General features: G+C 45.9%; 2 protein-coding genes across 2 annotated transcripts; both read right to left on the bottom strand.

Annotated features, from left to right (window-relative positions):
* Positions 1-4,001: 4,001 nt before the first annotated feature.
* LOC146176483 (fatty acid CoA ligase Acsl3-like) lies at positions 4,002-10,395 on the bottom strand. The gene is made up of 2 exons (XM_084580971.1): positions 9,679-10,395; positions 4,002-5,555 (listed from the first exon to the last, which is right to left on the bottom strand). Exons 1-2 carry the CDS (start codon positions 10,393-10,395, stop codon positions 4,146-4,148), a joined length of 2,127 nt encoding a protein of 708 aa, XP_084437097.1. The 3' UTR covers positions 4,002-4,145.
* Positions 10,396-28,756: 18,361 nt separating this feature from the next.
* Positions 28,757-49,746, bottom strand: LOC146176482 (fatty acid CoA ligase Acsl3-like). Its single transcript, XM_084582807.1, has 3 exons — positions 49,395-49,746; positions 35,418-36,347; positions 28,757-32,755 (listed from the first exon to the last, which is right to left on the bottom strand). Exons 2-3 carry the CDS (start codon positions 36,132-36,134, stop codon positions 31,325-31,327), a joined length of 2,148 nt encoding a protein of 715 aa, XP_084438933.1. The 5' UTR covers positions 36,135-36,347; positions 49,395-49,746; the 3' UTR covers positions 28,757-31,324.
* Between the last annotated feature and the right edge of the window lie 22,343 nt (positions 49,747-72,089).

The raw sequence follows: 72,089 nt of genomic DNA, 5'->3' as shown, positions 1-72,089 counted from the left end.
CAAAACCTCAACCATGACGCTGTTAACATTCTGCATACATTATGTCAGAAGATTTGGACAACCCTGCAGTGGCCACAGAATTGGAGGAGGTCAGTTTAAATCCCCATTCCAAAGAAAGGCAGTGCCAAAGATAGTTCCAACTACCGCACGATCGCGCTTATTTCGCATGCTAGCAAGGTGATGTTGAAAATCCTCCAAGGAAGGCTGCAGCAGTATGTGGATCGGGAGCTTCCAGACGTGCAAGCTGGGTTTCGCAAGGGCAGAGGAACTAGAGACCAAATTGCCAACCTTCGCTGGATCATGGAAAAAGCATGAGAGTTCCAAAAACCCATCTACTTCTGCTTTATTGACTATGCGAAAGCGTTTGACTGCGTAGATTACAGCAGATTGTGGCAAGCTCTCCAAGAGATGGGAGTTCCAATTCACCTCATCTGTCTCCTCAGGAACCTGTATGAAGGGCAAGAGGCCACAGTCAGAACTGGGCATGGTCTTACTGATTGGTTTCCGATTGAGAAAGGAGTGAAGCAAGGCTGCATACTGTCGCCCTGCCTATTTAACCTATATGCAGAGTGCATCATGAGGAAGGCCGGTCTGGACGAGTCTTCAGCTGGAGTGAAGATTGCTGGAAAACGTATCAACAACCTTAGATATGCGGATTATGCCACTTTAATGGCAGAAAGTGAAGTGGAACTCAAGAGATTTCTGATGCGCGTACAAGAAGAGAGTGAGAAGTTTGGGCTTAAACTGAACATTAAAAAGACAAAGATCATGGCGTCTTGCACTATCAAGTCCTGGTGCATCAATGGACAAGAACTGGAAGCTGTGACAGATTTTCTCTTCTTTGGCTCCAAGGTTACCTCGGAAGGAGACTGCAGCCATGAAATTAGGAGACGCGCCTGCTTCTGGGAAAAAGAGCAATGGTTAGCCTTGACCGCCTAGTAAAGGGCAGAGACATTAGTCTGCCAACCAAGATCCGTATAACTCGTGCTATGGTCTTCCCAGTTGTGATGTATGGATGCGAGAGTTGGACTGTGAAAAAGGCTGACCGCCGAAGAATTGACGCGTTTGAATTGTGGTGCTGAAGAAGACTCTTGAGAGTTCCTTGGACTGCCAGAAGATCAAATCAGTCGATATTGTCGACCATAAACCTTGACTGCTCATTGGAGGGTCAAATTCTAAAGTTAAAGCTCAGCTACTTTGGTCATCTGATGAGAAGAGAGGAGTCGCTGGAGAAAGATTTGATGTTGGGAAATGTTGAGGGTCGCCGGAGAAGGGGTAGGCAGCGAACGCGATGGTTAGATGGCATCCTCGAGGCACTGCAGATGAAGTTATGTGATGTTAGGAAGATAGTGAGAGACCGGAAAGCGTGGCGTGACATGGTCCATAGGGTCACGAAGAGTCGGACACGACTGAACGACTGAACTGAACTGAAAGCGAGATCTTTTGTTGCGCGCATACGCGACGGCCCACTTCATGCGCAGTACACTACCGCCGCATTCCTGGTATCAAGCCCCGAGCCACTGAAGACACCCAGCCGACGTCACAGTGTGACATCATACAGAATGTGGTGGGATCATAATAAATAAAGCCTACAGCATGCGGCCACGAAAGTGTATCGAACCCACGACGAAGCACTGAAGACCGCTTGCCTGGGCGCTACATTACGCAACTTAAACATCGCCTGTTTTTTTTTTTTTTAACATGATACTCATTACACAGAAAATGTGGCCTGTATTTAAATCACTTATGTTCATGTAAACATAAGCTACCATCTAGGCCTGACGATGCACATGTTAAACAGCCTCTTTCTCGCTCTTATGCATCGTCGTCTTGACCAATTGCCATTAGTGCGCTGGTCCCCAGCAGGAAAAAGCAGGCACATGCGAGTACAAGCCAAATCTTTAACGCGTGGTCGTTCCACAAAAATGTACGTAGGGCCATTGTGAAAAGTTTAAAAGTAATTTCCCAAGTTGAAGCATATTTGTAATACTGAAGTAATTACTCATTATTGTCCACCTGATGGCATTCGTACGACTATAATGATAGCCAAGCAGTTTCCTCTGCTAATAAATATCTAATAAAGCTTCATATCTTTCATTTGTTGCCATATGGCTGTGCTCGGGTAGATGACTATGATTAATCACCCTTTTATTACACTTGTTTTGTAGGTAAAAAAGAGGGGGGAGGGGAGGCGTTTGTTGCACCAGCGACTTCCAAAAGTAGACTCCGTAACCCGATGAGCCATACCGGGTCGCAGGCACTAACGACTTTTCAGACGAATGTATGTGGTTTCTGTGTGAAAGAAAAACAATAGAGGACAAATCTGCCGCCGGAACTCCCATTCTAGATCCCGAGGTTTCTAATATTTCTAATATTCACAACGTTCCGCGACAAATCTCCCTCAACTCACGCTGGTTGACGCGCTCAGTCGCTTTCTAGCTCTACCGAATCCCGCTTTTTGGTCCAGAAATTCATCTTTAAAGTGTCATCTCTAAAGATCACAAAGTTAAAAAATGAAGCGAAAGCCACGGAAGTACAAAATAAGCAGCGCAGGTTTAGTGGCTCGGCTCAATCCCTGAAAACAGACTGCCATTAGCTACTGAGATGGGTGGAGTGGCAGACCCATTGTGGCATTCCACAGTACACTGCCCGGTGAAGTGTCCCGTAGACGACTACTCGGTAAGATGCCTCGCAGGACTCTTATAGAGTCTCTGCACTTATGCGTATACTCGTCCTTCATTTCCAAGCCATCTTTGTTTCCACTACGCTCCCGACGCACTTTACGGACTCCAGGGTCGTTGAACTTCACTATGCCGGAGCCGTCATCGCTTCCCCATCGCACTTTTACTATCCTTTGCAGCAATAATTGGAAACGCATGACCAAACACCAGAAAGCCGACCGCAAACGCAACGCAGCAGTGAGGTATCCCCCAGACAGTTTCCCTGGTCGTGACATCGACAAAAAGATGGTTTTACTGATCTTCTTCTCAAAGAAAACGCGCGATGTACGAGGACATCCTGTACCACGTAGCAAACAAGAGTTCTGCTCTGTGTTTGATCGTTCTTGCGGGAGCACTACGTTGAGCCCTCTGTGGGCCAACAGTCCTCAGCCGGCTCCCCATATGCTCCTTTCCCAAGCAATGCGTTTGTTTTTGCCAGGAACTCCTGTCGCACTCTTCAACATTTGAGTCTCTCCCGTTGGCGCAGCCAATCGGCACTGCCTGGAGGTGAGTTTCTCTTCCACCGCAAGCAGAGGGTACAGGAGAGCCACGTGTTCACCAAGCGTTGAAATTTTCCTGATGTTTTGGTAGGGTCAAGAATACTATATTGGGGAACACTGTTCAAGTTGTAAAGTGTAGATAATACAATACCTTCTTGCGGAGTACCTCAAATGAGGTAGCCGGGATTAGGCACAGATTCGAGGGAAAGAAAACGGGTCATCCATTCCAGATAAAATGCGGCGAGTTAGCTGCATATCTTTGGTCGGGGCAAATATATACATCCTGTTGCCTCTTATGACGGCGAGTGATTTTAGTTAGTAGTCATGGGAAAGTTTACTGAGAACCATCGGTACGTCCAAAAACTGGAGCCTAAGCATGAGCATGTGTTATGGGGCCACGCACAAGCGTTGGCGCATCGTGACAGCTTAAAGAGAAGAGTAGTGACTGCGCGCTCGTTAACTTTACCTCAGTTAACTTATGTTCTTCTGGCAGTCACGATGGTCTAGCGCCCGTGCACGGACTAATCAGATTTGCACACGCTTCGGAGATACTGAAGCTTCCCTAACTTTTTATACCTAAATACAAAAGGCATTCTTAGCTGTATGCTACCTGAGGATACCTGAGCAGCCTACCTAAGAATTCTCCCATGTTATGCCATACCGAAAATGTCTGAAGTTTCTCGGCATGGGGCATTTAAAATGACAAAGAAATCTACAAAAGCGTAGAACCCCCAAAAAGCGGTGTGTTTGTGGAAAACAGATATACGGACTGTTTTCGGTGTTTATACTGCTTTATTTGTTGTCCCTTGTAAATGCTTACACCCTCCTGGATAATGCGCAGTTGGACGATCCACTACATGAAGCGCACTCCCCGGTCTGAATTATCTTCTTAGTCACATTAGTCATACTCACATTGGTCCTAGCATTACCCGTAGAGGGCGGCAATGTCACGCTGATAGAAATTCTGTAGTGGCTTCCTACGAAGTTTCAAGGTTGCAGTGACCAATTCACTCTCCGGCGTCCACTCATCGGCACACAGTTTCACCTTGCGCGGCACTTCTGTCTTATGCAAGTTGCTAGCTCGGGCCTGAGCCAGGATCCTATCCTCGGCCACCTTCGCCACTTCTGCGTCTGCGCACAGTTCTTTGAGCGTGGCGGTTGCCAGTCCCCTGCCGATTTCTCGGGCGATTTTGAGGAGTTGCTCGTGGTTCGGTACCACAAACGCCACGAGGTACGTGTGCAAAGAGCTGCCGTAAACGAATAGATTGTCCACTAGGAAACACGCCTTCAGAACAGACTCTACGTGTCCGAGCGACACGTATTCGCCATGCTGCAACTTGACGATGTCCTTCTTGCGGTCGATGACCTTGAGTGTTCCGTCAGGGAAGATCTCGCCAATGTCTCCCGTGTAGGCCCAGCGCAAGCCGCCTTCCTCTCGAAATGTATCTCGCGTCAGTTCCTCGTTGTTGAAGTAGCCCCTCGCTACGCACGTTCCACCCACGACGATTTCGCCGCGTGGGTTGGGCTTGTCCGACGTACTGTATTTACCTTCTGGCCAGTCGACCAGCCGGATATAGCATCCAGGAAGCGGGGCACCCACTCGATCCTCACTCACGTCTTCGCCGTCCATAAAAGTTCCCGCGCCTCCTGTCTCAGTAAGACCGTACCCTTCGGGTACGTAGCAGCAAAAACAGGCTCGCATAAACCGTCGAGTGTGACTTGAGAACGGTGCCGAACCACACGCAATAATATGCAACCTACCACCGAGGAGAAGCCGAGTTTTCTTGAAGACTAGCCGGTTCAGGACAGGGGTGTCGAATCCGAGGTCTAGCCAGAAGTTCTTGTAGCGTATGGCATAGTCAAAGAATGCCTTGAAGAAGGGTCCTTTAGAAGCAGCTGCGTCCGAGATACCTTTCCGGAGCCGCTCTGCTACCAACGGTACGCAGGCCATGTAGGTTGGCCGTACCAGAGTCACGTCACCTGGGCAGCCTCTGGCCAAGGCAGTGCCTTTGTCGGTGAAGGTCTGTGGGGACGAGAAGCCTATTCGCGCACCGACGCCGAAAAGGATTATTTCGGTCATGAGTTCGAACATGTGGGCCGAGGGTAGGTATGCAACGTGGGCATCCTCGCATGTCCATGTGTTGAAGGACCGGGATAAGGCGCCCAAGCTGTTTATCACCGACATGAGGCTCCTGTGTGTTTGCACTACTCCCTTGGGTACTCCCGACGAGCCGCTGGTGAACATCACAACAGCTACGTCATCCGGTGTGGAAGAGCATTCCAAGGGAAGACGATAACTTTCCGCACGCTTTTCAAGGACGGAGAACGGCATGACCTGCAGGAAATAAACAGAAGTGTTGTAGTGACAATACAAGTAAGCAAAATTTTAGAAGTCGTTCAAATGCGGTTGCCCGTAACTATTGGTATATATATATGGTTTTATGGTATTCTAGAGACATTCCAGTTGAGATACAGGTAGCTGAACGCAACGCGCTATATTCAAATAACTGGTTCGCACTACATGCAGAGTGCAAAGAGTTTTGGATTGCTGACATAATGAAACAGAGCACGGCCGTATGTTACAAATGTGATTATGACTTCCCTATATCACTTTTGATAAACGACATCGTTTAGAATTATTGCTCATCGGTGCGTTGTCTTCGATAATTGCACCGGGTCGCATATCCTTTCACTGCACCCTCGATCAATGTCTACCACGTGTGTTACGCGGGCAAATCATAGGCATGTTTATTTTAGATGTCATAAGAAAAATAAACAAACATCCCGTGATCATGGCAAACCGCATCAATGAACACTAATGGTCTGTATGTGCCTAAAAGTGTAAATGTTTAATGAGACGGTGCTTAAAATTTTGAAAAGAAGAGCGTTCACCGTCGACTTCCTTCTGCTCCTGTTCGTGCCTCATTTGCTGCGTTATGTTACACTCAACTATACCACATCATAAAACGAGTGCGTTGTTGGGCGAGCTGATCAAAGATATCTTCAAAGTATACTGAGCACACAAAAACAAGGACGTGAATGTTCACGCAACAAGCGCTTCTGCGCTTGTGTGTAGCTTCATGTCTGTTTTTTTCTGCGCAGTATACTTTGCAGATCATAAACGTTGTCCGATTTTGTTTGAGTGAGTGAGTGAGTGAGTGAGTGAGTGAGTGAGTGAGTGAGTGAGTGAGTGAGTGAGTGAGTGAGTGAGTGAGTGAGTGAGTGAGTGAGTGAGTGAGTGAGTGAGTGAGTGCGTGCGTGCGTGCGTGCGTGCGTGCGTGCGTGCGTGTGTGTGTGTGTGTGTGTGTGTGTGTGTGTGTGTGTGTGTGTGTGTGTGTGTGTGCGTGCGTGTGTGTGTGTGTGTGTGTGTGTGTGTGTGTGTGTGTGTGTGTGTGTGTGTGTGTGTGTGTGTGTGTGTGTGTGTGTGTGTGTGTGTGTGTGTGTGTGTGTGTGTGTGTGTGTGTGTGTGTGTGTGTGTGTGTGTGTGTGTGTGTGTGTGTGTGTGTGTGTGTGTGTGTGTGTGTGTGTGTGTGTGTGTGTGTGTGTGTGTGTGTGTGTGTGTGTGTGTGTGTGTGTGTGTGTGTGTGTGTGTGTGTGTGTGTGTGTGTGTGTGTGTGTGTGTTCACCGATTCTAGTTTTGCCGACAAAATAAAAATTGTTTTAGTGAAAAAACTACCCAGCCATAGGGCATATTGCTGTTATAAAAAAACGGTGATAAAAAGTTATTTCAGGGATTCAAGTACCTGTAGCGTGCCAACCTCCACACAGCTGCAATCTTATTTGAGTTACCAAAGAGCATCTTACGGGAATTTTTAATTTTTGTGAGCAGGGCTTGTACGCCCCATATACGCGCCCAGGTAACTTCCGACATGCTTCAGTACAAGAAGCAGCAGCTCAGGTGACTCGCAGTATAGTCAATCCCCAATATATCGAACTCGAAAGGCGTCGCAAAATAGTTCGATATATTGATAATTCGATATATAAAATATAACAAATGAGCTCCTCTGTAATTCAGTAGAGTAATTATGGTGCTCCAAAGATAGCGGCGCGCTTCCCGCTACGATGCTCGTTCGCCGTCATACTGGCAGGTCACCCGTGCATCTTCTCGCGATGTGCACGCACGTGTGTCCAGCTTCAGTTTTTTTTTTTTATTATTATTATTCTAGACGTTAGCCATTGGGCTGAAGCATAGTGAGAAAAGGAGAGAAGAAGGATCTGCGAGAAAGCTAGACAAAGGATTGAAGGCTAGCCGCGCTTGAATATTTGCAAAATGTTCACCTACAATGATCGCACACAAGGCCCCACCGCAGACCTCCTTTCCTTAAGAAGCTTTGCATCACAGAAGCTGCAGCTGGGTAAGTACGCAACAAGTGTTTCCCATCACATAGCTCCGGAGGAGCACCACAATGGGGACACTTGTCAATCACTTGCAGCAGTTAGTCACACCATCGATGACGCACAAATCATTCTCGAATCCGGCGCACAGATGCCTCCCCCTCCTGACTAAGACTCCGGGGGAGAGGGGGAAAACGCGGAGTAATTATAGCGCGTGTTCGTTGGCGCACACCTTGTTTCTTGGAAGCATAGGAGAAGTACGAATCTGGGAGAACAGGAGTTTGAAGCAGGCGGGATGTCTGATTTTTAAAGGTGTGTAATTGTATGCCCCTGAACTTTATGCGGATCCCCAGCATGGTCGCGAATACAGCGTATACGCACAAGAACGAGGTATTTTTTGCAGAACTGGTGACTGCATTGAGTAATTTTATCGTCAATTTGCAACAGGCGTTGAATATATGGGTGCACCTCTACGTGCCGTTTCGTGGGCGCGAGTGCGAGCTTTCAGTATTTCATAGGAACAGTTCGGGTATTAGGTTCGGCTTCTTCCGCTGCGTGCACAAATGCCTTTGGGGTTATGTTTCGTTTGGTTTATGAGGTTTGACGTCCTTATGCGAATCAGGCTATGAGAGGCGCCGTAGTGAAGGGCTCCGAAGATTTCGACCCCCTGGGGATTTAACTTGCTGTGACAAGCTAAAACACACTTTGGTGTTATGCTTGACATCAAAGCTGCTGCAGACGGTGCTTAACTTGTACACTAAACGTAACAGTAACTCAGTTCAAATACAGTAGAGGTCATTTTTTGTCCTTCAGCAGCGAAATAGGCCACGCAAGTGTCGCCAAAACCTTCGGTCAGCAAGGCTGGCTTCACCGCACAACAATCGCTGCACTATATTCTAGCTTTTCCGCATGACCGCAATGTCGCATTGAAAGCAAATATGTAGGCTGAAGGCCAATTTCAGTGGAGCCCTGCATTCACATCTTCCAGCGGATTTACAAAGTTGACGCTGCCAGCAAGCGGCCAAGGCTACAAATGGTTGTGCGGCACCGTTAGGAGAAGCTCCTCTGGCAGGGGCACAGCGCGCTTTTCGACATTTCGAATGTTCCGCTGAACGGGAATTCGATAAAGGCGAACATTATTCCAACACTTTTGCATCGGATTTTCAAGGAAATATTTTGAGATTTCGGTATAAGCAATAAATCGATATATCCGGGTTCGATATACCGGGATCGACTGTGTACATTTTTGGCCAGTTGCTTCTGAATCGCTCACAGCGATTCTCGCCTCCACACGCCAGGCTTCACATATGCAAAGGGCATCCGTTACTGTTCAGCTCAGCTAATTCCTACCGGGTGTTTAAGCGAACATTTGCGAAAATTCCTACATGTACAAATAAGAAGTTTGAAACAGTAAAAGAAGTATCAGTTATGTTAGTAATTGCAGTAACATAGCTGATTAAGTAGAACTAACGAATGGTATCGGTAGCCACGCCGCGCCGCAGCCTAAATATATCGCACCACACTTGGGTATACAACATGCTGAAGCTGAGCGTAGCCATGCAGTATTGCTTGCACAACCTACGAGGTTTACTAAAGCTAAGCCCCAGCTAAATTTTTTTTGGTCCTAGTTAATTAGCCGTGCAGCTAAAACATTTTCACTGTAAATGACATCTGCCGTGGCTACGGCTATATTCCTGAAAACACTATTTTCGGGAATTTTCGAAAGAGTTCGCTGAAACTTGTCGCCGCATATGACGTGCATCGGTCATAAAATGACGACCATGGCTCACTGCTTCGTCTATTGGGCCGGAGTTCACGAAATGACTCCAGTGAACTTCTAAATATCGCCTACGTTAATAAGTCCAGAGCCATTTGGCTCAGTGCTCAGGCCACTGGATTGTATCTCATTTTTATTTTATTTTTGAAGGTGGATGGGATACGAACCGCCCTACTGCAGCGTTTTTCAATGATGCACTAACCTTCGCACCTAAAATGCAATAAAGAAAATGCACCACTATTTGCAGCTACCGTGGGGACTTGACCGCAAAATATGAACGATCAAGTCTTCGTAAGCTCTCATTACTCCCCTCCTCACATCCTTCGTTCCTATACAGACCACTCACCTCGAGGCCTTGAATCGAAGGCACTGGCAGCTTCGAGTTGGCGCTCTCCATGTACACAATGTGCGTCAGCGTCGGCATCTTATCCACGATACTCCGGACCCTGGGAAGCAGGTCTGCCGAAGTGACCAGATGAGTCACCTTCGTATCGTTGACAGCGCTGACTACGGCTTCGTCGCTCAGCGTGGCATAGAGGGTCACCAGCGGGACGTTGGTGCGGAAGCAGGCCTGCGTCGTCAGCAACCATTCGCATCGTGTCTCGGCGAAGATGGCCAAGAGCTTTCGAGGTTTCGCACCTATGGCCAGCAGGCCGCGGGCAACAACGTCAATCCTGCGGTCAGCTTCTTCGAACGTGATCCACTCGTAGTCGCCTAGGACGAGCTTCTTGAAGATCTTGCCGTTTGGCTGCTTCTCTTCGCTGCATCCCAACAAAGGTCGTGTTCCCAGGGCGAGACGTTTCGGATGCAGCCGAACGGCGGTGCGGGCCACGTCATTAAGGGTGTGACAGTCCTTGAAGTTTTCGAGCTTGTAAACCTTCAACTTGCGATACGCGGAAGATGGGTCACCCTCGATTACAGGTTTTGCTGAACAAGCGTACTTTCGCTTCCAGTAGACCCAAGGCTGCTGGAAGATGGCGTAGATTGGTAGTGTGACGACGTCGTATATGGTCGCTAAGACTTTCACAAGGACGAGAGTGGCCTTAATTGCAAATGGATCCATACTTCTGTCTGTAGGAAACAACGTTATTATGAAAAGACCTGGCGGTACGAAGAAGATAAGCGTCGATATTCTGGTAATAAAATAGCCACTCCAGATCTTCGCGGTCAAGCTGTAGTCATCAGAAACTTAGCCCAGTTTTCCTTTTTGGGCTTGAAACTGCCGACAAGGACTTTGGCACGGAACTACCGTCTCAGGTAGCTAGTATCCCCGGGGTCTGTAAAAAGAGGGAGGCGACGTGCACAGATTACAAGTTTGGAAACACCACTTCAGACTTGTACGGCAAAGCAATACAAATGTCATCCCAGATTTTGAAACGTTCTGGTTACTTTCATGTCAGATTATTTTTTTTTTTAATCTCTAGCTGTCAAACAGCTTAGCTGGAATTGCTGAAAGCATAAAGCTGAGCGTAACGTCATTGAAGAGAGTACGTAATTATTGGTGATGGTACCTGTAGTGCGCTAGCCACGTGACCACTGAAAGCAGCAACGTGTGCAAGCTATGAAGCAGAGCACGTTTACCATTACCTTTCTATGAACTCCTTGGGCACACATTTTCTTCAGTCGCTGTAAAACGCTCTCTTGTCGCGCCAGATGAAAATCAGTCAGTCAAAAAACTTCATGGTCGCAGAAACTACCATCGCATAAATAGCGGCTGCGGGGCGATCGTCTACAGCCCCCCCCCCCCCCCCTCCCCATGTGGTACACCTAATAAAATGTTACAAGAGAAATAATTACACTGGGTCATTTTTAACTTGATGTCACCGTATCATGCTGTTCTCTTTTACTGTTGGTAAACAAAAAACAGTTTATTGAAACACATTTTCTCAAAATATGTTTCTATTGGTCATGAGGCTGCCTCTGATTGCTGATTATGAGAGATTTTGAGGAGACAAGGCCTCTTCGTAGGCAAAGTATTTTCTTGCAAAAATAGAGGAAGCGCTGTCTTTGATTATTCTCCCTCGCCCAGAGTTCCGCTGTTTTCATTACACATTCTTCTCTGAAACAGAAGAAAATCCTAGTAATTTACTTCTTTCGTTTGTTCTCCAGAACAAGCACAGGGAAACAGTAGAAAGGTCTTTTTCGCGTGTGTAAATGGAAGAATCGCATTTGATGGCTACATTCCCACTTATCTTTGTACGCAGATTTTAAGACGAAAGCCTTTATCCCTCATCGTTGTCAGCGGCTGTCGGCAGAGGTTGTCACGCTTTCGAGGGAAATAATTAAAAATAAATAAATAAACCTTGTCTCCATCTCCATCCCTTGAATCCCCTGCCGAGTGCTTTACCAACTGTACCACGCCCTGGATCGTGAAATATTCATCATAATTCCCCTTGTCTATACCGTTAGGATAGCGGGATTCCGCGAGTGACAGATACTGCGGCTTTAATTTCCTGTAAACGAAATCTAGAGGGCCGGTGAACTTGGATGCGTTCAAATGAATGCTAGTTGTGTTCGACATGGGGCGCGTCATGTACCGTCACGATTGGTCATGACGTCACCAGGCGATTGATGCACATACCAAGCTGACCCCTCCGGGCGTCCGATCCAGGCGTCCGTGCGGCGCCTTTCATTTGGCGTTTCCTCGAAGCCCGCACCACACAGCAAACAGAGGCAGACCCAGATATCTAGGAGACGTTACTACAGCAGGCACCAGCGGCGTTTGAAATTTATTAACAGGAAAGAAAAGGCGCAGTATCCGTCACAGTTCTCTGCATACACATGTACCACGCCGTAAAGGAAGGGAGGATTGTGGGAGTGAAAGAAAAGGAGATAGAGGTGACGTAGTCGAGGTCTACGATCCACCGCGCTATAATGGTTTTCGCCTCATCGCACTTAAGTGATCCAAAGTGCCCACTAGAATTTTTCCCCCACCCACCTGGCCGCACCACGAGGTAAATGACACATGAAAATGTGGGGGACACTGAAGCTCCATCTTTAAAGGCAGGACTTAAGCACAAGTAGCCGACAGCGCCAATGGCTCATGTCTGCGAGTACACCCTTGCCTCACTCACGTACTTTCTCTGGGCTACTCGGTTACTCACTAATATTAATTTTTGCCTGCTTTACCTTGAACATATTCACTACGCCGTATGCTGACACATTATGCGAAACATCACCCAGCGTATATAAAAATCAAGCTTGCGAGCCTGCCTGAACGGGGGGCAACGCGTTTGGCGAATAGAAGAGTTACGTGGTGTTCGCTTCCCACCTTGAAGCACCTGCCCCAGCTTTGCCATTTATTGTGGTATCGGCATGTCACACAATCGATCGACCAAAGAGTGTATGCCACGTCACCTGAAAACTACCGCCTACCAGGCACATGCTCATTATTTTGCTCACTGCAACAACAACGCCGACGCCGACACCACCGTAGTTTCTGTTGGACGGGGCCTTAATTAGATTGCAAATGGCTACCAGACAAGAAACCGTCACTGTGGGGAGTCGACGGATTGCAACGCGTTCGCTTGAGGGCACCACCTCCACTTCGATGTTATCGCAATAGGGAACCCAAGCTCAAGTTTCGCCGCGCGAAGGCAGCGCCGCATTCCTGGCATGGTGGCGAAATGTGAAACGATGGGACGTCGCCGGAGCAGACGCTCCGCTAGCTTCCTATGCACGTGCGACTATCGAGTTGCACCTGGCGGTTATTTGGCGATACAAAAACGCTTCCGCTGATGCGAAACGGAGGTACTAAGTAGCATTGTGTCATGGGTAGCCACAATAGTAGGCGAAGTGCCAAAAGACGAGGCTCACGTGTGGAACTTTGCAGATTTCATTGGAAGCGTTTCCACGAGACCTGTTTTCCAACCACATGACAGATTCTGAGAAGTCTCGCGTTCTTTGTAGAAACGAAAAGGGCCAATTTTCCCCTTCTCCATAAACTCAGAAATGTGCGACGATTGACAAAGACGTCTTAGAAAGGCATCAAAAGAGTACAATGGTTTAACACCATCTATACGAAGTGAAGGGGGTAGAGGATTATCCTGCTCTTCGCTCCGCGCGTGTCTTGCTTTGCCGATTTTCTGTGCTCTCTCCCTGCTTTGTGAGTGGTCTGAAAGCAACCAAATCAACAGATATCCAGCGTGCGACGTCCGCGATCGATAATGATGTGTGAATGTGCCCTACGACCAAGAAAATATCTAGGAACGAGTCCTTTTGATTTTTTTTTTTTTTGGGGGGGGGGGACATGCTTGGCTGAGCCGCTTTTACAGATTTCCGCAAATTGGCCAATAAATGAACCAACATTATTATTATTCATAACCAAAATATGTTGGAAGTGCAATACAAAAGCGATCCTAGTTATGGCTCGATTGACACTACTCGCACGGAGCACCCTATTCGCGTCACAGATTTCGTAAATGCAAACCAAATATAAATAAAGCACAATCATTTAGTAAGAACCGAAATAAAGCACGATTGTAGTACAAGCTTGGATTTCACCTTCCTTCCGAGCCGGCGAGCCGGTTATGTCGCGTGCAGCGCGCGGAGCACGCATGTGCTTTTGAGACTGCTAGCGTTCGTGCCTTTGAAGAAACATCTCCTTCGGACTATAGCGTATTCTTCTACTGCAAGATTTGCTTAGTAACATCGTAATAATAAAAACAAGACCGTATATAGATCTCATGCTACATGCCAAAACAATAATCAACAAGCGAGCAACTTTATCTCAGAGTACTGATAATACTTCCGCAGTTTTTAAACATATTATATACGACAATATAGTTGCATGGCTGACTTACCTCGAGATAAACTTCCTACGTTTTCGCTAACGTGGGAAACGCATTCACAATAAATATTTACTCATCGCCGTCTGTCGTCTGCTCTACAGTGCTGACGTGAATAAAATTTTTCTCGCCTATAATTACGTTTCCTCCATGGAAATACGCGGTAGGTTGTCCAATCATCAAGACAGAATTCAGGCGGCATGTTGCGATGCGCCTGCGGGGGCGCGTCAGGGCGCGTGCTCGTTCGAGAAAGCGCGCGGCGCACGTCGCGAAGGCAGCGAGCCGAGTCGGCGGCGTCCCAGTGTGTGTTTTTCTGCCACAGATGGCGTTGCCCATCAGGAGCCGCAGCGCCGCCCAGCGGTGCTTTGGGAGCCTATAGCTCCGAAAAGCCTTTTTGTCTCGCCAGTGTAGGATAACGAGCAGTTTGCGTACGGCCCAAGGGGGAGGGGGAGTTATCTTGAAACTCGGCCTTGAAAGCGTGGCTGCAGCGACCGCGCGGAGTCCTACACGGAGGCCGCAGGCCCTGTGCGATGGGAACGCAATGCGTATTGTGGTGTTCGCCTTGCTTTCCGCTCAGATCGCCTAAGTTCGTGCCTTAGTTCGCCTAAGTTCGCCTAAGTTCGTGCCTTAGTTCGCCTAAGTTCGCCTAAGTTCGCCTTAGTTCGTGCAGCACTCGCAGGGGCCGCACGAAAGTAGCTGCTGCTGCCGCTCTTGCTCACGCCAGCGTTTTCACAGCGAGTGTCCGCTGTGATGAAATGAGATGGGTCTACGTTTGTACGCGCATGACGCCATGCTTCTTTATTTAGTTTTCCAGTCTGTTGCTATCGCAATAATTGACTCGCCTTCACATGAAACTTGCTTTATTCTCTGGGGTATACACAACCAGACATGGCAGTAATTGAAGTACTGTAATAAATTACGGTAATATAATTACTTTTCCGGTAATTTGTAATGTAATACATTACTGTTCTGGTCGAGTAGTTTATTAATGTAATGTACTACTTTTGGGTAGAATTTTGCAGCAGCAGTAATTAGCGCCTCTCGAAATTACCTTTATCAAAATTCACCACTGTTCTTTTTACAGGTAACACTACGGACGAGCGGTGGGGTGCCAAGAAAACTGGAATTGCGTGCGGCAAGCCTGAGCCAGCGTACAGGCTATGTAAGAAAAGAGAATTGAGTAGAACTGGTGGGTCTGAGACCACCAGTGTACTGTGTGGCTGGATCACTTAAAGTGGGTATCTATAATCCGTACTAGCAACCACTGCCAAGCAGCAAGAAGGCATCAATAGGCCGCCTAACGGGCAGATGGCATTATATAAAGATAGTTCAAAGATAGTTGAGAGCGCGCACTGGCATGCTCTTATCTTTGTAATGGGGCGCCTAATGGGAAATAGAGAGGGAACAGTTGCCTGGATGTGTGCACCGTGTCAGCGGAGATCGAAATTATTTTTTTACGATGTTTATACTTAGTTTTGTGTGGATCAAAACAAGGAAGTAAATTGAAGTAATTGAACTCCTCTGCAGAAATAATTGTATGCAATTTAACCACTTTTGGTGAAATGTAACTAATAATAGAATTTAATTACACTTCCACAATTTTAGATAACTAAAATTGTAAAGATAACTAAACAAAAAAAGCAGAACCATAGTCGAACACCCCTTCGGAGACATAGCGGAGACAAAGGCTTCAAGAACAAGACGACTTCAGGAAAACTAAACCGGCGACTGGGTAGGAAGACTTATGATCTCAGCAGCCTGCGCTCTGTAATATTCACGGGTCTGTTCGGCCCCTTCCATGCTGTTTCCACGGCAAGCAACGCAACCAGACACCATTGTTCGTTTGAGCGACGTAATCTTCTGATTTTCTCAGTGCGCACCTGACTTTTTCACGACTCTAATGTCCATGTGCCCATTTGGCGCCCCAAGCAGCGTCTTATAAGCTCCTGCTCGCAAGTCGCGCTCCCCTGCCTGCCCATCAAATATCCGCTGGTAGCACAACGGAGAAAATAGCAATCTTAGAAACACAGACCTTGCGCAATTCTTGCCCCTCTCGATCCCACTTGCCAGTTCTTGCCCCTACAAAGAGTTGAGGGGAAATTTAACGAAGGTAGACATTCATCACATTACTAAGTAGTTGCTACATCGAGAAAGTAATTAAAGGGACGGAACACTGGAATTTAGGTCTCGATTTTTTCAACAGCAGTTTTGTTAGAACCACTGTAGAACATTTTTACCGGGAATTTTTTTATCAATGCGTGCGCCCGTTTTTATAATCCGATGCTGGAAACCATGAGCAGCGATCGCGGTGACAGCTGGTGGTAGACAAAAAAGACGTACCGAAAACAAATATAACTTTCACTCGCCAGGCAGTAATCAGACATTTTTTTGCGTAAAGTAACGTCATTTTCAGTTTCACACTCAATGCTGTTACGGCACAATAACGCACGCCCTCGTCGACGAAAGTTTTAGTGGGAACTGTCATTGCTTCATTCACGAAATTGCAAACACTGTGGCGCATTCTAGTGGCAAAACCTGAAAGCACACCTCTCGCGGTGCGAAAGCAGGGGTGGTTTTTATTTAAGGACGCACTGGAGAGAGCGCAAAATATAATAAATTATGGCAAGCACTCCAAAAAGAAAAAAGAATAATGTGCAGTTACGAAAATCAGCGATATTTTGCTGAAATGTCACGTGGGGGGCTACACTGAAAGTACTAGGGTTTCTCCGCTAGACAGCGCCTCGGTTGTTTTTATGCGATTTTAAATGGCAAATTAAAATTGTAAAGCCTCTTTTCTTTCATATTGTACTGCTCGATCTGCACGATGAGGTAAGATCTTTTCATCTCCACCATAATCTCACGAAATATTTTGGCCAGTGTTCTGTCCCTTTGTGTTCTTTACAAATTGAAAAATTAATACAACTAGTCCTATTTTTGCAGTGGTCCCTCTGCTACCAGACCTCGCGGAAAGTCAATTTATTAGTCACAGATGCGTCCACGTTATAGGCCAGGCAGCTTTCCCTGTCTCACCAAGGACTGTAATTGGTGATCCGATCATCAATCGTACTGTTACTCTCTCAAACACCGAATTCACATGCATCGTTACCGACTCCCGAACCGGCTAAAGACACTACTTGCGAGTCAGGGTATCGCCATTGGCCTGAAAGATCCTTGCTCAAGCCAGACATCTGGCCTCAGACAAAGAAGTAATAAGGGTACCTGGTCATCAAGGGGTAGAGGGAAACGAATAGGCAAGTGCCGTGGCCCAAGCATTCCTCTCCCAGGCCTCGTCAATACCCTTACATGACCACCCCCAGACCTCCAATACAGTCCGCGAGATACTGCAACACGTCCAGCTAGAGAGGCAAAGAGTCCTGCGACCTGATGAAGGGTTGCATAGATCAGATGAAAGTCAGCTGAAGAGTTTACAGTGTTCAACAACAGCCCAGCTAGACTGCACGCAATTATTTCAGACTCCTTTTCAGCTCGATTTCAGTTCTATCACACGATGCTACCACACGAATGAAGATTTTTAATTATCACATGATATGAGATTGCCAAAAAAGGCAAGCCATACCCAGTAAATAAAACTCATTATGGGTAGATTGGGAGGCAGCCCTGTCCATCTCTGACCTCGCGGCACAAGGATCCTTGGTTGAGAAAGCTAGTGCAACGGTTTCAGCCAACGGAATCTCAACCTCGCCTCTAACTCACTAACCTAACTACTTCGAATAAACGTTTTCTACTGCTGCTGCTGCCGTCATCAATACCGATGACGAAGACTCTTGTTTCTTTTTTTTTTCTTTTTTTTACTGCAGCAAAACAAAATATCCTCTATTAACTTATACTAATAGAATAACTTATAAATTGAAACACATATCACCACGCTCCTTGAGCTATCACTCCTCACATGAAAAATGTGTAGTTTTGTCAGTCCGCGCATCTGCAGAGAAAATAGTACAAACGGTTAAAAAAATGAGTCTACATATATGCCTATAACAAGTGCAGGAACATGCATCACCTGAAAGAAACTATAGCAAACTATTAAGAATAGACGGGACTGCACAGTTTCACTTCCCAATTTCTGACTGACTTTAAAACGACAACAGCTTACTCATATGCCGGTAAATAGTGGATCATACGCTAAAATATTCGCAAAATGCTTCTTATGAGAACATGCACTGCCTTTACCTTGAAATAAAAACTAAGGACACTATAACTGATCCGCCAAACCACTTCGCAAAAGCTAGGAAGGCTAATCGTTGAGAGCACGCTTACGTTCGCTTCAGGTCTTAGACTCGTGCCACGCTCAGTCGTTGTTCGATTACGTCTGCACACTAAGCGCTGCACGGCATGGGCTACAGTTGTCGATGACACAACTCGGCTACACAGCCGATAACCTGGTATGTGAGAACTGACTCCGTGATGTCGAGGCTGCGACTTATGTGCCGCGCTTCCCTCACGGATGTGCCGACACAAATACGCCATAACCCGATGCACTCGATGTTTCCAAACCGGCAGGGGCTACTTTTTTTTCTGCTAGTGAAACCGAACAAGGGCAGCAGCGCGTACTCTGAAACCGGAGCTTGCATTTCGTGCCATCAGGCAACGCTATCGTGGCAGCACTCTTACCTCTGGACATATGATAGGAGCTATTGTTACAACAGGTGAGCGCGCTTGACAATGAGCTGTAGCCCGTCACGCCATGGACTTGTTTCATCACAAAACAGCGTTTGTCATAGATAACTGTCACGAGAAAAAGCAACGGGGTGTACAGCCACTCGAGGCATCTTTCCTTCTTTCTACCACCACCAACGAGTTTGGCTCAGATGTTACAACTTACAAGAATTGGTACCTTAGTCAGACTGAAAGAAAACGCGGCATAACAGGCTGATATATGTGCTTCAGCGGCTTGTAGAAGCACCTCTTTCCGGATCATCACAATCGGATACCGATATTGCTTGTTACTCTCTGAATATCGAATGGTTCCGGACTCTAACAGAAGATATATGGTGGTCCTATTCTACAACACATGCTAAAGTAATGCCTGGCGTGCTTCGGCGGTGATGCAGCATATGGAAAAATGTACGTGCAATAATTTACAACAATGAACCGCAAGTTGCACAAGTGAAGTCGCAAAGGCGAATTCGGCAAACTGTAGCCATAAATATATTATCTCTAAAAAAAAGCTACTCTACAGGACATCGCTCATTGACCGAAGGTTTCAGTTAAGCATTGGCCGACATCTCCGTTTTTCCTTTTACTGAACTGCTCTCTCTCTCTCTCTCTCTCTCTCTCTCTCGGGCGCAACCTAGGTATTGTACAAAGAATGTTAGATACAGAGCATCTTTCTGGGCTGTCGTATGTTGGTTGCTTTGTCATCTGCTTTAAAGAATGTTCAACATAAATAAGTTGGGGCGCTCATCTCTGGCGATCAGCCACAGGTTTGAATGAACAAACGAAATACTCATTCTGCACGGCCGCAACGCTTCAGAGATGTAAGTAACATTCGATAGAAGGCCCTCCGGTTAGCCACAAATTATATGAAAGCATAAAATTTCCTTTCGTAAGGGGTTTCCCCTTTCTTACTGTACATCTGTCACCCACGGCTCAAACTGAGTCCAATGCCCAAGCCACCCTCACGTGCAGGGCTATTGGCGGCCTGTAGTCGTGTCGCCTGTAATAATGGAGATGCCATGTGAATAGGTCCAAGAAGAAAGACGGCAGCTGTCTATATATCGTTGTTTTTGTACTTCTTATAACTCAATCACCAATAAGTGGTTTGCGGGAGAGTACGTGTCCGTATATGCAGAGATTGTCAACAGTAGCCTCACATAACAATGCAGCGCATAACGCGCGTTTCTCTCGTGGACTTACGCCACGAAACCGCCAGGACGTATTTCAGAAATTAAGGGCATGCAAATAGCAGGTTTTCTGATCCGAATCAAGTACTAATATAGCGTAGTCTTATACCGAATCGAATACGAATCGAATAGTAAGAGCACCGAATTGAATACGAATAGAATATTTGGAATAGTATTCCCAACGGTTGCGTGTAATACCATACAAACCCAACAATGTTTAAAAACATAAAGCATCAGCAGTGGTGCTGCGGTAAGGTGCTCATTTTCGAGTAAAGTTATGCTTGTTAAAAGGAGCTGCGCTAAACCTCTACAAAGAGGCCGCCGCACGCAGTCGGAATGGTACTCTATGTGCGCCAAGTTACACGCGCAGGAAAAGTACATTTCATGTTTTGGATGACTGAAGCGATGTGGCTGCGGTAATGTTTTTTTTTTTCTTTTTCTGTCTGAAAATACCAGACAAATAATAATACAAACGGGCGCATTTCGCATAAAAGCATCGAGGCATCACCGAAATGACAAGTTTACAAAGGACGCGCCTCTTGGCAAACGTAAATTTAAATCTTCTTACCTTTTTCAGTTCTTGTGGTTGGTGAGAATAAATTAATTGTTTAAGTATTTTGAGTACGGGATCATTTGTACCGCGCTGCAAGAAAGGCTAGCATGCCTCCGGCAGGAGCCGCATCTCAAAGCCTACACATGCTCATTGTTCAGACTCAGCCGCATTGAGTGCGGGGCCGGCGAACATTCTGAAAGCCAGGCTATGAAAAAACAACTCCGAAAATCGAAGCCGGTATGGAAATCGTAGCTCCTTTGCGAAAGCACCTTTATAAAACCGTTAAAATTCTTATTCCTGTATACTCGGCGAAAATATAAAAATGGCTGCATGGGTGTTTTAATTTTACACTGAACATGGGGCAGTTCCTCCGGCACTGAAGCATATAGTGTTAAGACAATATAGCTAATACCATAACCTCAGGAGGCCAGCATCCTCCAAGCATTAAAAAAAAAAAAAAAGCCTGTCAATTAGGCGTCTCTTCATTCTGGAACATCGTCACATTCTTTCTCCTCGGGCTTCGCGTGAATGCCTGACGCAATGCAGAAACCGTGGACTTGCAAGGACGGAATGTGGCTCGTCTCGACACTACCCCTGAATCGCATAGGTGACACAGCACTACCGGATTTTTTTTGTGTGTGTGTGTGTGTGTGTGTGTGTGTGTGTGTGTGTGTGTGTGTGTGTGTGTGTGTGTGTGTGTGTGTGTGTGTGTGTGTGTGTGTGTGTGTGTGTGTGTGTGTGTGTGTGTGTGTGTGTGTGTGTGTGTGTGTGTGTGTGTGTGTGTGTGTGTGTGTGTGTGTGTGTGTGTGTGTGTGTGTGTGTGTGTGTGTGTGTGCGTGCGTGTGCGCGTGCGCGTGCGCGTGCGCGTGCGCGTGCGCGTGCGCGTGTGCGTGTGCGTGTGCGTGTGCGTGTGCGTGTGTGTGTGTGTGTGTGTGTGTGTGTGTGTGTGTGTGTGTGTGTGTGTGTGTGTGTGTGTGTGTGTGTGTGTGTGTGTGTGTGTGTGTGTGTGTGTGTGTGTGTGTGTGTGTGTGTGTGTGTGTGTGTGTGTGTGTGTGTGTGTGTGTGTGTTTCACATGACTGTGGAGTCGCCTATGAGCGGTGAAATCTGTTAGCCTTGTAAGCGCGGTAGAATTACTTTCAAGAAAATTTTCTGTCGCGGATATACCATCTGGAAGACCAGCTGCAATTCTTGAAATAATGCAACACCTGCCCTCTAAAATAAAAACCGAAAAAAGTTAGTTAACGCATTTATTTAAGCCGTTTGCCTTTTACCTGATGTACGTCGTTGCCTCCAGTTTAGTCGCAGGGTTAAAATAAATCTATAGCCACTTACCTTTGTCCCAAAATTTTAGACTTTGTAGAGAAAACATCTCGTGTATACACAAACGTAGTGACCAAATGCTTATAACGATAAATAGGTGATGTGCCTATCCCAGAACATTTCAGAGAGGTATCTCTGCTGAGTTATCATTAAAACAGTGATATTTTGACTTAAGGTAGCATATACAAATTAAAAGTAGCGAGATAAAAAAACCTGTAATATTCACTTTACCGTTGACTCCAGTGTACCGTCTAAGTTGCAGATTCCGGTGCGTCTCGCCTTGTAAATACCCAGCCAGCAGCCTCGCACCGAGTTGCAGAGGACGCTTGCACCGTACGCACTCCACGCAATCAGGGCATTCGCCGTGAATGAGGGTTGTCGGCTGCCCTGCCGACTACGGGTACTAGCAAACCGACAGCACGGGTGAGAACGAAAGCAATATCGGCTGATCACTCAAACTAGAGAAACGAGCAGAATCTTATCGATGAACACGATTGTCTGATCATACCTCTGACACACGAGCAGATTTAATATCATTCAAATCGAATGTCATTCGATGCATCGAATGTCATTCAGTTTCTTTCGGTGCTACACGGTAAAATATAATGTCATTCGCAAATGGTGACAATTACGATCAGCTATAAAAAAATACTGCACTTAAGGAACATCAGTGCGCATAAAAGGCTTTTGAAATCACTGTGTAACATTTTAAAGCTGATCAAAACATTTCTGTACGATAATTCAAGCGAAAAACATTACTTTTGGCTGTGCTGTAGCCCTTTAACCATAAAAATCCAAGCCAAGTATCGAGTCACCCACAAATTCAATAAATGTAAACAAACAATGTGGCTGAATACAGCGGAGCGCGGATACGCAGTGCGGAGACGCACAGAGACACGTAGAGCATGCAATTGACGTCCAAACTGTGAGAAGCTAAGTCACAACTTTAAATAGTTCCGAGATAAATACGGAGAGATGCGGCCGCCAAGGAACAAAGAGCCCAAAATTATCGCGAGTCGCTGCCATGACTGGAACACTGCTGTGACCAAGAGTAATGCCGTTCCGCGAGAGCCTGCAGTACGAATAATTTTACACCTAAATTAACAGGTTTTAAAACAAAACTCTAGAAATATATTTTTTTAATTTCACTGTGCGCAGAATATGTTGTTGCATTACTTGTTTCTGCTGAGTATCTGGCGTCAAGAGTACATATTCGGTTCGCGATCGAATGCGAATGAGTTCCCCAAACTCATTCGATGAAGAATGTCATTCGAACTTAATGACATTAAATTTTCTCATGTAGCAGTGAATGATGACATTAGATGCTAATGTCATTCGATACGAATGACATTAAATTTGCTCGTGTGACAGAGGTATTAGTTGGCAGCTGTGCGTATATCAGACCCCTTCTTTGTTTCGAGATATATCTGTCTATATATCAGGACTTGCTACCGAGACAAAATTTCGTCACCCATCTTACATTTGTATGCAAATTCGCCTCGTTCTTCGTTGAACTCTACGTTGTTCCTACCCTGCACCAGAGAAGTATGTCCATACAAAGGCTATAGTACTGGTAATATGTTTCTCGGGAGAGGAAAGACCTGACAAAGTATCACTGAAAATTTTAATCTTTTAAGTCAACAGACCGAATCAAAGTTCCAAAGCTGTTAAAGTTAATCATAAGCGTAAGATAGCCGATATAAAGAAACGTACTATTGAGAAAATCGAGCATAGTCCAAAGAAAGGAAGAAGCCTAAATCCGTCAAAGGGAAAGTGTACGCGCTAATGTATTTGGAAATGCATACACTAAAATCATAGAAGGCATTGTTATTACGACTTTGATAAGATATTTAAAGCAGCCAAGGTATTCTACACTGGTCTATACAGTAGCAGAAGTAATCATGTAGCGATAGTGAGAGACGCGGTAGTTCTCAGCAATCGGACATTCCGTGGTAGGGAAAAAAGTTAAGGCCAAATCAAAGGCAGTGAAATTATAAAGGCAGCGGTCAACATCTCGTGACATTAAAACAATATAAAAACGCGGAAATCATGATATGGAAACTGGCTATCCTAAATGTGCAATGCGCTATACGACCTCAAGCATACTAGAATCCTGGTAAAACGCTAAATAATCATTAAAAATGCGACGTCAAGGACAAGTGATAGTTCATGCCGATCGTCATACTGTCCGGTGTCAACAAGGTAATTACGAAGACAATCGTTTGTAGAAGCAGGACTAATTAGATTTCAGTCAACTAAAGAACCATGCAGGCTCTCGTAAATCATCATCATCATCAGCCTGACTATACCCACTGCAGGGCGAAGGCCTCTCCCATATTTCTCCAATTAACCCGGTTCTGTGCTAAATGCATCCACTTGGATGCAGCTCGTAAATGCTGCTAGACAATAAACCATGTCCCCACTAATCAAAGAACCATGCAGACTTTCGTTTGCCGAAAACAAATGACCAGCAGTGCAAAAGCTAGTCGATACGGATATAAACGCGCCCGGCCGAGTAAAGTGTACACACCTGACTACACGGAAACCGGTTGAATTAATTATTTTCCCGTGTTTTTACGGCAAAGCTGTCTACAATCCGTGGCGTGGACGGAGTGGCGACAATCGTGAAATCTTTGATGAACGTGAAGACAGTGTCCCCGATTGGACAGATGGCATTCCAGGGGGGGTGTCTTGACCTAATCTTCCCTGCGGGACCAAGGTCAACATACTGCGCCCCTGCCGACGAGCAGTATACCACCACACAGCTACATGCAAGTGGACAACGCAGTTGAGCTTGCATAAGACGTCTGCGGTTTGACATGAGACCACGCAGCCTTTACCGGCCTACTCAAGGACCTAAGGAAACCTCGATTTCAGCGGTTGGCGGCGGAAGAGGGCGCTTAAGTGAGATTCCAGCCACCTTTTCTCGTCATGTCTGTATGCCCTTTAACGTCTAAAGGCACTGCCGGGCGTCATAGAGTGCGGAGTACGAGTTCTTGTGAGTAGAGTCACGTGTCATGATAGTCATGTGGTCATGGTCACGTGTTATACACAATGTTCCGCGGTAATCAGTCGTGTGGCCTGGCCTTAGTTTCTGTCAATGATAGCGGTCCTATTCAGACATGCCTCGAAGTCTTTGCACTGACAACGATGTATGACTGTTTTGGTTCGATGTGACAAGTTTTCAATTCTTTTGCGTGTTCACGTTTACAATAATTAAAAAGATCTCGGGGCATATCTGAATAAAGCCATAATCACACTAGGCCTCACGGCTGATTTTAGACGGATGTAACATTCTCAAAAGTAGGTTGCATGGAGCATACTATAAACACAAATTGAAGATTCAACAGCTGTCGCCGTAGCCCAGAAGATAAGGGCAGCGGAAGCTACACTCGGGGTTCGTAGGGTTGGATCCCACCAATCGGTATGCGCTTGTTATTTCGGCTACTTTGTAGCCAATTTGCTCGTTAGTTGCCTATATAAACACTGTCAATGATGCCCGCGCGTTCCAAATGAATTCAAGTCCATTTGTCGAAACGTTGGCTAGAAGAACGGGGCTACCCCTCAAGCCTTGTTAGGTTTCCATCCAACCCTCCGCCCCTCCCGACCTTTTTGCCAATCTCTGCCTGCCCAGACCTACAGTCGTGCGTGGATAACATGGACATTTCAGTTCCCTAACAAAATTGCCCATAAAGTGATGCGTGGTGAAAACAGGCAACTGTGTAGTGGCCTTAAAGTGAGCCGCCCATAGTAAAGAATCGTGGATACAAAAATAATATAAAGAAGCACGCTATGATTAAGGTCAGCTCTTCTTGCATAGAGGTGGTCAATGTAATTGAAATTAGATGGTTTTGTACCTACAAGCTCATTACCTCTTTAAAACGTTATGATTGAAATAATGGGTGCAACTTGACGCCTCTAATAGTTTATCTTAAATTAATGGCGTATCATAAATAAATAGATTAACTTCTACGGCTATTCATATGACATTAGCACTACATGTAGTCGAGTGAAAGCAACTGATATCGGCTTTATAATTTTTCACGGGCTGCAGAGGCAGTTTTCATCATAGTCATTCATTTGCACGATAAGGAAAACGTTAAGGGGCATCGGCTGATCAAGCAACTTCGCGCTGCAAAGCAAAAAACCACGAAAGAAAAGGATTATCATTTAGCCATTTACACATTTAATTGTGTTTCTCAACATGCCACTCAAAGCTCCAAAAATGAAATATCTGATCGAGGCAGTCTCTCATTTCTGTCCATACTAGCACGACACATACACAATGGCCCCGCGCATTTCCCTCTTGTCCACTATCCGTACAGCGAGTTTCGATGTTAACAATGGCCTAAATATATTGCAAACGTTTGTTCCCTGGAAGAATTCTCCATATATCGAGTCGTCGTATTAACGGGGGTCGTATTTACGAGGCCCAACTCTATATGTTTTCGATACTTGAATGCAGAACATTTACGGAAAGTCCTGGAGTGTCAGGTTCTGTCCGGTCTTCGATAAGCGACGCGTGAATCCTGCGAGCAAATATAGCTATTCTTTTCCCGTAAGGCTATATCTGCATCTGGCGGCCAGCCCCCCCCCCCCCCTTCTGCTTGCACTGAAACTTGCTCGAGAGCTTATCGTCCTTCTTCGATAAGATATGAGCGTCCCTCCAGTTTATCAGAGTTGAGCGAGACCTTCGGCTACTCTCAGGAAACGTGGGCCGTAAGCATTCGCGGATATTGAAACGACTCAAGCTTAGAAACAATAGGAGTGCCAGCGGCAGTGTCGATAAAGGGTATGGAAGCTGTCTGTTTCACGCACGCCCACTTCTAATCTATGTCACGAAACGGCGAGTGAGAGTTCTCACACTACACCAGCAACTTGTTAAACGTCCTTTTTAACGGCAAGGCTTCTTTTCTTAGTCCCCGCCCTATACTAGCAGTGAGGTTTAAAATCTCTTGGTGCTGCAAACATGCCCACGCTAACGCCGTACTAATAGGCAATAAAGGCAATGGAAGGTCATGTATTCATTGAGGCATGAACTCCTTCAAGCGCACCCGTGTAGCTTTGCATTCTACCTTCTACATACAATGTTCCTGGACCAAGGACCACGAATATCATTCATTGGCCGCGCCTTTCTTTCGGTAGATCAGATATCTTAAGCCCTTAAGCCAACCTCCCCACCCCACCTCTACCCTCTAGAAATTCCACCCACCTGAAAAAATTCTTCCGCATGCTTAAAGCCTCAACTGAGCATGAAAACCATAAATACAAGAAATTTAATGTACAAAAGTAATCATCGAGAGTCAATACAACTATATAATGATAGCCTTGAGCCCTGCATGGCATCGAGACAATGCAGCAGAAGTGAGCGGCAGAGACAAATGCCGCCTGACTCGAGCTTAAATGCGAATCAGCCTACCTTGTTTGGCGCATCTAAATATTTTCTGTGAGTCTATTAGGATTAGTACAGTGTTAGTATCATATGTTCGTGCATAATGCACTGCATGGTATAAAGCTGTGGCTATAGCAAACTCCTCGAGGTCGGAAGCGGCACTTAGGTGAAGTGGTGTCGAAACGTACACCGGAGAGCCGTCGCTGTCAACTACCGCAGTTGTTCCAGTCCCGTATCTTTTCAGCAGGGACGCATCTGTCGGGTCAGACACTCTATTTGGTGATAGCATGGCCTAAAATAGTACATGTGCGGCAAAACGACATTCGTAGGTCGAGCTGCTCGCTGAGGCAGGTCACGTCGTGTTTGAGGCGGGAGAGATGGGTGTCTAAGCCAGAAAAGGGGGCGATGTCATCGAGGCACCAGAGGCAAGACTTTCACTCGAGGCCACATAAAATGTTATTCGTAATCATATCAATAGCCACAGGGGCAATATACAAAGAACGAAAGACCTCACAGTAAACTCACACAGGCTGTCGAGGGGTCTTTTAGAACGAACGAGCGCTTCGATAGACGTGGCATACACGTAGGTAGACAAGCGATTGTAAGAGAGGAAGCGAGAAAGATTAAGCGCGCCATCGTGGCTACCGTAAGCCCGCCGCGACGTATTTGCGGACTGATCGTCGCCCTGGCTTGCATTCTTCATTTCAGTTAGATCGCAGCTCTTAGGTGCCGTCCGGGCATTAAGCAGTGTTGCCGAAAAGTAGCCATGGGGCTTCCCAGTAGGCCACCCTATCACCGTTTGCACCGGTGAACTCGGAGCGCACAATTCAGTTTTGCCTCCCGAAAATCACCATGGCCACCTGGAACACAGACGTTTGCGTCCCGGAGCCAAGTTAATGGCAGCATTACGATCCTGAAGGACCCCTAACCGCTGTCGCTCTAAAGGGTAAGCTTAAATGTACCCGGAATAGGATGCCTCAGATGACCACTACATTGCAAATGACAAAGGCCAACCTGAGGCACTAGATTTTGTTCGGCCTGTGGCAACCTTCAATGCTTATGCGGAACATTGACATCTCTGACAGTGCGCGGTCGCTAATGTCGCAGTGTCTGTATCCCTGTTTGGTACTGACTCAGGAGTCTGTTTGCCCGGGGCTGCCAGAATGCACGTATGTGCGATGTTAGGAGCTCGACAGAAGTAATTAAAGCCCGTCGTGGTTTTGAATCAAAACCAACATTAATGGTTAATTTCTGGAAATCATTTCTTGTTGAGAAATATAGTGTACAATGTCGATCACACTTGTCAAGAGCGCGCAAGCGAGGTCCTATGGAGTAAATAAAGCCAAATCCTAGCGAAAGTGTTTTGTTGGGAACGGTACAGTTGTATCTGTACTGTTTGCATGACTCTACGGCTGCATTGGAGTACAGATATTTATCACAGAGAAGAGAATTACGTTTTATATGTCACTTTATTTGAAACACATTGCGCTGCCCGAGCTCTCTACACAAGTGTGATCGACTCTGTACTGCATAAAAGCTATATAATAATTGGAGTCAATATATATATTCTGTGAGGAGGATGACAAAATGTGAGTGTGAAACATAACTGGCGGTTCCATAATTATTCATGACGAATGCTTTTTCTTGTGCTAGTGCTCATGATATAGCTGTCAACTGAACATTTTTTTCTCAGTACTTGCACTTTAACCAGTGCGGTAAGACTAATCAGTTTGAGAAATAATTTAGTCATTCGTTAGAACACTGATATATATGCTTCGAAAAGGTAATTTACTTGCACACAGGTCGTTCTTATTGTGTACTCATTAATAAACACTGAAATATCATAAGCGCTCCTCGCTAAAAAGTATATATCCGCTATTATCCGCTGGAAATATCCTTATTGCGCATTAATTATCATGTGTAAATTCTGCGTTACTGAAATCATTTTTTTTTTCATATACACTGTGTTAAAACACTTATTTATTGCACGTGCTTGACAATGAAAACAGAGCACTAAAACTGAAATAGAAAAAAACCATGAATATACACGTAATCAATTATGTCCGTAGGACTGCCTCCATTGCCGAAGTATTCTGGAGTGAAATTACGCTCTCCAGATATTTACACAGCAAAAACCACGTACAATCATTAGCAAGTATTTTATAGTACAAGGCCTCCAGATAAGTCTGCAAAATCAATATTGCAGCGAGAGCATAATCCACCAGCACTGGGCACTTGAAGCATACTTTAGCGCCAAGTTCAAACTCGATCGCAAATGTGCGTTACAGTGCAGTGGGACATATCAGGCTAACGTTCACTTATATTACTACAGAGGAAACCTCTTGATCATTTTTGGTCCACTCTGCAAGCTGTATTGAGTGGGGTAGTACATCGCTCGCTTGAAGCCTCAAAATTTCTCGTAATTAAAGCAACGTTACTTTGTTACCTTTTGCGTATAAAAAAAGGAGCACACCTTCACAGCACTTTAAAGTATGGGCGCGGTTTTTACAAAGCCATACTCATTCATACACTTCTCTGCCTACAGAATAAAAAGCATCTACAGGGCAATGTGTGCGTTTCTTCGTACATTTGAACCCACGGTGTCTCCCCAAGTCCAATCTATGAACCTGTTTCGCGCAATGCGTATACAGGCTCAAACGGAGAAGTTGATGCGCGCAATCAACCATCGCGCACAACCAGGAGTGGGCATTAGCATATAAGGGACGTGATTTATAAAAGCCCCTCACAACTCGCCTACTAAAACTGTGCGTTTCCGCAGCCGCGGCCGCGCGTGTGCTCGCGGTCAAGGAGGTTATAAAATTAAAACATCTTTGCGCGCGTTCGATTGTTGGTTCAACCTGCCAGTTAACTCCGCAACGCCGTCACAGCATCATCGCAAAACCAGCCCCCGCTTCCGCGTATTAGAGGCACGCTCTTTATTTATACTATACCCAAGATTCTAGAGCAATTTAGCATGCTGACAAACAAAGCCGTGCTCACAGAAACCTTGCAGCAAGAGGCTGCTTTCAGTTGTTTTGTTATGAAGTCAGATATCGATAGAGGCCACCATGTTTTGCCCCCGAAGAAAAGTGAACCAGTCTGACACCCTCGTCAGCTCAGCTCAAGACTCTGGTACGGAGTGAAAGCCGAATGAAGCTTAGCCGAGCATGTGTCTGACCGCTTCGGACTCTAAGAGCAGAGCAGTATACGGAAACAAGCTAGAAGTGCCTAGTTCAGAACTGTGACAGCACCGGTAGTCTCGGCCCGAGAAATTGTCTCTCTTTGCTCACTTGTTCCCGGGCTACGACGGAATAACCCGATCTTGAGTGTTGCGGCTATCCACCCTGCAGTATAGATGACACCCCATCCAACGACTATACTTCCACGATACGAACACATAACCAACATCATTGGTTCGGAAGAATGTTTCACACTGTTACCAGCTTCATTGCAGCCACGGCAGGATGTTAAAGAGAAGGAAGCACCCGCTGACCAACGCACCCGGGCTCGCAGCAGTTCCCTTCGAGTAATAACGGCCAGTCGGCTGGTCTCATTTCTATCAGTGTTCTTAAATGCAGTTCTTACTATGTGAGGAAGGTCTTTTCATTTTCTTTCATTTCTCATTGCACGGTATGGTCGGTACGGTTCCTTTCGCTCTGTAGCTTGCTGCGAGCAATGTTCAATATAGACTCCTTACTCTAGTTTATATCGAGGACAACCACGTGTTTTATAGACGGAGTGAAGGTCTAATATGTAGCATTCCCTCTCTCTGGAAAATACAATACCTGGGCAGTATAGATCTGCATCCAAAATTCGGCTCATTAAGTCATATGGCAGACAATGGCTTTTATGAATTTGTTATTTCAGTTCTTTGCAAAGAAAAATACTGCACAAAAGCATAATCTCCAAACACTAGGTGTATACTGAAATCATTCACACTGTTTTCGGTGTTTTTCACCGGTTGATCTGCTGCAACTTGTAAATGCTCATACTCGTACAGAAAATGTTCTCTTGGACGCCCTACTACACGAAACACAGTTCACGGCTAGAAGGGGGCTCTGCTCAGTCACATTGGTCACACTCTCTTGTCCTCTCCCGAACCATAGAGGGCGTCGATGTCACGCTGATAGAAGTTCTGCAACGGCTTCCTACGAAGCTTGAATGTTGGCGTGACTAGTCCGCTGTCTGGCATCCACTCATCGGCACACAGCTTCACCTTGTGCGGAACTTCGGTCTTTCGCAACTCGCTCGCTCGAGCATACGTCAAGATTCTATCTTCGGCCACCTTCGCTAAATCGGCGTCTGTGCACAATTCTTTGAGTGTGGCGGTCGACAGTTTCCTGCCGATATCGTCAGCGATTTTGAGAAGTTCCTCACGGTTCGGCACCACAAACGCCACGAGGTACGTATGCAACGAGCTGCCATAAACGAATAGGTTGTCCACGAGGGAACACGTCTTCAGCACCGCCTCGACACGCCCGAGCGAGACGTATTCGCCATGCTGCAGCTTGACGATGTCCTTCTTGCGGTCGATTACCTTGAGTCTGCCATCGGGGAACATCTCGCCAATGTCTCCTGTGTAGGCCCAGCGCAAGCCGCCTTCCTCACGAAATGTCTCTCGCGTCTGTTCCTCGTTGTTGAAATATCCCTGCGCCACACACGTTCCACCAACGAGAATTTCCCCGCGTGGGTTGGGCTTGTCCGACGTGCTGTAGTTGCCTTCTGGCCAGTCTACTAGCCGGATATAGCATCCGGGAAGAGGGGCTCCCACACGATCCTCGCTCACGTCTTCGCCGTCCATGAATGCTCCGGTTCCTGCTGTCTCAGTAAGTCCGTAGCCTTCGGTAACATAGCAGCAGAAACAGGCTCGCATAAATCGAAGAGTGTGTCTACAGAACGGAGCCGAGCCGCACGCAATGACATCCAACCTGCCACCGAGAAGAAGACGAGTTTTCTTGAAGACCAGCCGGTTCAGGACAGGGGTGTCGAATCCAAGGTCCAGCCAGAAGTTCTTGTATCGCACGGCGTAGTCGAAAAACGCTTTGAAGAAGGGCCCCGCAAAAGCAGCGGCATCGTAGATACCCTTTCGAAGGCGCTCTGCTACAAGTGGCACACAGGACATATACGTTGGCTGGACAAGAGTCACGTCACCTGGGCAGCCCCGGGCTAAGGCGGTAGCGTTGTCGGTGAGAGTCAGTGGAGACGAGTAACCTATTCGTGCGCCGACGCCGAAGAGGAATAGTTCAGTCATGAGTTCGAACATGTGCGCCAGAGGCAGGTAGCCGACGTGGGCGTCTTCGCAAGTCCACGTGTTGAAGCTCTTCGCCAGGGCGCCATAGCCGTTCATGGCCGATATGAAGTTCCTATGCGTTTGCACGACGCCCTTGGGTACTCCCAACGAGCCGCTGGTGTACATCACAATGGCAATGTCGTCCGCAGTTGGTGAACATTCCGAGGAAATCTGGTAACCTTCTGCGCGCTTTTCAAGGCTGGAGAACGGGATCACCTGCAGGCAAATGACATACACTTCGTTGTGAGGGGGGAAATGAGAGATTTTTAACGTGACTAAAACTTTCTTGCATATGCTGTTTCAGTTTACCCTAACATTCTGAAGGCCCAATACAGAAGAAATAAGCGTGTTTTCGTTTCTTAAAGTAGCTAGTTTAAACCGATGCGCATACACAGTAACGCCGGTTATGAAACATTCTTGGTCTTCACAAAACGTGTTTGTTTATAGAAGCGTAGGTGAAAAACCAGCAGCCAGCACAATGCTCGATCTTTAGTAGAAGAGGAGCAAGGTTCGTTTCAGTGGCAGTCTTGTAATTAGTGTGCCATCAAGGACAGACACTGATCGTGGCACACAATTACCTGTCATCATGCAGCGAAAAATAGCAGTGGGTAGATTAATCGGGAATAGAAGTCAGAAATTAGGTCTTTTGTTCGGTTTACTGCCATAGTACAGTTGCTATAGCGGCGTCTAGTACTGTCATTCCTGAGCACTTCCCTAAGCATACTTTGTAGTTAAACCTTTCTCCATAACACGAACAACCGCCCAGCTCCAATCTTGCCGTCAGTTATCTGAACAATGCTTATTGTGTGAGAAATGCAGCAAAGAACATCCAGCCATGTGCATAGCTAATGTAGATGCTCTACATACTTCTGAAGAAACCAAAGCCCTACATTACCAGCAGCCTGCATTTTCGGTAAATTTCTTCACAGCCACTCAAAGCTAACTTCATCTCCTATGCACGTCAGGCTCTACATACACAACGAGCAATTGTTATTGTTCCTGCAGCTCCATTGGTTAATAAACGGAACCTGGGGACCTTCAAGTGACGAGCATAACTCGCCTCCTTGGTCCGCTGAGCACGAGTTGGTGGATTGATTCCGGCAAAAGTAAAAAGAGCCATCACTGTTCCTTGAATTAAGCTTACATTGTCAAAACTAATCCTGAACTATCTACTTTTTAGCACAAGCTCCCGAGTTAATTTGACAGAGGATTATGCTCGGAGAGCCCCATAGCAGCGCCTCTCAATGATACATAACTTAGCAACGCAAAGACGCAATAAAAGCAGGGCCTTTACAACTACCTTGAGAGCATAATCACACTAAAAGATGCGGAGGGCATTTAAGACTATTTATGTGTTGTGAATGCAAAAGCAACGTTTTCTCATTGTGAATTTTCTTGCGATAAACTCCATTAAACATTGTTTCACATCTTCTCTTTTCGTTGAGTTCCGCTATGGAGGGCGACTTGCAACGACCACCATACCAAGCGGCGAGCAGCACCACGGAGAAAATAGTGACAGGGTTTGTGCTTCGACTGAAAGAAGAAGGCAATGGAGAACTAAGTTGGGAATGTTAACTCCGCTTTTAAGGGTATGAAATACACGATAGTGTTAATGGCTACCAGTTACTCCAGATCCTCATGCGCGTAAAGCACCCTGATACTAGCTAAACCACGTATATTTTGTTCTGTGCCTCTATTATCTCACGCATACACTAGCCAGCTTTAAGCTGTAGCACATTATGTGAAAGACCACCCAAAGTAGACATAAAGCCCCGCTTTAAAAAAGCCCTATGAGCGTACTTGCGAGGCCTACGGCTCGGGATCAGGGGTCCCATGGGTTTATTTTTATCTATCCCTCCCCTCTTGACAGTGCTTTTTGCAGTGTGGTGGGAGCACCTGTCACAACCAGTCAAAGGCATGCCCATGATTTTTCGCTCACAACAACGATGCCGGGTTTTATGAAGAACGCCATTGTGTCAAAATGCACAAGCCTGCCAACTAGCTCCGGCTGAGCCATCATCGCTGCCTGGTGCGGTAAGAGGTATATTTAAAGAGTGGACTGAAAAAGGAGACGAGCGTCACAGCAGTCGTCAGCTGCTACCGAAGCAGCGGCAAGTGCGACAGCGGCTTGCATAACAAATATGCCAGCAGCAAAAATCCTCCGCCGCAATCGGCAAAGCCCGCGTCGGTCACCAGCCCCAGCCTTCATGAGCAACCGCCTCCACACCAGTGGCACCTGGCGACAACGCGCCCTTATCTATCACTCCGTGTTTTGGCGCCAACTGCTACAACCCCTTTACAATATCCTGCTTCCTTTTTCCATCATTTAATGTGGTGTGATGTGCATATGACGCGCACTAAAACTTGACTGCTTTGGTACCATGGGTTGTATACTAAGTATCCTCGTCAAAGCCTTCTCAATGTCATTTCATCCCGTGGGCCTTTTAACTCGAACATTTCGAACTGAAGGTCCTAACCCTAAAGATCTTCAACTTGGGGTATTTCGCCTGAACAATTCAGCCTAACGCCTCCATCGGTCCTCACGGTCTTCGAGTTAGAGTCCTTTACTTCTAAAGACCTGTACTTAAAACCCATTACTTTTAAGGCTTTTATACTGTCATCAGCATTAGCAGTATTAATCATTATTTTACAACGCCTCTCATCATTCCAGCAATGCTCATTATCATCCCCTAATATTAAAGATTACCCATCGACTACCTATGGAATAATGGTGACATCACAGAGTTGCTCGACGATGCAGCGTTTTGTAACTGATCAGCCATATAATGCTTTCACATTACAATGCATAGTTAAGCCTTCGCAAACTCTCAATATATCCATCCTTACCGAATCATCAATTCCTGTTCAATGTACTCACCTCCAGGCCTTGAGCCGATGCCATTGGTAGCTTCGAGTTGGAACTCTCCATGTACACAACGTGCGTCAACGTCGGCATCTTGTCCACGAAACTCAGGAGCCTGAGGAGAAGGTCTGCCGAGGTTACCAGATGAGTCACCTGCGTATCGTTGACGGCGCTAACTACGCCTTCGTCGCTCAGTGTGGCATAGAGCGTCACCAGCGGTATGTTTGCTCGGAAGCAGGCTTGCGCCGTCACCATCCACTCGGCTCTCGTCTCGGCGAAGATGCCCAAGCGCTTCCGGGGTCTCGCGCCTATGGCCAGCAGCCCACGAGCAGTAACCTCGATCCTGTGGTCCACCTCTTCATACGTTATCCACTCGTAGTCACCCAGGACGAGCTTCTTGAAAATCTTGCCGTTTGGCTGCTTCTCTTCGCTGCACCCCAGCAAGGGTCTTGTTCCCAGGGCGAGACGTTTCGAGTGCAGGCGAATCGCGGCGCGGGCCACGTCATTCAGTGTTTGACAGTCCTTAAACTTTTCGAATGTGGGGACCCTCAACTTGCGGTACGCGGAAGATGGGTCGCCTTCGACAATAGGCTTCGCAACGCAAGCGTACTTCCGTTTCCAGTAGACCCAGGGCTTCTGGAAGACGGCATAGATTGGTAGTGTGACGATATCGTAGATGGCAGTCAGGACTTTAATCAGAGAAAGGGTGATTTGAATCGCCAATGGATACATGGTTTTGACCTTGAGAGGCAACGTCGTAGTCTTACGGCTAGAAAAAACCGAATATGCGAAGGAAGAGAGCAGCGGTATTTTTTGCAGGGCAGAGCCTTCAAACTTTTAGTGGCGAAGTCTTCACAACGAAGAACCTTCGTTTATTGCGCTTGGAACCACCAGCTTGTTTCTTTTCAGGAAGCCGCCGTCTCAAGTAAGCAGGATCGTCATGGCCTGTAAATAAAAAAGTGACGAGTACATGATCACACGTCACAAAACTTCCAAATCTTAGCTACATTTTGTATTAAAGAACACATAATCCATTCTCACCTTTCGCACATGTTTGAACGTCTACAAGTTGATATTTTTTATTGAATGTTTTTTTTTTTTGCCATCTCATTCGTTTGAATTGCTACGAGTCCACAGCTGAGTGTGATGTAACTGAAAAGTGTGCCAAACGTTGATGGCATCTAAGTATATAATTTTTCAGCCATATGACCACTGTAAAGGGTAATGATAAGCTGAGAGCATATTAGGCATTAGCCCTACGAAATATATCTACCTAAAAGTTACTGCGAAAAATTTTGTGTACTCCTTTAGCTTCCCTTGTGACTCTTCTGAGTCGAAAGACTTCATGGACGCGGAAATGAGGTCGCATACACGCCTGCAGGCGAATGTCCGCAGAAATGCTATGCAAATGAAAGTAGTGAAGTTAGCACATTCCCACTCTGACTTTCCTCTGCCATGCTGAATGGCGAAATACAAACCACTTTATAATAAAAAAAGTGCAGCGTGAGCTCCGTGTCTTGCGCTTTAACGGGTTCTCCTGCGGAAGCCAGTGAGACACAGAGGTAATGAAGCTCCCATAGCATTCGCCGGTGCACGATCTTCCTCTGCGCATGCCCGACGGTATAGTCCTCCAGACTTCTCGTCTGCAACTGTGGCTAGAAACTATCCCTGAATTAAACCTAAAACGTAACAATGGACACGGCGGATTTTATTCTGCTCCTTATCCGTACACACAAATATTCTTACGCATATTTTCACGCATGCGCAGAACTAAAGATTTCCAACCGGCGACTGTCTGGTGTGAACTCCCGAGACCCGTAATTCACTCTTCGTCATCACTGTGTGACGTCACGCATCACGTGATGAGCGCTTATAGTGACATACCGATCCCACCGGCCGATCTGCGCATGCGCTGATTTTTTCCGAAGTTGTCCTGCCGTCATGCTTATTGTAGTCGACTGGTCAACCGATGCACGAGTGTAATATCCTCTCGCTGAGTGCACACCAACTTTTGTTGCATCTCACAGCACCCTAAGACATGAATTCGTAGTGCGAATACTTCACCAAACTACACTGGCTGTTTCATGCAAGGCGTACGTTTAAAAATGCCAGCTGCGCTTTTATCTCCATTGCTGGCCGCTAAACACGAGTTGAGTATCGTATTAGTTTGAGCTATACATGTATGGATCATTGATAAATGTGATTAGTTTGCGAGGTTGATTTTACACACGTGCGTTTCGAAGTGTGTATACGGTATGTTGGCTTAGTGGTGGACGCCATAGGATTACGGTTGACAGCAGTTTTTAAATGCAGCGGAGCGTTTCGTACCCTAAAGACACTAAACTGGATTTCGCACGGAAACAAATTTTAATGGCGTACTGTCACAAGCTGCCTCACATATAGAGTGGATGTTACGGGACCTCCCCTCTCCTCCGAACATGCTTCGACATGACTCTCCGGGGCAGAGACCGGTCAGCGCGCGTCCTTGACGATGGGCCGTAGGCAACCAGCCGAGGGGATAAAAAGGCAGACCGCAGCACGCCCGCGGCAGTGCGCTCTGGGGAGATGTCAGCCCACTCTCGCGGCCGCTCGCTCTGGGAAGGTGTTATTTTTTTCCACTGAGCGCGCGATCAACTCATCGTTTCTTCCTCATGTTGTACAGCCGCCGCTAGCGATCAACTCTGCAACTACGACGCCTCATCGAACAAGAAAGCCGTGATAATTCCTTTTGGCCAGAGACTGTCGGTTAATTGAATATTGTTTTCGCCTTTGTTTAAACCTTGATCTGGTTTAGTATTTTACGCTGTGTAATCTATGTAACTCTTGCCTCTACGTACTATATCTGGATATTTGCTTCATCTTTATAGTCGTCTTTTATCACAGTGTTCATCGTCGGCTTTCTATCTTGTTATTTATCGAGCAGTGTTTTATCGCTACCGCGTCGTGGCGTTTTTGCGTACGCGCGTGTGTGTTGTGTGTAAAGGGGATCCTGCGCCTCTATTGACCGTAAAGGCTGGGGTTTGTGACGCATACCTTGGTAAATTTGACCTCACAGTTTCTTAAATATGAAGATATACGTGACATTTTGTTTTTATCTTTGTTTGCGGAACATCGTGAAAATAGCGAGGTTCCGTAGATGCAACTAGCACCGAAGGTGACTGGGGAAGGTTCACCTGATATTAGGCTAGCGAGCTAAAAAAAAAAAAGTGCCCCATGAGGCAGGTTACGTCATCACAAAAGTAACGCCTTGATGCAACATCGCGATTAAAATTGCAAAAAGTGCGGCTTCTACGCGCTCCACCGTTAGCATTGATTTCAAACGCATCTGGTAACAAAAACGCGTTAGAGTCCTTCACGATAGGATCATGGATGGATCTAGGCTCTTTTTCTTGCCATTCGGATACAAGCACAATGAAAAGAAATACGAACCATGGAGCGCGCAGATGCCACGCTCTTCGCAATCCTTATCACCCCTTATCATATGGTACTACAGAAGCCATATGATTGAGCTGACCATCACCTTAACCATACATGGTTGCTACCTGCGTTGCAAGTGAAGCAACATAGACCCGTTACGTGATGCGTTTCTGACACAGCGTTCACTCCTAAAAGACCTACACTTTCTAATAGACCCCGCCGGGGTGGTGCAGTGGTAAGACGCCCGACTACTGTGCCGGAGTACCCGGGTTCGAACCCGACCTCGGTGGCTGCGTTTCGATGGAGGCGAAACGGAGTGGCATCCGTGTGCTGTGCGATGTCACTGCACGTTAAAGAACCCCAGGTGGTCGAAATTTCCGGAGTCCTCCACTACGGCGTCTCTCATAGCCTTAGTCGCTTTGGGACGTTAAACCCCACCAACCAACCAACCAACCAACCAACTTTCTAATAGCGCACGGCGACAGAAGGAGAGACGTAGTAGCCAAAGAGTTCCGCAAGTACTTCCGCGAACGAGAGGTGGGTGATCTATTCCAGAAGGAGTATACAACAGCAAAGGGGCGAAAAATTAATATTCTTCGGCATTTTCATCTACCTGTCTTAAATTCCCATGCGAGCTAGAAGCCACAGCAAGACACCTATTTAGTTTGGAAAAGACGGCATGAATTTAAAACGCTGCCTAACCTGCCGTTCTGTCCGGCCCTATTGGTCCATTTATCCCACATTTATCGTAGCTTTTTATCTTTAGAAAAAAAAAAGCATAAACCCCGGGGCCTTTCTCTCGTGTTCTTGTAATAGCATCCAGGAACTTAGTAGGTGGATCCTCCCACTGCACGATGGCTCAACAATAAACTAAAAATCTTCCAGAGACGCGGCGCACAGGGACTTCGAATGGCTGGAGATGCCGGATTGCTACGTATACCAGCATGCACCGCGGAAACGGTGGCGTCGTGAAACCGGTGGCGTCGGTAAGATCTATCAATTAAACACATAACCGAAAAAAAGCAAATTGCCATCGACATGATTCGAACTCATGGAAGAAGAAGCGCTCAGGCCAGCTTCCCATAGCCGCTGAATTGGGAAACTAAGCCGTCAATGCAGCCTAAAATCGGACGTGTCAAACGACCACTTTCTCGCTTGGTGCGTCGCCCTCTTCATCAGCTTCCATTCGTGCGCAGGTCAGTCACAAAACAAGGCACTTGCATTAGGTCGTAAAAGTTTGAACTCATGTTGTTGTTGTTGTTATTGTGGCTGTAGGAAAAAAGAAAAGAAATTGCACGGGCCTGCTACTGGCTCTGTAGCTGAGCCACCTCCGCTGCCTCGTGCGGACAGAAGAGAAAATTGAGAAGAAAATAAAAAAGATTGAGAGAAAGAAACGCGCCGCAACAACAGCCGTCGTCCACCACCAAAACGGTGGCGAGTGCAATGACGGCCTACAACAGATAAAAATTCTGTGGCAGGCTAGCCCCCGCCGCAAGCGGCGGTGACCTACCGTCCCAGCCCCGTAGGGCCAGGAACTGCCACCCTTGGCCGCACCCGCTCGGTTAGCCTTACCGCGCCGCAAGCGCCAATAACTTTTCAAACTGCTGTACATCGGTGTCGGAAATAGTAGTGATAGCATGCTCGCGATCTAGTGGTCCGGAGCCTTGTACCACTAAACACATTTCGACGGCAATTGCCAATCACCCCGCAGACTGATGCCTTAAGCTACTTTTTTACGTGAAGCTGGTCTGGCCGAAAAGCTGTCGCCGTCGCTTAGACCAAATTGAGGAAAACAGCGTCGGAATATGGACACTGGAAACTCGGTGCGCCGTGACCAAGGATGCTTGACGCCGTTCTCGCCGACGCAAGCAGAACGGCGCTGCTGTCCCTTTCATATCCTGCTGCCTGAGATCAAAATGAGAAAAAGGCGGAAAGTGCCTGGTCTTGTCGACTGGCTCCAACTAGGCCACTATCACTGCTATACTTAAATACAGAAGAAAATTATTACATGTCAGGGAGACGATTTGTGAAATAGATGAAAATTTTCCTGTGGGCTATGCGATGTTAATCATCCTGGGACATTAGGTAGCGCGAAAAAACAAGTGGATGCGAGAGTGAAGAAACATACGCGGCTAAGTTCTGCACACATCCTGCCTTGCATGCTGCTTTTTTATCGTCGACATTTTTTTTTCCGCGCTGCTTCATATTCTACGACTACCAGAACAGGCGCAGCAATCATGTGCGGCGAAGCGATGATATCGCGTGCTCTGGAAGCGTATATCACTAACACCCAGTCCTTTCACGAAACATACAAATCGTAAAAGCTTACCTTTATTCAGTCATTTTTTCAATAAACATCATTAGGAGTTAATTGCGAGATTTGATTTGGAGATTAATTTCCCTAAGGTAGGCACGAAGCTACGCTCTTACTTCTTTGCTTAGCCAAGAAAACAAGCTTCTTTGCGGAATCACTCACTCGGCACTCCTGAAGGGTAGCACGACTCCGGTTGCTGCATCGACACTGGGTTCAAAATTGCAGCTTCGTCCACTCCATGCGGTGAATTCGCATATAGCTACGAGTGCACTTCAACAAGTGCTTCAGTAGCACGGTCTCGTCTGAGTGATACTGCATCCGTTCATATTTCTTTTCTTTTTTCGCAGATAAGCTCGTTTGCAAGGCTCTTCACTTTCTTTTTATACCACGACGCTCCCGAAACGGCTTTCCGAAAGTGCTTGCTACTCAGGCCCAGCTGCACGTGGCGCGAATCTTTCGAGCAAGTTCATCGACTGGATAGCAGCGCCGCCACGGTGTGGCTTTGATAATGTGAAAATCGCCAATATTTTCATAAAAAAAATGGGGGATCAATGTGTTTGCGAGATTGAGATTGTTGCCAGCTACTGCTAGGGTTAGCCTAGTGGAGCGGATTTTGGCGGCAATTTTCCCGCCGTAGCAAAGCTTAAATGTTAAATAACGTCGACAAATCAGACACATATACCCGATACCTGGCTGACCTACATTGCTATACACACAGTTATCCGTAATAGCTAATAGTCAATCAACTCATACTGCCACCATATGGAGTCCAGATCCGAGTTGTGTGTGACTCTGGACCTTTTTAGTTCCTTGGTTACGAGTGTCAGGTTGGGGAAACATCAACAATATCCCGAAGAAGCACGAGCAAGGGAGCACACAAACAATTCCGCGACCTACCTATTCATCTTATACTAAATCTCAGCATCGTCATAAGTAAATAGTGACGCATGTTGTTTCGTAGTCGCTAGTTTGGTGTTCGTGGCTTTTCTTCCAAGTCGTAAGGTATTGTCCTTCGTGCAACACGAGGTCCGATGTGGTAAGATCTGGGTTATGCTTGCCTGTATGATTGGCTACCGCCGGATTGTTGACCATTGTACAATGCAATTTGTTTACTCTCCCTTCCGAAAACCTACCTGTATTATTGCTGGCCTTCTACCCTGTGCTGTGTTCAGAGCACTAAAGTCTCCATGCAACAGAGTAAATTTCATGAGTCGCCTTACTATTTACAACGTGAAGATTTTGCTAAGGTTACACTTGGATTTTAGTGGACTGTGCACGTGGCATAGCTTTACACGTTGTGAATTGTCTTGGGGTACTGTAGTTACTAAGGCATACTCTTCTTAACCATGCTCTGCTGTTTCGGTCTACTGCTTAATGTTACGTTTCAAGTTACCTGAAGTCACTGGCTGCAAAGTGATGTTCTTTGTGCTCCGAGTGGGCAGCTTTGTATTCCGATAAGTTCTCCTCTTTCTGCTCTTGAAGAAATAGCACGTGCAGAGGATTCTTCGATTTTGTAAGGTATTGCTTCATTGTTGCTTCATTTGTTACCTACACCACGGCAGTAGCGCTGGAAAACGCAGAAGTTTCCGCCACTTAATTCTGCCATTGGCTAAGTATACCTCTGTGGTTACAATGTGTGCCTGGAGTATCGTTTTGGTCATAGGAAAACTGTCTACTTCGTGACTGAGTTATGTATTTTTCACCTTCGAGGTTATATTCTTCATCAGAGACAAGGCGCTCGAGCATGCGGCCTACTCGTTCCAGCATGGCGAGGAATGTATCATGGCGTTTGCAGACAGAGGACACTTTTTAGACGTATAGATGAGACGTTGAGTTTGTGTTCCGAAAGCGCTCAAGCGGGGTCTTATTAATTCAGGTGGAGCTCTATCTTTAATGGAATCAAGAGAGAGGGAGCCTGTCGGATGTGCCTCTGATACTGAAGTGCTGAATAAGTGGGAGTAGTAAAAAGTGCTCGTGATGTCGGAGATTTTGAGCATGCGGGTTTTGTGACGGATGTAGGAGTGCTTGGTTTACCAGTAGGGACCCTGACAGTAGCATTGGGTTACTTTATTTTCCAGATTCCATGCTACGTGCAGGGCTCTTGCTCGGGATTGGTCGCTGTGTGCTGTCCACGGCATTTGCGAACGCCTTTGCGGGCTCCGTCGCCTCTGAGCTGCGGTACGTAATGATACGTGTCTTTCCGCTTATTCAAGGCTGCTGCGTCTACTCTGTTTTCAGTAGCTGTCTGTGTGGCGATAACGCGGGGTACTCGCGAATGTAGTCGGACGACGTTGCGTTTTCGGGTGTGCTGCCTTCAGATGTTGAATGCTGTTGGTTGCAAAGTTTGATTCTTAGTAGGTAGGCTCGCTCTGTCTGCTCACGGTATATTTGTCTCTTTATCTGGCAGTTGGGGTCGTTGGTCCTCTAATCTCCACCGCATTGCAGTCAGAGGAAAAAGCATTGGCATTCTTCGCCTAGATCTATTTAACTGTTCCGTGCAGTCAGGGCGTCCGGTAGCTGTTGACCCGATGCGGCAGGTGTCGGTAAACTGGTCGAATATTCATCCTATGGAACATAAGTGCGTTCCGGTATGGGGAGACAATCATAGGTACATGACAAAAGAGACTGGGTGAACAGCCAAACAATGACCGCTTCCCTTTTTTTTCCTCTCTCTCTCTCTCTTTTTTTGCACCAGAGGAGAGTGCCGTTTAGCAAGAATCCGAATTTCGGTGAGAATGAGCAATATTGAGACACGAGAGTCTTACCGGCAATGTTTCGAAAGGGCTGTACTTCTTTAGGTTCAATTTGTACTGGCGTGTTTATATCAGTGACATCAGACAAATGCGTAGATTGTTGTTGACTCGAGGATACGAATGTGAGTTATCTGCTCAAAGTTATCTTCGTGCGTTATGTCGACTTCTTCCTAAGACTTAAAGCGAGACTAGTGGAGCTGCAGCCAGCCCAGCGGAAGTATGTCATATTGAAGCAAATAGGAAGCCTCAAAATTTTCAAACTAAAAGTAACTAGTACTTATGCAAAGCTTCATAGTTACGGTTGTGGTTAGGCAGTTAGTTTATAATGCTTTGAAGAAACAGCTGAGAAAACATGGCTTACAAAAGCAATTAGACGACAAGAAAGATCAGCTGAACATGACGCTTTTGTTTTTTAACAAGACGAACACTTCTGTATTGTTGTTCTGTTTTATTTACAAGGGCACGCGAGTAGAACAACGAGGAGAGAGGAGAGGAGGGGGGGGGGGGGGGGTGAAGAGGAGGGCTGTTTGTTTGGCACGAAATCATTCTTTTAAACAACGGCACAGAAACTAAAAGGCTTCTGCGGCAAATATACCAGACAGGCTGTCACTCAGTATGTGGCGTAAATTTCCTGCTCTGTCGGACAAACATATTAGGCTCGGGAAACCCCGTTTTAGCCAAAATGTTTGTAGAAATTCTTCATTTACTCAAGAAGAAGCTTCGAAAACCGGTCATGGGTTTTTCAGTCAATGCAAAGCAATTATTTTACTACTCAAGATTTATTAACACACATAAACTTACGGAGCATTATGGCCTATGGCCCAAGTGCTCTTCATAACGTGTACCCCCAATTCGACACTCTTAAAGATTTTGTAGGGCTTTTGTAGTCAAGCAATCTATTGTTTGTTCTAAACAATGGTATTTGCATCCAAACTTGCATAGCTTTGTATACCTAACTAACCTATATTTAGCTCCGTTGGACAAAGCAGTTACCCGTCATTGTGACGAGACGAAGTACAATTTTTCTTCTATAATTTCTGGTTTGTTTTGGATTGGCAGGAAACAAATTTTTTTGTTTAATCATGAAATCCTTCGCTATTTCTGAGCCTGAGATAGGCCGAAAATTGTTTTCTGAGGATACTGAAACCGCAACTGTTACTAACGTCGTCTGATTTACTGGTCCTTTGAGCAAGAGCCAATAAGCCGATTGTCTCGTTTTGTTCCTGCATTCGAGGCTAGTAAGACGAAACACTGTTGAGGCCATTTGAGAAAGAAGTAAGTTTTCGTAGCCAGGCATTTATAATAAAGAAAACGGACTACCCTTCCGAGCTTTTTTTGCTTAGTCACGGAAGTGAGGCTGAAAAACATCAGAACAATAACTTTTTACGAAACCTATATTAGGAAAAAGGCGCCGAAAAAGGATGGCACTTGTGTCGCGGACTCATTCCCCTGCCGGAGTTGAGGTTACTCAACTATTTTAGTACCATGTGGAGTGTGCCCCACAAGCCATGTGTGACCAAGGGACTGAGCAGACATCAGACCACTCTACTACATCGAAGTCGCACGGGATTTGCTCGTACTCCTGCTTGGATGCATAAGTCGGGCCTGGCGTCGTCCCCGCTATGTTCTATATGTGGTTTGTGTGGGGATATAGAACATTATATTATGTACTGTCCAAAGTACAACACGGGAAGTTGTGTGATGCTCGCTTCATTCAAGAAGATAGGAGCTCTTCATAGTGCACTTCAGGACATTGCCCACCCGAGTGGAAACCAGACATGCAGAAGGGAGGCTTCACGCTTTCTTTTACAATTTCTGCGGGACACTGCTCTCGACTCTAGATGGTGACAGCTGGAATGGATTATGTTCTACTGTGACTGAATGTATGTATAGATGGTGGCAGCTGGAATAGACTGTGTTTTACTGTGAGTGAATGTGTGCATAGATGGTGACTTCTGGAGTGGACTATGTTATACTGAGAGTGAATATGTGCATAGATGGTGACTGCTGGAGTGGAATATGTACTGTTATAAGAGACTGCGTATAGTGAAGCAGATTTCACAGATATTAGGATATCTTTAACGCGTAAGTGACGCTACGGTGGAGCAGTTGCCGGCAGAATAAGCAAGGTTAATCCCACCTGTAGCATACAACCCAACTCAGGCCGTGGGCGTGCATACGTCGGATTTCGCTTGATGTAACATAATTTTGCAAATAATAATAATAATAATAAGAGAGGAAATAGTTTGTAGTGGCATATAGCGTTTGTCTCTGACTTGCGAATAAGTTAACGAACCTGCGTAGGACACCGGTAGTAACATGCGCTGCCACCCCCCCTCACCTCTCCCCCTCGCCCCTCCCCCCACACACAGTCAGCGATATTATTTTATTCGAGAGCTTCTCAGCTATTTACCTTGATCAGTGTTCTAGTCATAGTCATAGATCATTATTCGGAAGTATTTAAGCCTTTCTCAAACGGCACGATGCATATCGGTCATGCGGCCTGATGTCTAAGAGCACGACTGCAAAACACGAGATAGCCCGAAATCACGCCAGTGTTCGCCCGACTTCGAAAGCGCTGAGATAATAGAAAAAAGAAACAGGCGACTGACACGCGATATTTTAGAAGCCGCCAAGATAGCTGGGATGAAAGTTCAGCGAAAAGCGGCCCTTACCTTTCCTCCCTTAAGTTTCCTCGTAAAAATGCTTCCTTCTTTCTAACCTTAGTAACTTTTTTTTTTTTTTTTACTCCTTGTTTCTAGGCTTTTAGGCGTGTTTCTTGTTTGCCTTAACGCCAGTTCCTGCTACATCTTATTATTTTCTTTAATGGTTTGTGTTATTGCAAGGTGCGAAAGTTACTGGGATCGAGACCAAGCTCCTCCACCAAGTGTAAGGAGTTTGTTCAAACTTCAGTACGGTAGCAGATGACTGATAACTCGTCGCTCAGACCAGCTATCAAGTGTCAACCAGGCTTCCGGCCCCACTTCGTCGACTTCTTCAATGTTTAACGTTGGCTGCTGTCGGTCAGATTTATTACAGGTTAAATTATTCAGCGTTCTGGAGTTAAATCGTCCGCTTACTCCGGTTTCCTTGACTTTATAAATTAAACAGTGCATACCTCGCCTGTACTCCACTCTTAGTTTAGTTCCGGTTATACTTTCAATTTCGTTATCAATCCGTACAGCGATTTCGCAACAAAAATCGTCCCTGTTTTCTCGGCTCTTTACCTTGGCTGCGTGCCCGCAGTCAAAACTGAATACAATGGTTACAGTCTTCATTCGAATTTGTTGTAAGTTCCAAATCCTGTGCATTTTTCCTTGTCGTGGTATTGTATTTACTCGCAGTTTTTCCTGTGCAACTTTTCCATGGGTTCGAAATTTCCGTGCCTGTAGTTTCCGTGCGGACGGAAATTGTTGCATGCCACCTGAAATTATGCCCTTTTCTTCTCAACATATTAAATGAGGTAAAAGTATTTGTGCAGGAATTCATTAACTGACAACATTTTCTTTGGCTACAATGGAGTTTATAAGTTGGGAGGGACTAGAGCATATATTCATGTGACGTTAGTTCACGCGATTCCGAGTACTGCCGGTACTACATTAAATAACAAAATAGCACTGTTCACATGTTTCGCAATGTTAAGGTAGTTTCCCTTCGCCTATACCAACGTTTACCAGTAGACAGGATGTTGATGTTACGTGTGGCATGACAAGCGATGGAACACGGCGATAAAACAGAAGCAGAACGACATGATGACATGACGGTAAAATATGCTTTAATGACCAGCGGGCCTGGCGCGAGCGCTCCGCCCCGCGCCACTGCCCGCTTCATCTTCGTAGCACTACCAGGGGCCACCGAGTGATCGTCCCGATCTATTGCTAGAAATCTATTGCATGAAGTGACGATGAACACAGAGACAGGATTAGGACATGAAACGCTGAAGACCACAATGAATGCAAAGATGGGATGAATGGTTGCCCAGGAGTATCAGGTCCAATCGTCACCGTTTGCCGAAGGCCAAGGCTCATGGACACGTCGAACGGCTTGGGCGGGGGTGCTGTCTTCGCTCTAGTGGTCGTGAGATCGCTTCGTCGTGAGGTCGGCCGGGTCGGCTTTGGGCTCTTCCTGGTCGTCGTGTGTTGTGGTCAGGGCTGGGGACGGGGCTGGTGAGAGCGGCTGGTCGGGTCTGAACACAAAGGGCTGAGGCAAAGCTGGGCGGCGATCTCCACGGGCTCTCGGCCGATGGACCCGGCGTACGGTTGGCTTCGATGGTGCAAGGCGAGGATTGGGATGAACCGCACCTCCAACCAAATGTTACATGGTGGCATGACAAGCGATGAAACACGGCGACAAAACAGAAGCAGAACGACATGATGACATGACGATGAAATATGCTTTAAATGGCCAGCGGGCCTGGCGCGAGCGCTCCGCCCCGCGCCCCTGCCCGCTTCGTCATCTTCGTAGCAATATTAACAAAACCTTCGTCTCCCCTATACACTCTGAAGGGCTAGTTGGTTCATACTAATTGAACGAGTAAAACTGCGCGAAAAAGACAGGACACAAGAAATACACAGGCACAGTGTGCCCTGTCTGCGCCTTGTTTGTGCCTGTGTGTTTCTTACGTCCCGTCTTTTTCGCGCAGTTTTACTCGTTCAATTAGTCTCCCCTATTATTGCCTGCTCATAGAGTAAAACAGTGAAATATGAGAATAATGGTGGTGGCGTCGAAAGATGGGCGAGTTTAGACTCATATCGAACATGACGGCAGTTGCTCCTCCGGTGAAACACAGTCTAAGCAATATATAGATCTTACCATTGCCCCAGAGAGAAGCGTCCTCTAAGAATTCGACACAGTGTCGCCTTGCTGACGCCTGTCTCTTCATTCAGAAAATAACTTTAGCCCCAATGTCCCACTGGCGCATCCGATCTCCAAGACCCGACGCAGATTCACCATGCTATTTTTAGGAACTGCTGGGGAGAAAATAGGAGCACAGCAATACAGCCAAGCCCCGCCGGGGTGGCGCAGTGGTTACAGTACTCGACTGCTGTTGCGAAGAAGGCGATAGTGTACCGGCCGCGGTGGCCGCTTTTCGACGGAGGCGAAAACCAAGGCGTCCGTGTGCTATGCGATGTCAGTGCACGTTAAAGAACCACAGGTGGTCAAAATTTCTGGAGTCCTCCACTACAGCGTCTCTCATAGCCTGTCACTCTAGCACGTCAAACCCCATAAACCAAAACAGACCAAAATTTGAGACAGCCACGTGAGTGTCCAGGAATGCTCAGAAGGGAGACGAGGCAAAAGCGTGGCCTGTTCTCGTCATAAGACATGCCAAAAATTAATGTTATGGTAATGCATTAGCAGAACAAGCATAACGTTGTGAAAAATGGTGTGCCATCGGGTATGATTTCAATTTGCTTTTGTTTTGTTTAGAGTGTTTTTATTCCTAAGCATTTCTGCCAGCTTCACTACGTACAGTTCCATAGAGAAAATGAGGGCCGTAGTACTCACTAGAGTTGAGTGTCCCGCCGTTCAAGACGAAGCTCTTCTCAGGTTGTTGAGAAAAATCTTTCTCGTCGTGGAAGGACCCAGCCAGCAGCCTAAGCTCATGTGCTTTGAACGTTTGCAGTCTCCTAACACGAGCTTGCACCACAGAGCCACTTCACGCAATCTCGGTGTGTGCCTTGGGGGAGGGGTCCCGTCTACGCCCACGATGGATGCTCGAAATCCGCCGGCATCGTCAAAAACAGCAGCTATATCTGCTGCCCGCACTCAGACTTGCAAAACGGCCAGAGCCTTATCTTTCAACGCGTTTGTCTCGCTAGCCCAGTTGAAATGCATGGGCGTAATCCGACCGCGTCCTTGCCGCGTGGCGTATCTGCAACATCGCGATGGATTTCGGCCGCCAGTACATGTTATCGCGCCCTTTCTACATTTATATTGAACTTGGTTCCGGTTCGCGTTTTCTTTTTTGTTAAATCCTCCGCAGCTTCTCTAATACAAAACAAAATGAAATAATTAAGTTACTACAGTCTACGCCTGGGCTAAATAATGAATTCTCTCGAGCTGTGGTGCAATAGCACAAAAATCCTATACATGCTATAACCCTCAAATAGCTACCATGCACGTACATCTTATATTCAGTTCCCAACCATGCACATGCTCTGCACATCTGCGTGGACCACATTACATCCAACTCTCCAATCCTCACGTTCTCATAGAAAGTATGTCCATATACTCTTCTCACTGCACTTTTGAGTCGCAGGCGAGCTCCGTAATGTTTTGCTCACTTATACCAGTAGAACACTGTCTTTGGTAAGAGGCAAGCATGAATATTCCCAGATACAAAACCCTGTACTAATACCTCCGGGAACGGGTTTTATAAGAAGTGTGCCCTGTCTCAGAAGGACCAACCAGATGGCATGAGAGTGGAAGTGCCCTACGTCATGCAGCACCACAACTATAAGAACAGCGCCGCTCACCACATGTACAGTGCCGAGCAGTAAGAGGTGCAACACTTAGGTCGCACTCAGTCAACCCATAGTTTTACGATGGGCAAAAGCTCTCTTCTAGCATAATGATCGGATTCTCTGTTGCAAATCTGCGGCAAAATGGGGTTTTCACTCCAACTTGCTTGTAACACTGTATCCGTACATCTTCATCTTTAGTCAAAGCTGCCCCTTGGTCGACGACAAACTTGACTAGGCGTTTTGGTGCATGACATTTAATGCACATTGACATTTTGATACAAGCGCAGTGAAAAATACAGAAAGCAGATTACCAGCTGTGCAGAAGTGCGTGATCCTATTATAGAGAGGTTCAGTCAAGTGAGCAGAAAAAACACAACCGCACGCGGGGCGTTTAGCCGTCACTGCTTTTCCTGTGAAGCTGTTTACGGCCCGTTTTCTGGGTTAAGTGGCGACCGTTGTTGAAGCCTTAAAGAGGATGAGGAGAAAAGAGGATACCATACGAGGTGCGATATGGAATGGCCCAAAAAGACGGCGTCCTGCAAGTGTCGTTCTCGTGTGCTGCCTTGAGCCATGTTTTCCTCTGTGCATCGTGCTTGGTTTCGGTGACCGTATCCAAAATACCGCATGTAGTAGGCGCGCAGTATCCCCGCTATGCTTCACTGCCCATTCACGCCGTCGAGAATAGTTATCGTCAAATATATTTCCTTCATTAAGAGATAGGAAGCGTGCAGAGTGGGTCAGAGAAATAACTCAAGTTACCGACATTCTAGTGGAAATTAAGAAGAAGGAATGGGCATGGGCAGGACATGTAGTGCGAAGAGAGGATAACCGATGGTCGCTTAGGGTAACAAACTGGATTCCAAGGGAAGGAAAGCGTAGCAGTGGGCGGCAGAAAGTTAGGTGGGCGGATGAGATTAAGAAGTTCGCAGGGGTCAAGTGGATGCAGCTAGCACAGAACGGGGTTAATTGGAGAAATATGGGAGAGGCCTTCGCCCTGCAGTGGGTATAGTCAGGATGATGATGATGATGATGATGATGATGATGATGATGATGATGATGATGATGATGATGATGATGATGATGATGATGATATTTCCTTCCATCTATGCATCTATACATGTTCTTTCTTCCCATCGATCCTTTACTCGGCTCTGTAAACTTTGAGTCTGCGCGATTGCAGCAATCTTGGCAAGGAATAGCTGGTGTCGATTCGGTCATAGCGACAGTCTTGCAGCTACCGGCCATGCGATTTTAGCATTTTTCATAGGTACAGTTGCCTCTCTGTGTTTTAAGATATATATAGTGTCAGCTTCCTACTGCCAGTGCGTCTGCCAAACAGGGAGTCAGTACAAGTAAATGTGCTAGTTAGTATTACTTCTTATGTTTTTACCTAGATATTTTGTTATAAATCTTACATGTCCTATAATTTTTACCTCCACAAATCTACTTCAGGACCCCTTCCAATAGAAGGAAACTTAAAAAAGCGAAGTGCTATTTCCAGAGCTTCCACCAATAGCCCCTGATGGGGCTGCAGTATATGTGTAAATAAATAACGAGTTAAAACGACAAATAATAATAAGTTGAAGAAAAGAACCCTTTTCTCTGCTGATATCTGGGCATGTTTGTAGGAGTCAGTTCAGTTCAGTCGTTCAGTCGTGTCCGACTCTTCGTGACCCTATGGACCATGTCACGCCACGCTTTCCGGTCTTTATCTTCCTAACATCACATAACTTCATCTGCAGTGCCTCGAGGATGCCATCTAACCATCGCGTTCGCTGCCTACCCCTTCTCCGGCGACCCTCAACCTTTCCCAACATCAAATCTTTCTCCAGCGACTCCTCTCTTCTCATCAGATAACCAAAGTAGTTGAGCTTGAACTTTAGAATTTGACCCTCCAATGAGCAGTCAGGGTTTATGGTCGACAATATCGACTGATTTGATCTTCTGGCAGTCCAAGGAACTCTCAAGAGTCTTCGCCAGCACCACAATTCAAACGCGTCAATTCTTCGGCGGTCAGCCTTTTTCACAGTCCAACTCTCGCATCCATACATCACAACTGGAAAGACCATAGCACGAGTTATACGGATCTTGGTTGGCAGACTAATATCTCTGCTCTTTACAGGCGGTCAAGGCTAACCATTGCTCTCTTTCCCAGAAGCAGGCGTCTCCTAATTTCATGGCTGCAGTCTCCTTCCGAGGTAATCTTAGAGCCCAAGAAGAGAAAATCTGTCACAGCTTCCACCTCTTGTCCCTTGATGCTCCAGAACTTGATAGGGCAAGACGCCATGATCTTTGTCTTTTTAATGTTCAGTTTAAGCCCAAACTTCTCACTCTCTTCTTGTACGCGCATCAGAAGTCTCTTGAGTTCCACTTCACTTTCTGCCATTAAAGTGGTATCATCCGCATATCTAAGGTTGTTGATACGTTTTCCAGCAATCTTCACTCCAGCTGAAGACTCGTCCAGACCGGCCTTCCTCATGATGCACTCTGCATATAGGTTAAATAGGCAGAGCGACAGTATGCAGCCTTGCCTCACTCCTTTCTCAATCGGAAACAAATCAGTAAGACCATGCCCAGTTCTGACGGTGGCCTCTTGCCCTTCATACAGGTTCCTGAGACAGATGAGGTGAATTGGAACTCCCATCTCTTGGAGAGCTTGCCACAGTCTGCTGTGATATACGCAGTCAAACGCTTTCGCATAATCAATAAAGCAGAAGTAGATGGGTTTCTGGAACTCTCTTGCTTTTTCCACGATACATAGCTAATAAGAGCGCGTAAGCACGCCAACAAAGAGAAGGCGCCTATCGTGTACCTATTCTCTCTCTTGTCCGTGTTTATGCACCGTTGTTACCTATACGTAAGCCTTTTCTGTATTAACAGTTCGCAGGTTGAGCAAACGTTTCGACAAGTCCACTTGTCGAAACGTTGACTCGACCTGCGAACTGAGGCTTCTCCCCCTCCACCCTTATTCAGTGCTCTTCCATACCGGGAAGCCTCTTCTTCCTCTCGTCTTACATAGTACGGAATTAGCGATTCCAAAAATACCTGATAAGAAATAGCTGCAGCAGAATACTAGAGGAAAGCGCTGGGGATGTGGTACAGCATCAACATGGACTTGCTAAGAATGTAAATGCGGAAAAAAGAGATGAGCACGGATTAAAACAGAAGTGGATGTGTGAACTTCAAAGAAATAGACCTGAAGTGAATTTATAGTTTGCGAAAACAAAAAAGAAACAATCAGAAGAGGGGACAGGACTGCTCGAGCGCGAACTTAAAACTGAGGTTTATTCAAATAACAGCCAGGTTTGCATAGTATTGCCAGCACAGGCTCAGAATGGAATCAAAAGCAAATGAAAAAAAAAAGCAGTTGGGGCTCAAATCACGGCAGCGTGCTTTCGAGGAAATGCATTTCACAGTCATTATGTTAGATCGACGTGTCACTGCCACAGCTTGAAGCTATTTTGTGTATGAAATACGCTTGGAGAAGGGCTCCAGCTCCCTGTATTTGCAATGAATATAGTTTTAATTTAGTACAAGCTGGCGTGTATGCGCCAGCAATGTTTCGGTAAGTGGCGTTGCGCCTGATCTCGGAGTGACCTCTCTTGCTTACCAACACGGACATATATCCAACTTGCCACATATCAGAGGAATCTAATCTAAAAAAAAATGCCCACATGGTAGCCCACGTAGCGATTCTTGTGATTTACGCCATAATCACTTTAACTCTTTTTGACTGAATTTCGGTCAATTCGTGATCCTAGGCAGCTAACCTTACAGCTAACCATCACCGTACTAACCCCATCCTTCGATGTAGTTCATCCTTGGCTTTTAATATAGAGAGGACGGGTTTAGACTAAGGAGGTTTAAGGTATAACTCTCCCCCACGCTCTCACATTGTAGGGCGCCGATAATTTCCGCCCAACGTTTATGAACAAGGCAATTGCGGCCACTTAACATTTTACAGTGCTAGCAGTGTACGTGAGCCTTTTAGACACATGCTTTGCAGCGGATCTCGGTGTTATTCGCTTCTAAGAATAAACAAAATACAAATAAATCCATCAGTTGCTTGTCGTTCATTGACGAAAATAGGCAAGTGCCTAAACGCGACTGCAGGCCTTTGTTTCTCTACAGATGCGTTCAACGGCATCGCCCTTAAAACGATGCATTATAATTCGCGACACACGACGCACCATTTTATTCGAAAAATATTAACATCACGAAGCTAGTTGAATCATTACTGCTCCTCAAATGGGCAGCAGGTAAGTACTGCACGCGTTCAATGCTCTTAACGCGCGCAGTATTGCCAAATAATACTGAATGTTAATATAGCAGTGAGGTGGTTTCTTTTGCTCTGATATATTTACCCTCCACTAGCGATGCTTCATCACAGGAGAATCTTATTTGCTAGAAAGTGGGCCTATAACTCATCGTGCAGAGACGCTGTACTTTGCAAGCACCCCATAGCAAGAAAAAAAAGAAAGACTGAACTCACAACCGTTTCAAACCTAAGCGTAGCGACTTTATAGCTTCCATGATGCAGCAGCGGCGCCGTTCGTAGCCAAGTTTGCATGGAGCTGAGGAGGTGAGGTTGCGCCTTCAAGTAATTAAAAAGGAAACTCCAATGCGATAAAAGCATTAAGCACGAAATAGAAAGCTCCAAATTCGCCGATGGGCGCAGCCACGGTACGACGAGTGGCGTGCTCAGTCCTACTATACGCTTGCTCATTTTGAAACCAGGCGGCGCTGGGTGTCTGATTTTAAGCGCGCCCCCTGGGCAGCGCTAGTTAACCTCCCTGCCTTTCCTCCTCATTTTCCTCCTCCTTGTCAAAAAAGGAGGCGACGCATCTGGAGCATAAGCATGCATCACAAGTGTGATTAGGATCCTGGGCATACTCACGAACACAGTGTATACAAGTAGGAGTGATGTGTCGTTTAGTTTGTACGAATGGGCGGAATACCACCTGATATATGCGTCTAACCACCTTTATTCCAGACTTCCAAGGCCTCATTCGTTGTTTTGATGAATTACAGCAGATGAGGAGACAAGTAGAAGGGAAGCATTGTCATAGGAAAAAGCTTGGATTTGCAACGCTAGCTAATTGCGCTCTGGACATTGGGACAACCTTATCAATTAATGTCGCCCGTGAGGTAAGGTGATGTGAGGATAGGGGAGACCTTAGACATAGGTAATTAACCGCTACGATATGTACGCTAGAGCGAAGAGCAGGATGTATCTGTCGAGCAGTAACGATACCGAGGGGGCGGAAAGAAGAGGCAATAGTTGACCGATTGTGAGTGGGCTGACCATAAAGGTCGCGTCCATTAACAATGAGGTTGCGTGACTCCTTGATCCAATTTGACCGATACGTTCACAAAGAATATTCCATTGAACGTGCTCGTAAGACAGCAAAGATAAGTTATGACGCGTAGCTATTTATATATGGTTATAATTGACGTCCAATGTCCGTGGGTAAGATGATAGAATTGCGGATGTAAAAATGCCCAGATTTTAATTGCATAATTACGCCAACTGGAAACATCTAAATTAAAATGGGGTAGTGCACCATACCACTACTCACTCAGTCTAAGACAGCACGGGCTATTTTGTTTGCTACACCCCGCCATGGTAGCGCAAAGGTTATGGCACTCGACTGCCGTGCCCAAGGATGCCGGAGCGAATCCAGGCAGCAGCGCACGCTTTTCGTTGGAGGTGAACGGCAAGGTGCCCGTGTGCTGTGCGATGTCAGTACACGTGAAAGAACCCCAGGTGGTAGAAAATTCAGGAGCCCTCCACTACGGTGCCTCTCATTGTCTGATTAGCTTTGGAACGTAGTTAAACCCCGCAAACCAAACAAGCTTTTCTGCTGCATTTTCGTTTTGTTTTCTAAAATCCTCATCGTAACATTTTCGAAGCTTACTCGCATTCATACTGAGATAAAGCGATGAGGATTGAGCCATGGAAGTCAAAGCTATGGCAAATGTGAACCCAGTAAAACATACCTGAGTGGCTTTAGCTAAAAGCAATAACCTCCATGGACAGGTGGCACTTGTGGCACAACCTGCCGGAGTTTTTATGCAACCGTTTTTAGGCTAGAGAATAGCACCTAGTCATTAATGATTGCTTTACCGATAACACCTGCGAGCGTAGGCTGCTGCAGGTTGTAGACTTGAAGAAAGCGAGACACATTGCACCAAAAGGTCAGAAAACCTCACGCGGCTTCTTCTATCCCTAAAGAAAAGCCTGTGGCACTTTACAGCAGGCATAGAGCCATCTCCTGCACTTCAAACCACTAAATCCTTGGCGGACATGCGTTGCATGAAGTGTTCGCGTTTTTTCTTTTTACTTCGCACAATGGGCAGGGCAGAGAGTAAATGATGAGACGCTGATGAAAAGTCATAGAACAACAACAAGGGAGGAAGACAATTTACTCGAAAGGGATGACAAGAACTGTTTGCACATTAATTAGCTTTCCGCTTTTACCGAATAACGCAAATTACCCTAGAAGGCAGTAAAAATTGAGTAACCCGTCCTATAGTGCACTATAGGCCGACTTTCGCATGCTAAACGTACAGAATGATATATCGCTGACATCAGAGGCATATTCCAATCACAAACCACATTCATTTTCTGTAATTAAGAATTCCAGAAGGCGTTCAACCTCGCCACCAGAAGTCATGAGTTTGCAAGCAGAGGATATCGAAACCGTGGGGAAAATATTGGTAACAGCGAGAGCCTCTGCTTCTGTTGACGACCTTAGGTATTTCGCATTTCAGGTGATGAAGGTCTACGCCGGGGCTTGGGCAGCATGCCTTGTTTTCGAAAGGAGGACAGAGGACATGTTACTCCCTTTTACGCCCTTATAGGCTTATTGGTGCTTAGAGTGTAGGAGCTGAGTGATAACCGTCTTACGCTACCTTTGACGTGAAGGTCGTCAGATTCGAAGCCCTCACTCATCATGAATACCTAAGAAAGTAGAACTTGAGACAAACGTCGCCGTAGCTCACATGTAATAAAAGAAAAAAAAGTCGCCGTAGTTCAGTGGTAGATCACCGGACGCGAAATTCGGTGGACGTGGATTCGGATCCCAGGGACGGCACTTTTCTTATTCTACTTTATAATCAATTACCTCTACGTTTAATTAGTAAGTTCACACTGATAAAAGACATCTTCTGTGTTTTCTTTTGCGTCGGTAGCTATTGGCTCTCTTCTTTACTTTTAGCACTCTATTCTTGTCTGAATAATACTTTTTTCTAATCGAATCGAATGCGAGTAGTTTAACCGAGAGCTGAACCAAATACTGGCCCATTCGAACCGAATATTAGCGCTAATATTAGCTACTTGTTTGAAGTTTTGTACAAAACGACCAATTGTTCGAATCACTGAAGCGCCAGCGGGGGTGTTGTGGTCTGGTTCTATGTAATATATGGAGCGAAAGCTAAAATTCTCAAAAGATAGAACATGATCTACACTGGGCAGGGAAAGCATTATACGACAACATTTCTAACCGTTCTCGTGACGCCGTCACGCGGCGGGACTGCATTACCTGACACTTTGCTTGGTCTTAACTCGCTATAGTGTCCAGTGGATTTCTTCTTCGAGCTAGCTAGCTGCTGCCTTGGCAGTCCCAGGATGTCTCAGCTAACCTGCCCTGATTGTCCACTCTGTGGGTGAAAATTTTACCTCTATGACTGTCATGTTATACTTTATAAACTATTCTTTCCTCTTGAAGAAATAAAATTAGAGCACTGCAGAATCTACATTGGAGTAATGCGAAAGCACGGATGCTGCTGTTGGTTGCTTCTGCTTGCTTCTAGTAGCTTAATTCACTTCTTGTTTGCCCATTCAAATGGGCCTTATACGCCTTATACGCATCATCCGACATACCGTAAGGCTGCGCCCCGACCGCTGCGAGGAGCTGAGCCACAGCCCCATTTATCCGCCAAGCATGACGTCACAAACAGCGAGCGCCCTCTCTCGACTGCTACACAGCGCCGTGTATGGATTTGCCGCCTCTATTCGATAACACAAGCTGGGGCCCCGTCTCACGGTCTGGCGTGACGTCACACGGTCACATGAAAGGTCATGTATGGAGGCGCCACGACACGTCAAAGGCTTGAAGTGCTAGCAGTATTGCTTTCGCTATAAAAGCATAAACTAGAACCACACATCCAGGACACGATGAATGCCAGCGCAACACAGCAAAAGACTGAACGGAAAGTCGTGAATATGAAACACCAATCAGCCCGCACCCCTGCCCTATTTAGGACGTAAGACGGGCGACAGCTATGTATTAACATCGTCATCGTTCAGTGTTATATGCTACGTATTGTCATTATGAATGCCGCCACGCCTTTCGATCGCGGCGCGGCGCCGAACCCTTTGTCCTGCTCGTAATGATCTCGCTGCAGAATGATGCCTAGCATCGGTGCGGGCCCATTTTAACGAGGTTGCGTTAAATGTCCCAGAAGTTTTTGGGACAGTCGTCGAAGGAAAAAAATATGCAGGCACCATTCGAACCACGTGCCAATTAGTCAAAACATATCCGAAATGTTGACTATATACTCATACGATTCGTTTCGATCACTGTTGAGTATATACACTGTTTAATTCGCTCGAATAGTTGAATTGGAGGACATACGATTTGCTTTTAGAAAGTTTCGGTTATGTGCACGCCCACTGAATATTCCACAGTTGCTTAACAATTACAATTCATGTCCAAGATGGCTTAACTTGAGCAGTGTGGAATCTACGGCAATATGAGCGAATCTGAACAGCGCACTATGTTCCTCAGCGCCCGTCGTCCCAGGACTGGTGGCCTCATTTGTGGTTTTGCCGTGGGCACCTAGTGCTAATCGTCCAACGGCTCTCTGATTTATTTCTAATGTCGACTGTTCCTTTGATTTTAGGCACAAAACCGCATCTCCGAAAGTAAGTCCGGGCACCATAATTCGTTTCCAAATACCCTTCAAAACCTCCCTGTTGTATCCCCACAATGCCCTATGCTTCATTATCCCGGCATTTCTTCGTCCTTTGGCCTTAAGTGATTGCTCATGCTTTCCAATGTATGCCAATCCTTCGTTTACCCATACCCCCAGATATTTATATTCTGCTACTCTGGGTATTTCATGGCCTTGTATTTTAAGACCCTGATTAGTTAAGCCGTTGAAAATCATCAGACCCGACTTAACGACGCTAAATCTGAAGCCTAGAGCGTCCCCTTTGTCTCCGCAATACTTAACTAGAGTTGCAATTCTTCCAGACTCTCAGCTAGCAGCACAATATCGTCTGCATACAACAAACCGGGGAGGCGCTGCTCTACCGCCTTTCCACCTAATCTATATGACAGGTTAAAACCTAGGTTACTGTCTTGTATCCTCCGTTCCAGGTTTATCATATAAAGCATGAACAGCAGCGGTGATAGAGGACAGCCTTGTCTTAATCCTTTGCATACTTTGACATCTTTCGTACTTCTTATCCCTTCCCATGTAATTTCTACTTTGTTATCCCGGTATATCTCTATTATCTCATAACCGATACCTTCTTCTTTTAATATGTTCCACAGGACTTCCCTGATTACGTTGTCGTACGCCCCGTTTATGTCCAGGAAGGCCAAATACAAAGGTCTATTTTCCACTCTAGATATTTCGATGCATTGGGTAAGCACGAACAGGCTATCATCTAAGCGCCTACCATTTCTAAAGCCCTTCTGAAGTTCTCCGAGTCTCTTGTTATTTTCTACCCATGATTGCACCTTTAATTTCACCGCCTGCATGGCCAACCTGTACATAACAGATGTTATGGTAATCGGCCTGTAGGATTTTATGTGCATCCTTTCTCCTTTTCCTTTATAAATCAAATTCATTTTACTCTTCCGCCAGTTGTCCGGAATTTGCTTATTCGTCATGACTGTTCCAGAGCTTTTAACAACGTTTCCTTACTTTTTGGGCCAAGTTCATTAATTAGCTTGATCGGAGTTCCATCTATTCCTGTAGATGTGTTTTTGGGGATATTTTTTTCCGCCTTTTTCCAGTTTAGATTGGTCAGTTCTAAGCTGCTTTGTATTCTGCTACCTTGTGTTGCTTCCTGATTTGCGGAGATTATCCTATCGTCGCTCTTAAATGTCTCGGCTGTAACTGATGTAATGTAGTTCACTGCGTTGTCTACCTTTAAACAATTTCCCTCGTTATCTTGAATCCGATCCTGCGTTCTTTGATTCTTCTTCCCTAGCCAGCTTATATGGTTCCAGAATTTTCTTGCTCCGCCTCTAGAGGCATCGTGTATGTCAGCCATCCAGAGATCGGTGGACTGCTTTATTTCACTTTAGACGAGGGCCTGTACCTCAAGTTTCTTTTGTCGATATGATTCCCATTTTTGTTCGATTTCCTCCTGAGATAACTGTGCTTTCTTTGCCACTCGGTGTTCCCTTGAATCAGCCCGTCATTGTTCAATAGCTTCCCTGATTTTCTTATTCCACCAGCTCCGTGGCTTCCTCTTTCCAATCCAGCGGTTTGCTACTTTACCCTCCTTAATTTTCCTCCTTATGAGTAGTTCTACTTGTTCATAATCCCAGTCTTCCATGGGGCCTTTCTCTATTGCTTCCTCTATATCTGCTGCTATCTGCGCTATTTGATCGTCGTTTAATTTTGCGTTTACTTTTTGTCTAAATTCCATTTCTCTTTTCATCGAGGGCCCCATCTGCAGACTAATACGTTTATGGTCACTTTCCAGACTACACTCCCCTTCTTCGTCTATTTCCATTTTTGTGACCTTGCTATAAATTCCCTGCGACATTAGACAGTAGTCAATGGTCGTCGGAATTCCCACGTGATTTGGCCTTCGCATTTTGTTTCTCTGTTTACTATAACTATCGTGTCGCTCACAGAAATCTAGCATTAGCTTCCCGTTACAATCCGTGTATCCATCCAGATCGTCGACGTGGCCGTTCATGTCCCCCAGCAGAATAATATTTGCCCCGTCTCCAAACTGGCTTATATCGTCACTGAGACATTCAACAAGATCCTTGTTTTCTTGCCTGCATTGGTGTCCTATTCTTAAATAAACTACCCCTAGCCATGTCCTTATGCCGGCAATTGTTCCTGATACCCAGATATGTTCTTTAGAAGTTGATTTAATTCTTTGCCAATTTGTTCCCTGGCGTATCAACATACCTACCCCTCCACCCTTTTTTTCCGTTCTCGTTCTGTTGCACCCTTCCCATACGTAGCCTTCTGTAAACGGCGGACCTTCTAGATCCCTGAGATGAGTCTCGCAAAGAGCATACACACTTATTTTGTCATCCTTCAACTGCTGTTCTATCTCTAGCCATTTCACTCTTTTTCTACCTCCTAGCATGTTTATGTAGCTGATCCTAGTGTTAAATTTATTTTTTGTACTTTTCTTTCTCGACCTCCTCCTTGCCATTTTTGGGTGCTCAGCCTCCGTTATTACACTTTCTTCTGCTTCACTTCTAACTACCTCTGTGCACGGAGTCCTCGCGGACCCCCTAAAAAAGCTGCAGCCCTGCCTGCCAGGCGCCAGCCGATCTCTGCTCCCACCCTTCTGTTAAAATGAATGCCATCTCGCTGAAAAGCCCTACCAAAACCTGCTTTATGCACCTCCCTGTTTACCTCAACCACTTCGAAACGCTTCTCCAGGCTTAACTTTCTTATGTCCTGATTAACTGTCACCACGTCCTTTTCCAGCTTTCCGACGTCACAAGCAGCGAGCGCCCTCTCTCGGCTGCGACACAGCGCCGTGTATGGACTCGCCGCCACCTTCCGATGGTGCGAGCTGGGGCCCCGCCCCGTCTCTCGGTCTGGCGTGACGTCACATGGTCACGTGAAAATGGCGTGATGTCACCGCTGCGGCTCCTGTAAGGACTCACTGCCTCTATATTCTAGAGCACTATACCGCCACCATCCGATGGCTCAAGCGGGGGCCCCGTCTCTCGGTCTGGCGTGACGACACACGGTCACGTGAAAGGTCATGTATGGAGGCGCCACGACACGCCAAAGTACAGTGCCTAGAATATACTGGCTAGTGTGCCGAGCGCCCACGCTTCCCTATGGGCGAGGGTGTCGCTATTTGCAATGAAAGCCAATTGTTAGCGGCAGAGGGCGCTGCTTGTCGGGAGGGTACCACCTGAGCAGACGACGCAGTTTTTCTCGCTTCAGAATACGGCAATCTGTTGGTGTTGTGCGTGCGTGTTAAACCTGCTTCTGCGCGTCTTTTGCTTTCACGAAGGTGCAGCAGTTTATTTACGGTGTAGGTGTTTGCTCATGCGAGTCGTTCCGCACTTCTACCTGCTCGGCGACGATTGCATCGTTTTTTTTTTTCGCGTTTTGTGCGCGCGTTCAGTGCTCGCCTGTATCCCTTCTTTTTTTACTGTGTCGCCAGTGGTGAAGCGCGGTTCCCGATTGTTGTATCCCCAGTGCCTCTCACGAAAGTGCAGAGAAAAATGCCAAAGAGAAAGCGGTGGTGCACAGAGAAGACTTGCTTTTTTGGCAAACGGGGCTACCGCTAGAACAAGGAGCGTACGTATTACTGCGCTATCTGATGCTACGTAAGTACGCATTCTGTACAATGGGAACGAAGCAAGAAATGATGGAAGGTAAACGGCAACTGCTTTTGTTGGCGAAAACCATTTTTAGAGCATGCAGTTATATTCACAAGGATGGAAACTTGGGCGAGTCGGTAACGGTGCTCCATGACAGTAATACGGAAAGTTGAGCTAGTTGGTACATGATTGCAAATTACGAGCGCTGCGACGGAGAACAACAACGAGAGAGTAATGACAAGGACAAGCGCTACTATCAACTGAACGTTTATTCGAAGAACACAGATTAAATACTCGCAGAAGACAACCAAAGGCACATGCGCTTCACAGATTTTTCCTAGGTATCCAGATAAACAATCTCACATTCTTGGATGCTTACAGATGGTGAGCTCACGCACGTGTCACTGTTTTTATGGATGTGATATGACTCTGACAGTTCTCTAGTCATTTGATCTTTGTGTCTAAACTTAATTTTGGTTTTGTTAAAAAGCGCCCTAGGCGCTTTTTAACAAAACCAAAATTAAGTTTAGACACAAAGATCAAATGACTAGAGAACTGTCAGAGTCATATCACATCCATAAAAACAGTGACACGTGCGTGAGCTCACCATCTGTAAGCATCCAAGAATGTGAGATTGTTTATCTGGATACCTAGGAAAAATCTGTGAAGCGCATGTGCCTTTGGTTGTCTTCTGCGAGTATTTAATCTGTGTTCTTCGAATAAACGTTCAGTTGATAGTAGCGCCTGTCCTTGTCATTACTCTCTCGTTGTTGTTCTCCGTCGCAGCGCTCGTAATTTGCAATCCATGACAGTGTGCGGCACAGAGTGTACACAATCAGGCGCTACAGACAGCACCTGTGTTGTGTACCTTTTCTGTGTCCCTCGATTGTCCTTTTGCGCTACGCATATGTCACATGGATGCAGTTATATATTAGGCGCATGTTTCACCGTAAGCGCGGCATTACCAACGAGCTTCCTCGCGATGAACCGGCCGCGTCTCGTGCATGTTGTGTGCCTGAGAGAGAGAGAGAGAGGAAAAAAAAAAACATTGGTCAGCTTCTTCATTCAAAAGACGGTGACTTCGGCAAAACCTTGTGTGCAATCACAGGCCGCGATGTACCTTAGCCGGCGGTAAGTAAAGGTTCCTCGTTTGTGCTCTGCTGTTCCAATTTTGCCACATGTGCCTGTGTTTGTTATTACATATACATAAGAGGAGTCTTGCGTGACTTTGTTTCCTGTGTTGTTCGCATATACAATATATAAATGAAACTGCGCGTACGTGTTTACTTGTCAGCAAGTGTACAGTGCGCAGAAAGAACCATATATCAATAAAAATGAAGCATTTCACTTTGTTCCAGAGATTACAAAGATATTTTATATCAATTGTTGCTTTGCTTGTCAATTGCTTTAATTGTTGTAGAATAGAAATTCTGGGTTTCCGTTTGTGAGCACGGGATGTCCGGGACTAAGATGCTCAAACTTCGCAGAAGCCTTCGCAAGCAAGAAGCGTTAAATACGTTCGCCGCTTCCAGTCTAAGACAAAACACGCAGCCTGAAACTTGTAGTCAGCGGCTTCAGTTATAACTGAGGTCTGTTGCGACTTAATTAGAGCTGAAATGCAGTGCAAGCAGCCCTCTTGCCGAAGATGTGAGAGCGCGGTAGGCAGCAAACAGCGCGGCTGGTACCCACCCAGTTTGCAGCGCTCCTGGCGGCAGCCGCCGGCATTCATCGCTCATGGTGCCACCCGGGAGGCCTCGGTCGGCACACTAGCCAATATATTCTAGGCACTATAGCCAAAGGCTCGAAGTGCTAGCAGTATTGCTTTCGCAATAAAAGAATAAACTAGAACCACACATCCAGGACACGATGAATGCCAGCGCAACACAGCAAAAGACTGAACAGAAAGTCGTGAATATAAAACACCAATCAGCCCGCACCCCTGCCCTATTTAGGGCGTAAGACGGGCGACAGCTGTGTATTAACATCGTCATCGTCCAGTGTTATATGCTACGTATTGTCATTATGAACGCCGCTACGCCAATCGATCGCGTCGCGGTGCCGAACCCTTTGTCCTGCTCGTAGTGATATCGCTGCAGGATGACGCCTAGCATCGGTGCGGGCCCGTTTTAACGAGGTAGCGCTAAATGTCCCAGAAATATTTGGGACAGTCGTCGAAGGAAAAAATGTGCAGGCACCATTCAAACCCCGTGCCATTTAGTCAAAAAGTATCCGAAATGCTGATTATATACACATACGATTTGTTTCGATCACTGTTGAGTTCGCTCGAATAGTTGAATTGGAGGACATACAATTTGCTTTTCGAAAGTTTCAGTTATCCGCACGCCCACTGAGTATTCCGCAGTTGCTAAACAATTAAAATTGATATCAAAGATGGGTCAACTTGAGCAGTGTGGAATCTACGGCTATGTGAGCCAATCTGAACAGCGCGCGCTGTGTACCTCAGCGCCCGTCTTCCCGGGACTGGTGGCTCCATCAATGGGAAGCATAAAGAATTAGAGCGCAGCTACTGCATGCAGGGCGCTGTTTTTGAATGGCGGCGCGCTGCTTCGAGAACAATAAGAGTCACAAGATAAATCTTATCCGGTGACTCTAGAATTAGAACTGGGGGGGCATCAACACGGAGCTAAAGGCAGATAATTCTGCCTGGCGGGGACCCGGGCTTCCAGAAATAAACATAAGTACAGATATACATTTACAATAGCGACACTGTGGGGTAAAGTTTAAAAAGAAAAAGTAATCAGTACAAAACAAAAAACCAGTACATCCACTGAAGCATGGAACACAATCCATTGCCTGAAACAACGTAATGAAAAAGCCTAAAACACAGCACGTTAAGCAAATTGGGATTACTGAAATAGTATTCAGTACATGTATATAGTTCAAAGATGCTAAACTCTTATAACACTTTTAAATAATAGCAGGCATCCGCAGTGCTTTGTTCGTGCGGACTTCCTCTCCTAATTTTATCATTAAATGAAGCTTTCGTTATACTAATTTCTAACACATCAGTGTAACAACAACCGGCAGCCCTATTTGCACGTGAGAGCTGTGATTTCTGAGCTGCCAACAACTTAATTGTCAGATGGTGCATATAGACTGGATATAGCGCATGACGCTCCTCGGCTCCGGTCGCTTTTGCCCCTGGAATTAAGTTACCGCTCACCTATTCAGCCTATACACAGTCATAAAAGATGTAAAGAAAACAAAGGTATGCAAAGGTGAGGTTATAAAAACCAATTCAAGCGCCATCGCCCATTGGCGGACTCCAGGACCAGTTCTTTTCCCTCCCAACTAGTAACGCCCAGAATACGAGAAACCGCAATATTCGTTTAAAGCATAATTTTTACGGCCGATACTTACCCCACCTGTACGGTGCAAAAATATCAAATAATATACCACTTGAAGTCGGAGCGTCCACGAAATTCAATAGCACTACTATCCTTTTTTTTTTTCTTGCTAGTATAAATATAGATACCTTTATCGTTACCTATGACTCATAAGAGTAAATCTAGTGTATTTTTTTTTCTTTCAAGCGTGTGCGACTACGGGCCTCAACTGTGTTCGGCTATGGGCCCAAGATACTTTGATGCGTCATATAAGTAGAACCTCGTTGATGCGTTACCTGTTCATATGATTTCCCGTTTCATACGCTCAAAATCGCTAGAAGTAAAAAACAAATCCCCCATATAGTTATTCTTTATTTATTCTTTATTCATAGATTACCCTGGAGCGGTCGAAGGCGTTACAGCAGGAAATTACAGCATAGAAAAACAATGATCTTCATTCACATAGCACACTTGCATTTCATTTAAGCGATTACACTCTCTCATATATTTAACAAAAAAAAAAAATTTCTTAAGTAGCAGTCCGGGCTTGACATTCTCGAATTTTCAAAGTGTGGTCTATGCGCCTGGAGACATAGTTGGGCTGCGTAAATCAGGCGTCTTTTTTAATGCCGGTTTTATTGTTGGTTTATTGTGCCTTTCTTCCCAATCGTCATAAGACGAATCTGTCTGCGCGGTTTTGAATTTTTTCATTGTGGTCAGTGAATGTTTTGTTTGAAGGATCCCAATTCACGCATTCCAAAATAGGTATTACGCAACTCATATAGTATTTTAGACTGGCATGAGAGCATCTCGAATTCCTTTAAATAAAATTTTAGTGCTCTACTAGTCCTACGTACCAAGTCGTCAACATGCGCATTCCATAAACAATCCGATGACAGCGTTACTCCTAAATGCTTATATACAGCTTCCTTACGTATTAGATGTTATATACCGGGAATCAATAGGTTCTTTCGTTTTACTAAAACAGACATGATCATACTCTTTGACACTTAAATTCATCTTCCAAGTGGAACACCGGGACTGAATTCGTGTTTTTATATTTTTCGTATAATTTTGTCAAATTGTGGTCATATAATACAATTTCGACAAATTGTGGTATATAATACGTTTTGGGATCAATCGGACATGTGCTAACGAGCGCTCACAGCATGAAAAAATGAACAGCAAAGCTCGTCCACCATGGCTGCTTTTCTGCAGCGCCTAGTTGCAAAAGGGCGAAGCATCAAAGAAAGCCGCGAGCCAACATAATAAGCGCCCATTCACGCGGAAACATGATTTAATGAGGGGAAACACTGTGGCTACTTTGCAGTGTCTTAGAGGCATAGGGGTGAACCATCTCATAACTGCAACTGTTCGCTTGCGTACGAACGGGCCGGGTCTGCGGGACGCAACATGAGCAAAAACTCGGCCACTGTAAACAAATGTGATGGCTTCTGCACATGTCACAGGTGTATTCAAAAACAACCAAGGAAGAGATACCGGCTCGGCTCGTCATTGCCTCCTACGAACCAGATTTGCAACTACATCTCTTCCGCGCTCAGGAAGACGCATATGCGAGCTGAATTCTGCGAGAACTAAAAAAGTAACTGTTTTTCATACTTTATGTCTATAAATGCTAATCTGCACTTTGATGCAGTGAAAGTCTCAATTCTAAATGATTTGAACCTCATTCAAGAGTTAAATTTTTCAAAATCAGTCCGCTTGGATAATACGTTTTCCCGCATAATACATTTTTCTCCAAAAAAAATTTATTAACGCATCAAGGAGGTTTTACTATTGGGATTTAATAAAAAGGAAAAGGAAAGAAGACATGGAGGCCGCTTAAGGTTGGCCTAGAGAGTGGAAAGCGCGGTCTTTGCCTTTTCACCTTGCCATTCGCTACCACCCGCTTATCACCCCGACGCGGTGGCGCAGGGTTAGGGTGCTCGACTACTTTGCTCACGAATGCGGGATCAAATACAGGCCGCGGTGGCCGCCTTTCGATGTTGGCGAAAAGCAAGCCGCCCGTGTTACAGCGCGATGCCAGTGCACGTTAAAGAACCCCGGGTGGTCGAAATTTCTGGAGTTCTCTACTATACGGCGTCTCTCATAGCCTGAGTCGCTCTGGGACGTTAAACCCCATAAACCAAACCAAACCTGCTTATCATGCCATTGACTCAGACAACCTCTTTTTTTTTTTTTTTTTGCCTGTGCTTTCTGTTCGGTTTCTTATTCGCGCCAAAATTTTATCACGATGCATCGCCGCTTTGTATTTAACTTCCAACTCATAGTTATGATGGTCGTATTTATAGTTCCCACGTCCCCTCCTAACGTACCTGAGTAAGCGAGCCTTCGTGACCTACATGTAGCAGGTTCGTCTTAGTCCTAATTAACCCTAATTTACTTTTGAGATCCTTCTTTGCCTATGCTACGGAAACGTCGTCGCAAATGTTCGCTTCATCTACTTATATCTCTGCACTGCTCTAACTGTTTTTGAAAGTTCCTCGGATTATTTGCTATGAGCGACGCCGCATACACTGTTTGCACGATACCCTTATGCTATCGCGTAAACATCCCTTCCAGTTAAACACAAGCCTCCTCGTGAATACACTGCTGGCCCCGGCGCAGCCAAGCCCTCTGCAGAGGAACTAGGCGGGTCACTACAGACGAACGCTTCGTAGTGGGGCGCGCAGGATGTTGATCTCGTGGATCATTATTATGCGGGGCTTCTGGTGACAGCCGCAAGGCCGCTCTTCAGTTGGCAAATATTAGCCCGAGTGGTCCAATATGTATTCGTCACCCTTGCTACGGATGAAATGTGGCTTAGCGAAGCTTTTACTTTCAGCGCCCGTAGACGGTGTGCCCATTGTTACCATTGTTACAGTTTAACGAAAGGGGGAGTCAGAAAAAAAAAAGGAGAGGGGGGGGGGGGGGGGAGAAGGCTCTCAGAGTCATGTTATTTGCATGCATGGCGGAGGCCTTCCTTCACCATGAAGGGCCAAAAGGAAGGGGGGGGGGAGGGGGGGGGGAGCTGTCTTGCATGCAGTGAGATTAGATGAAAGATTGAGACTTACTTGTAAAGCCAAAATAATGCCCCGCATCTTTCCTGTATGCTTCTGCCGTTGGCTATAGTTGCCACACCGAGATTAAGAACACCTGTAGCAGTTAAGCTGCCATTAAGCAGCTATAGGTAAGGCTTGTTATAAAAGTTTGATTTAAAATCTGCCCCAATGACCAGTCGCATTGCCACTGTTTTTTTTTTTGTTTTTTTTATCAGTACAGCACTCATGGCAGAAGAAATGTGGTAACCACCAAGCCCACATTTAATGAGGAAAAAAATTAAAGGACCGAATTCACGACGTTCAGCATATATTAGCTCGGCGCAGTAACTTGCGCCGCAGGTGGACGCTTGTTCTTGTGCCTTATAGTCTTCGTATACAATCCCGCTTACCTGTGAGGCCGAATTCATGCAAAGTAGCATCAGAACCAGCATCAGGGAAAATAATTAGATGCAGTGCATGCATCTTGACCTTGACCTCATGCGTCTTCAATTATGTAAAGCTGCATTTTGTATACTTTGTTCTTTTTTTTCTTTCAGCATCCACCCTGTCAATGTCCTGGAAACAAGAACGCAGTATCAATAAATAAATAAATAAAATGTATTGTGCGAGAACACGTTATCGGCATTGCTGACGCGAGGATAGGTGAGATGACATGCTAGGGGTGAGGAAAGTATATCCAGAAAAGGCGCGCGCACGTCTCTTCGCCAGGGGATGCGCCAGCACTGCTCTCAACTATTGCCACTATTGCCCCAAAGTAAGTATATACTGACTCCAAGATTACCCCAGAAGGAGACTGCAGCCATGAAATTAGGAGACGCCTGCTTCTGGGAAAGAGAGCAATGGTTAGCCTTGACCGCCTAGTAAAGAGCAGAGACATTAGTCTGCCAACCAAGATCCGTATAACTCGTGCTATGGTCTTTCCAGTTGTGATGTATGGATGCGAGAGTTGGACTGTGAAGAAGGCTGACCGCCGAAGAATTGACGCGTTTGAATTGTGGTGCTGGCGAAGACTCTTAAGAGTTCCTTGGACTGCCAAAAGATCAAATCAGTCGATATTGTCGACAATAAACCCTGACTGCTCATTGGAGGGTCAAATTCTAAAGTTAAAGCTCAGATACTTTGGTCATCTGATGAGAAGAGAGGAGTCGCTGGAGAAAGATTTGATGTTGGGAAAGGTTGAGGGTCGCCGAAGAAGGGGTAGGCATCGAACGCGGATGGTTAGATGGCATCCTCGAGGCATTGCAGATGAAGTTATGTGATGTCAGGAAGATAGTGAGAGACCGGAAAGCGTGGCGTGACATGGTCAATAGGGTCACGAAGAGTCGGACACGACTGAACGACTGAACTAAACTGAAGTATATACTGAAGCCTAACATTTTTGCGGGCTATAGTTGGTTCATTGCAGATAAACAATAAAAGTACGCGAATGAAACTGGACAAGAGACAAAGGAACAAAAAACGACAAAACGGGCGCAGACTTTTTTTTATTTTATGTTTTATTGATGAGATTTGCAAGTGTTTAATCATAAACGATATAGCATGTGCATTCGTTCGTGATTAAACAGTTTAAATTCTGCGCCCGTATTGTCGTTTTTTGTTCCTTCGTCTCTTGTCCTGTTTTATTCGCGCACTTTTACCTTTTATATGTATATACCGATGTGCTAGAATTCATGCCGTACAGGGAACCTGACTTGTAGGTTTTGCAACTGATTTATCTCAACCCTCTCTATGTAAAAATTTGGAAGACACTTAAGATCCGCCGTTAAGGGTATGACGCAATAGTGTTTCACACACACAGATTTTTTTTTTTACTTTTTAGTTCTTTATTTTTATTTCTTATATATACCGACACTTCATTAGCATCAGCAGACCTTGGCATTCCATTCAGAGCGGTTTGACACCTTTGAACGCATTTTTCATTCTTTTCAATAATTTCAACCAATAAATTGATCAATTACGCACTAAATTTTGTTAATTAGCATCATTAGTCCTTGGGTTTTCATTCGGAGCATATCGACACATTTGAACCTCCTTTTTTCAAATTCGTCTTCATTTCTTCAATTTGAGGATTATTAATTCAATTACAATGACTTATTTAGCGCATCACACACACCAATCAATCAGCAATCACTAGAACCACAAGTTATCATGATATGGTTTTTTTCACGCAGCGCCCGATTGATTCCGACACGCTATGTCGACCACTATGCCGTCGGTGTTTCAACCGAACGAGTTGTATAAGCAGTTGCTGAAAAGAAAGCTTTGGAGGACACTTTGCCTCCGCCTTTAAGGGAACCACGCGACAGGGTTAATGGCTCCAATCCACAGCTCCTATATTGTGAATCCTTGTTCACTTACGGGCACTTCGTCACACACCTAATCACTCACTCCAGCCTTAATTTTGCCCGCATTACCTCGCACACACTCGTGACCATACAGCCGTGAGATACGAAATTATGTGCGAGACACTTTTCATTTACATAGAGAACGTTTTGACCAATCCGTACCAACGTGCCTAAAAGGGCAGCTGACTCAGCATGCAAGGGTCGACCCGGAGAGCTCTATTTCCATATCACAGGAGCTGGCCGAGTTGATGCTCAGTTCCACAAAGACAGGCGGAAGATTCATGGCTTTGAAGCTAGTCGTCTGAGTGAGGGCACGTTGGCAGGAGTGATGAGCAGCAATTGTTCTATTAGTGCCCTGAACGCTAGCTGCAAAGCGAAGGGTCACAAGCTGAAAGATCCGACCATTAGGCGTCGTCAAGATGTGC

The sequence above is a fragment of the Amblyomma maculatum genome, chromosome 10 (genome assembly GCF_055883805.1).
Source record: "Amblyomma maculatum isolate TAMU_Amacu chromosome 10, ASM5588380v1, whole genome shotgun sequence".
NCBI lineage: Eukaryota > Metazoa > Arthropoda > Arachnida > Ixodida > Ixodidae > Amblyomma > Amblyomma maculatum.
The sequence above is the reverse complement of the archived record's forward strand: the minus strand, read 5'-3'. Positions and strand labels throughout refer to the sequence as shown.

Coding starts and splice junctions, on each gene's coding strand:
- LOC146176482 (XM_084582807.1), bottom strand. CDS start 36,134: ATGTATCCATTGGCGATTCAAATCACCCTTTCTCTGATTAAAGTCCTG. Junction 32,756..35,417: donor CATCGGCTCAAGGCCTGGAG/GTGAGTACATTG, acceptor ATTTGCCTGCAG/GTGATCCCGTTCTCCAGCCT.
- LOC146176483 (XM_084580971.1), bottom strand. CDS start 10,395: ATGGATCCATTTGCAATTAAGGCCACTCTCGTCCTTGTGAAAGTCTTA. Junction 5,556..9,678: donor CTTCGATTCAAGGCCTCGAG/GTGAGTGGTCTG, acceptor TATTTCCTGCAG/GTCATGCCGTTCTCCGTCCT.